The sequence below is a fragment of the Lynx canadensis genome, chromosome E3, assembly GCF_007474595.2.
Source record: "Lynx canadensis isolate LIC74 chromosome E3, mLynCan4.pri.v2, whole genome shotgun sequence".
In the NCBI taxonomy this organism is placed as follows: Eukaryota; Metazoa; Chordata; class Mammalia; order Carnivora; family Felidae; genus Lynx; species Lynx canadensis.
In genome coordinates, this window is record NC_044318.1 from 25,337,708 (window position 1) to 25,409,796 (window position 72,089).

General features: G+C 39.9%; 2 protein-coding genes across 5 annotated transcripts; both read left to right on the forward strand.

The window, feature by feature from the left end:
- Positions 1-2,901: 2,901 nt before the first annotated feature.
- On the forward strand, positions 2,902-49,658 carry LOC115504097 (CGRP receptor component). 4 transcript variants are annotated; one of them, XM_030300786.1, is made up of 7 exons: positions 2,929-3,027; positions 11,084-11,120; positions 15,511-15,609; positions 20,761-20,855; positions 42,110-42,167; positions 44,091-44,152; positions 47,428-47,526. In XM_030300786.1, the coding sequence occupies exons 1-7, from the start codon at positions 3,020-3,022 to the stop codon at positions 47,438-47,440; spliced, it is 372 nt and encodes a 123-aa protein (XP_030156646.1). In that variant the 5' UTR covers positions 2,929-3,019; the 3' UTR covers positions 47,441-47,526. The 4 variants fall into 4 exon arrangements, with proteins under 4 accessions (XP_030156645.1, XP_030156646.1, XP_030156647.1 ...); XM_030300785.2 differs by lacking the exon at positions 44,091-44,152 and having other exon boundaries at positions 2,902-3,027; positions 47,424-49,658; XM_030300787.1 differs by lacking the exons at positions 15,511-15,609; positions 44,091-44,152 and having other exon boundaries at positions 2,930-3,027; positions 47,424-49,078.
- Positions 49,364-50,054, forward strand: LOC115504098 (prefoldin subunit 1-like). Its single transcript, XM_032591579.1, has one exon. It carries the CDS (start codon positions 49,379-49,381, stop codon positions 49,691-49,693), a length of 315 nt encoding a protein of 104 aa, XP_032447470.1. The 5' UTR covers positions 49,364-49,378; the 3' UTR covers positions 49,694-50,054.
- Positions 50,055-72,089: the final 22,035 nt, after the last annotated feature.

Consider the following 72,089-nt stretch of genomic DNA (forward strand, 5'->3'; position numbering starts at 1 on the left):
AGACACAGAATCTGAAGCAAGCTCCAGGCTCTGAGCTGTCAGCACAGAGCCCAATGCGGGGCTTGACCTCACGGACTGTGAGATCATGACCTGAACTGAAGTCGGATGCTTAACCAACTGAGCCACCCAGGTGCCCTAAAATAATATTTTTTATAATTTGAAAATAACATGTGCATTGAAAAACATTTTTGAAGTTCTGAGTGTGTAAAGTTAAATGCTAAAAATTCCTCTTATTTCTCTTCCAAACTAACCCCCACAGGCAAATACCAGTAAAACAATTTTTTGACAGCTTCATTGAATACAAAATTCAGATACCATACAATTTGCTTATTTAAAATTGTATATGCAGTGTTTTTTGATATATTCACAGGGATGGACAACCATAACAACATAGTTTTGGGAAATTTTTATTTCCCCCAGAAGAAATTCAGTGTCCATGTGCTTGCTTTGGTAGCACATATACTAAAATTGGAAAGTTCAGTGTCCATTAGCTGTCACTCCCCATCCCTAAGCAACCACTAATCTACTCCCTGTCTGTATAGATTTGCCATCCTGGACATTTCATATAAATGGAATCATATAGAATGTGGTCTTTTGTGTCTGGCTTCTTCACTTGGCATGTTTTTGAGGGCCATCCATGTTGTAGCAGGTATCAGTACTCAATTCCTTTTTTGCCATAACACATTCTATTAACCAATCATCAGTCACTATTAACAATTTAATACACCTCCTACAGTTGTTCAGATGGCCTGAATTTGAATCCCTAGTGGACAAGTTCCTAGATGACTGATCTTGGGTAAATCATAATGTCTTCAAGCCTGCCTCAGTTTCCTCAATATTAAAATTTGAATAACAAAAGAATTACCCCAGAGTGTCATAGTTGTATTGTCACAGTAATTAATATTTGCTGAGCACTTACTATGTGTCAGGTACTTTATAAAGATTACCAAACAGACCTATGATTTACATAAGAGGGAACTGGGGTTAGGAGAGGTTAAGTAATCTCCCAAGGTCCAACAGCCTCTAAGAAAGTGATGGAGGCAAACAGAATCACAGGCCATCTGACTGCAAAGCTTGCACCATCAACTGTTAATGTAATGGAATAACAAAGTGCTTAGTAAGTGCCTTGCAAAGAGAATGAATTTAGCAAATGATAACTGATACAACTATAAAAAAGCAGAAAAAATTAGCAATTGACATCTCATTAAAAATTTTTTTTAATGTTTGAGAGACAGAGAATGAACAGGGGATGGGCAGAGAGAGAGGGAGACACAGAATCTGAAACAGACTCCAGGCTCTGAGCTGTCAGCACAGCTGATGCAGGGCTGGAACTCACAAACAGCAAGATCATGACCTGTGCCAAAGTCAGACACTTAACCGACTGAGAGCCACCCAGGCGCCCCATACATATCTTTTTTTTTTTATGCTTATTTATTTTTGAGACAGAGAGAGAGAAAGCAGGGGAGGAGCAGAGAGAGAATCCCAAGCAGGCTCTGCACTGTTAGCACAGAGCTGAATGCTGAACGTGGGGCTTGATCCCACAGACCATGTGATCACGACCTGAGCTGAAATCAAGAGTTGGACACTTAACTGACAGCCACCCAGCCACCCTGCAATTGACATATCATTTAAAGACACTTGCTATTGTTAATATTTTGGCTATTTCCTTCCAGTCTTTAAGAACTATTTCAGACATATCCAAAGTTTAGAAGATAATGAACCTTCCATGTCTGTTTTTTTGAAGACATAAAATATAGTACATTAGGTGGCTCTACCTCACGTGCCCTTAGGTATTTTTTCCCTGTGCATTTTTCTTTAGATTATTAGAGTAACACCACATCATTTTCTATCTTTTAATTAAAAACCCTATCTTAAGCATTTCCTCTAGCGTAACAAATATGCTACATGATTTCTCATGGTCGTATATATAATACTGGGTGGCTGAAACATGATTTATCAATTCCTCATTGATGGATACTCAGGCTATCTCCCTGAAAAAAATATCACTACAAAACCACCTTTCTTCAAGCATCTGATAATTCCCTTTATTTATTTTTTTTAATTTTTTTTTCAACATTTATTTATTTTTGGGACAGAGAGAGACAGAGCATGAACGGGGGAGGGGCAGAGAGAGAGGGAGACACAGAATCGGAAACAGGCTCCAGGCTCTGAGCCATCAGCCCAGAGCCTGACACGGGGCTCGAACTCCCGGACCGCGAGATCGTGACCTGGCTGAAGTCGGACGCTTAACCGACTGCGCCAACCAGGCGCCCCCTGATAATTCCCTTTAGATAAATTCCTAGAAAGGCTGGAAGGTCAGAGTCTTACCCTTACAGCTTTTAAAAAAATGTTTATTTTTTTATTTTTGAGAGAGTGCGAGTGAGCGCTAGTAGGGGAGGGGCAGAGGGAGAGGGGGTCAGAGGATCCAAGCAGGCTCTGCGCTGGCAGCAGAGAGCCTAAAGAGGGCTCGAACTCAGGAACTGTGAGACCATCACCAGAGCCAAAATCCACGCTTAGGGACTGAGCCACCCAGGCACCCTTACAGTTGTGTGTGTGTGTGTGTGTGTGTGTGTGTGCGCGCGCGCGCCAAATAGCTCTCAAGAAGAGTGATAACGAGAAGGGAGGCTGAGGGTTTTTCACTTTTTAAGACGTTTTATTCAATTACAACATACATAAAAGTGGACAACTCACTGAATTTTCAGAAACAGAACACACGGCGCCACACCCAACATCAGGATCATGAAACAGAACATTTCCAGCAGCACAAAGCCGCCTTGCGCTTCCACCAGGCGTCCCTCAACAGTTTCAAGCCCCGCAACGTGAAGTGCACAGAAGTCTGGCTGCATTGAGGTCTCCGGCCCGGTCCGCCAGGTTCCCGGCATGCAGCGCGGCGATCCCGACGTGCCCCGCGGCGCGCGGAGCCGGCTACCCGGTGCGCTGTGAGGAGGGCGGAAGCGGTGGCCGCGTAGCGTGAGGCTGCGTGTGTGCTGGCGGGCGGAGGCGACAGCTCGGGGTCGACATGGAAGTGTAAGTCATCCAGGGCGCGTTCCCGGGCTAGCGCAAGTGTCCACAGCTGGGGACGGCTGGGTCGAGGGGAGCCGAGGGCGCGGGCTTGGAGCGCCCCTTGTACGAGCGTGGGAGGGGGGCGTGGTTGGGGAAGGCTTGGGGCGGGAGGCGGGGAGGAAAGGGACCCTCGCTCTGCTTCTCGGAACCTTCGACCCTACTCCCACCCTGTGCTTGGGACGCGGGGCCCAGCGTGGCTTGGCCTGACGGTCTATCAGTGTGCCTGCTTCCTCCATCGTTCATATCCTAGCGTGACCTGGTTCCCAGTGGGGAGCTCAGCCCGGTGTTCCGGCGGGGACTTAGACGGTGTAAAGCCCTGAGTCCGCCCTGGGGGTACCTGCAGGAGAGATGGAGAAGTGCTGGATTAGAGTTTGGGGCTTACCTTGGGGAGCCCTAACTGGGAAGAAGGCCTCTCCGAGTTTGCCCAGCAGTTCGCCTTTGCAAGCGAAGGGGCGGGTTTTCTGGGAAGAAGGAAGTACTGGAGCTCTAGGACTGGGACCTCAGAAACTTCTTCGTGTGTATGATGTTTGCTTGTTGTGCTGCGTGCAGATGTTTTTGCTGCTGCTCCGCCTGTGGGTTTTTCCATGGTTCACATTAACTTGTAGGCATACCCATATCGTGTTCTCTTTGGCATTGATTATTTAATACTCACATTTTCCTTTGTGTTGTTTTGCTTCATGTTTAATGGTCATGTATACTACTATTTTTCAGATTTTTAAAAAACACAATTATATATATGTAACAAATGAAAGCTTCGTGAAATACTTTTACTGTATTCAGTACACTGTTATATTGTTTCTTATTAAAAAAGAATGATGGGGCACCTGGGTGGCTCAGTCGGTTGGGTGTCTGACTTCAGCTCAGGTCATGATCTCACAGTTTGTGAGTTCGAGCCCCGCGTCGGGCTCTGTGCTGACAGCTCAGAGCCTGGAGCCTGCGTCAGATTCTGTGTCTCCCTCTCTCTCTACCCCTCCCCTGCTCATGCTCTGTCTCTCTCTCTCTCTCTCTCTCTCTCTCAAAAATACATAACAACATTTAAAAAAATTAAAAAAGAAGGCTGACCCACTAAACTGATTTTGCAGTTCATTAATGGGGCTTAATCTACATCTTGAAAAACATTCAGATATATTACTGTAGCCAAAGCTATTTCCAATTTCCCCCTCTTTACTAGAGTATTCACTGTCATTAAACAGTCCCGCTTTAATTTATCCATCTTTAAAAATTCCTTGTCCCCATATTCCTGCCCACTTATTGCTCCATTTCTGCTTCCCCTCAGAACAAAACTGCTTAGAAGTGTTTTTACACCCTCATTCTTAGAAGTGTTTTTATTCCCTCATTCTCAGTCTGTTGGGCTTTTATCCACACCAATCTATAGAAATGGTTTTGTGATGATTATCTGAGCCCTCCATCTTGTCAAATTCAAAGGTTGATTTTCTGTCCTCAATCTTCTTGATCTCTTAGCAGCAGTTGATACAGAAACTGTCAATTGTACTTGAAAAAACAAAACAAAACGAAAAACTCTAGAAACTTGGGCCTTGCAACATGCTGTCTGCATTTTCTGCTACATCAAGGACTGCTTCTCAGTCTCCTTTCCTGGTTTATCCTTCCTCCCTTGCTTGGCTTAAATGTTGCGGTATCTTACGGCTCAGTCCCAGGACCTCTTTCTCTTCACACCCTCCCCTTGGTCATTTTACCCATTTATATGCTGATGACTCCCAAAAGTGTATTTCTAACCCTTTCTCTCATCATCCATCCAATTGCTTAGTCCAGAAATCAAGCCCTCCTTCCTCACCCCTAAATCTAGTCCATCAGTGAGACCTGTCATCTCCACCTTCAGTATATTTTGTATACAGTTACTTTTCACCATCTCCATAGCTAAATGTAGTCTGTCATCTCTGGTCTAGATTAGTAGCCTTTGGCTTCCACTCTTGTCCCCCCCTCTTCTGTTTTCCAGTCAGCAGACAGAGTAATCTTAAAATATTAATTGGATCAACACATCCCCTATTAAAACTGTTCACTTTCTGTTGTACTAAGAGGAAATCCACATTCCTTACTAGGACCTATATGACCCTGTATAACCTCACCTATTCACCAACCCTCTCTTGTGCTACTGTCCCCACCCCTAAACACACACTTTCCACTGGCAGGTAGTTTCTGTAATCTTCCAAGCCCTTTACTACCTCAGGACCTTTGCTTTACTGTTCCCTCTGCCTGGTATACTTTTCTGTTTGTCCTGCTCCCTCTTTATCTTTTTGATAGTTCAAGTTGAATGTTGCTTTTCCTCTTTAGCCAATCTAAAATAGGTCCTTTTGTCTCTTACAAGCACCATAGTTTACTTTTCTTTTGAATAATTACAAGTGGTAACAATAGATGAATGTTTACCTGTTTAGTGCCTTGTCTCCCTCCTGAGAACGGTCCATGAAGGTAGGGACGCATGCATTAGGCATTCAGCAGATAGTTGTTGAATTAAATAATATAACAGTACTTCATTAATTTGATAATTTAATTAATTCATATAATTGAGTTAGCTAGTTTCCTAATTGCTGAGCATTTTCTGATTTTCCTAAGTGAAATGGTTTGAATCAAGAGTTTTTTCTCCTAAAGCAACCTATCCATTTCTCCCAAGAACTCATTGACTTATTAACACTAGTCAAAAATTTTGCAGTGAGCGATTTATGGGAAAGTGAGGTTTCCAGAGAGTGGAAGGACCCCTGAAATGGAAAGGTCTGGAGGCCTAACTTTAGTTCCTGCCTGGCCACCAATATGAGGTATGATCTCTGGCAGGTGTGGTCCTTAGCATCTTTAGCAGGAGCCTGAGTCTCTACGAGGACAAACATTGTACCTCTCTCAGGCATTCCTAGGACCTGGAGGGAGGAGGCATGAAAGGAAAACTTCTCTGAGTTTTTACTACTTTTTTTCCATCAGTTGCTGAGTAAATACTTACTGAGTGAATAATACATGTAGACATACACTATAAGTTTTTTTTTTTTTTTTAAACGTTTATTTATTTTTGAGACAGAGAGAGACAGAGCATGAACAGGGGAGGGTCAGAGAGAGAGGGAGACACAGATCTGAAACAGGCTCCAGGCTCTGAGCTGTCAGCCCAGAGCCCGACGCGGGGCTCGAACTCACAGACCGTGAGCTCATGACCTGAGCCGAAGTCGGACGCTCAACCGACTGAGCCACCCAGGTGCCCCTATAAGTTTTTTTTTAAGGTGATGAATAGTTATGCTTTATTTGATTGAGTGCTAGAATTTAAAAAATAAAAACTTGTTCACCCTCATTTGGATACATTTTCCTCGGGTAAAAGGTTACAAAATATTCATAGGAAAATTAACTATTGGTATATATAAGGTATTTGCTATTTGGGTAACTTTGTCTAATGCCTTGGGATTGTTTATATACCTGGAAAGCTTTGTGTTCACTCTTTTATTCTTGAATTTAATATACATAGGGAAAATGGACTATCTTCTCTATAATCCTTTTGAGATCATGTCAGAATTCCTTCATTTTACAGCTGGAAATACTGAGATTTAGAGAAGTTAGCTGAACAGGTCCTGTAACAGGACTGGAAAGAGGATATTTTTTTGCTAGCTCCCAAGAGAATGCTACAGATTAAACAGTTCATTGACTTTGAAGGCTGCCCAGTTTTCTTGTACTTTAGTTTTTCAGAACGTGACTTGAATCAAAGGTTGAACATAGGAGAATTTGAGCAGTTCTGTTCATCATTGCATGCGTAAATTAACTGTGTGGCAGTTAAAAGGTGCTGTTTGTATGTGTATGTGTGTTTCTAAAGAAAGGTCTGCCAATAGATCATTTTGTTCTGTTTATTCAGAATTCGATCTTCCAAAGTAGTTGTTTGCATCCCTTAAATGACTCAGCAAGTTAAGCAAAATTACACATTACATTTCAAATAGCAAGTCAACTTCAGTCAACTAATTCATTACTTAAGGAGATTAAGTAACTCCTACATGTAAATATAGATTCAAACAATCTTTAAAATTCACTTGGAATATTTGCTTTAAACATCTGTGTAAATAAAATCAGTACTAGTTTAAGTCCTTTAGGAAGGAGAATATGAAGTTTTGTGTAGGTGGGGAGTTTCTAGAAGTCTGAATGCTTGTGAATGTATTACATAATACTGAAGTGTAAGTTACATAGAGAGCAGATAATTCCTGCTCAGTAGAAACAATGGCTTGTAAATATATAATTGACAGATTATAGTCACCCTAAAAAACATTGGAGGAAAATGCATTTTATGTCCTTAATTGTAAGTTATACTACTGTCTTTTTTAACATTATAGAATTCTTTAGTTTTACATTTCCATTTTTCTCAACTTTTTAGTTTGAAAAATTCCAAACCCATAGAACAGTTGCAAAAAGAACACCATAAATACCTTTATACCCTCTATCTAGAGTCACCGTTTGTTAACATTTTGATATATTTGCCTAATCTCTCTCTCTCTCTCTCTCTCTTTCTCTCCACACACACACACTCTTTACTGAATCATTTCAAAGTTGGAGATACCGTGTCATTTTATCCAGTCATAAAAATGTATTCTATTTAACTGCAATACCATTGTCACACCCAGGGAATTTAGCACTGATGTACCAGTATCATTAAACTACAGCCTATATTAAAATTTCTCCAGTTGTCCCAACAATGTCATTTTAGCTGGATTTTTTTTAACCACCGATTCAAGATCCTTTCAAGAATCATACATTTTTAATTTTCATACAACTTGTAGTTGTCATAGTTCTTTAATCTCCTTTAAGAAGTTTCCTAACTTGTTTTTGTGACACTGACATTGTTACAAATGACATTGATATTTGAAGAGTCTGAACCATTTGTTTTAAAGTATGTTCCTTAACTTGGATTTGTCTGGTTATATCCTCATGACTGGATTCAAATTAAAAATTCTTTGACAGGGTTGCTGTAAGGGATGTGTCTTTCTCAGTGCATCACATCATCATTGGTGCTATTAAATTAGATCATTTGATTTAGTTGATGTCTGTCCAGTCTTGCCATACCCTGGTCCCAGCAACCTGCCACTTAGTGGTGGTTATAGTAGGATAAAAGCTGTTTTTAAAAAATTTATCAATATATACATTTCATTCAGGAATTGAAATGAACATAGTCCGTTTTATAAAAGGTAGATATTATTATGCCCATTGACATTTTAATTGAATAAAGGAAAGCCCAGCACATATTGGCATTTACTCTATTAGTATTTACTGGGTAAAAAAATTATTTATCTTCCTAATATAAGAATAAATTAGTAAGTCACCTTCTGCCAACCAGAATCTCTAAGATGTGGTACTTGTTTAAACATCCATTGTTCTCCTGGCCCCCAAACAAAGGTTCATTAAAACACATGTACAAGAGAGTGTCTCTCCTTTGTATATTGGTTTTAGTAAAGACAAATGATGTTCTTTGGCTTCTTGCGTTAACAATATCGGCTCAGGCAGTGGGGCAATAACTTGGAATAGCCAAGGACAAATTTCCCAAGGCATGGGATATTCTCCATGACAGAGGAGAGGCCATGATTTGGAAGTGAAGTTGTAACAGTGACACGTGACCCCTTAGCCTTGAGGAAAAATAACATTTGTATTATTTTCCAGTCTGTTCCAGCAAGGGATCTCTTAGTTACAGTGTATTTTAGGGCAAACAGGGAGTTTTAACTCAATTTCAAGCAAAGATAGGAAAAAGCCTAGTGGGCTGACTTCTTGATTGAGTAGGCAAAGATGACATGTGGTTTCACTTGTCATTATCAGTTTTTTTTTTTAACGTTTATTTATTTTTGACACAGAGAGAGACAGAGCATGAACGGGGGAGGGTCAGAGAGAGGGAGACACAGAATCTGAAACAGGCTTCAGGCTCTGAGCTGTCAGCACAGAGCCCGACGCGGGGCTCGAACTCACGGACCGCGAGATCATGACCCGAGCCGAAGTCGGCCGCTTAACCGACTGAGCCACCCAGGTGCCCCTGTCATTTTCAGTTTTAAGTAAAGCATATCATATACACTGATTCTGCATATCCTTCCTATGTTAGATTACTTTTCAGTATGATATTCTTTGTGACCTGAGTGCAATTGTGGTTATTTGGGCAAAGCAACACTTTTTGTGAAATCTCAGCTATTTGTTGAATGACCAGTAGCATTTGGTAAGGTTCACATGTTGACTTGATTAGAGCTGACGTCACTGTGCTGCTGACCAAAGTCTCAGGTCAGACCCTTATGGTAGCCACCTGCTCGTTTTCCGTTATTGATTGACTAGGGAAATCACCCACCTCTTTGGCCCACGTTTTTGAAATTTTATGTGAGCATTTTCATTACACAGCTCTGCTCCTGGTTTAATAACAAACTGTAGTCTTTATTTTACATTATGTCAAGTCCAGACATCCTCCTGAATTTTTAGGATTCTGCATTACCGATTTCTATTTGTCCAGTCTCATTTTTCTTTTTTTTCTTTTAATTTTTTTTTAATGTTTTTTTATTTTTGAGACAGAGAGAGACAGAGCATGAACGGGGGAGGGTCAGAGAGAGGGAGACACAGAATCTGAAACAGGCTCCAGGCTCTGAGCTGTCAGCACAGAGCCCGACGCGGGGCTTGAACTCACAGATCGCGAGATCATGACCTGAGCCGAAGTCGGCCGCTTAACTGACTGAGCCACCCAGGAGCCCCTCAATTTCATCATTTATAAAGAAGGAGTCCTAATAATTCCTACATCACAGGGTTTTTAATGAGAATTCAGTGAAGTAGTATCTTTAAAAACTAATAACCTTCCACTAAGGAGGATCTTAATACCAGGAATGAGGCTACACTTCAAAAATTTGTTGTCTCATTTCATCCTCCTAATAGCTCTGTGAGGTAGGAAGAAGTTATGGTTGTAACACAGGCAGTGGTAATAGATGGCATTTTGAGTACTTACTGTGTTCTAGTACTTTACATATTTCAGTTTAATCCTGTAAATAATCTCATGTGGTTAGTACTATAATTGTCATTTTATGGGTGAGGAAATTTAAGCACAAAGAGGTTAAGTAATTTGCCTAAATTCACAGAGCTCTAATGTTCGGTGGAGCTGGGTTTAGAATCCAGGCTGTCCTTCTAGGTACTAGTTTAGCCCCATTTTTTATTTTAAATGGGGAAGCTTAGGAGTGTTAATAAACTCCCTAAAACTCCCATACCTTATAAGTGTCAAAGCTAGAATGTGAACCCAGATTTTTCAGGTTTCATAACTGTGTTCTTAATTATCACACTATACTGCCTCTGGACTGTTAAAAACAGTAAATACTTCTGATGTGGTATTGTAGAATGGCTTGATTTTAATTGAATACAAGTCACATTGCTGTGCTCACTCGTACATGAAAGATGACATTTTGCCTTGATCACAGGGGTACCACGCTTTTGACCACTACTTGACACATGAACTCTACTTGTTGAATTGATACAGAAGATGAACACCTTTGTGGATATCTAGCAGGATTCCTGACATTGTTGGGATTCCCAGCAGCGATGTTAGTGTTAATGATTCCATTTCTGGGGATTCAGCAGGAGGACTTGCCTGCCCAAGATGTTGATAACTGGTGGGAGTTAGATGGTACTGGGGAAAGGCTGTGGGATGAGACAGCACTGTTTCTCCAGTTAATTCTAGCACCCTCACTGTTCATTGACACCCCTTTCCAATCCTCTGGTTTTGCCCCATGTTCTTCCCGCAATTAACTTCTCTCCCAGATGACTGACTTAACTTCTGCCTATGTAGACTAAGGGTAAGCATTGTGTTTTGGTCACCTACTTAGTAATGGATATGTGATATACTGTGGCTGTAAAGAGGGAAGTTTGCTCTGAAATTGTTCATTGCCAGCTAAACCAGTAGGACTTAGGACATTCTCAATTTTAGGTTTATAGTCCCTAAATTCCTGAAGTGGACTACTGAATCTTGACACAGGTATTTTACAGATATTTAATTTCCACAAAGGAATGTGTGCCCAGACTGACAACAATTTACTTTATTTTCCAGGAAGGATGCCAATTCTGCTCTGCTCAGTAATTATGAGGTAAATAGCTTTGAAATAAACTATTATAGTTTCCTCTTTGGTAGTTTGTCCTCTGCTTCTGAAGATTATTGAATTAGTTTTAATTAAAAATGACTGAATTCATTTGGATTTTCCACTTTAAAATAGGACAGATGGCACCATCTGGTGGACCTTGGAATTATTATAAGCTTGGTAAATTATACATAGTAATTCAGGGAAGCTGGGAAGACTTTATAGTAGGCAACCTTCCCCAAATCCCAAAGATTTTAGATTTTCATTTTATATGCCTTTATGGGATGGAAGCATCTATTCGGAACTGTTTTCTGTCTGTGAAAGTTTTCCATTGAAATACTTAATGCCTTTTCCTAATTACCACTTTTTGCCTATAAAATGCTTTTATGTTATTATTTTGATCCCCATAATAGTCTCATAAGTATTAACACCACACTGAAGATGAGTGCTTAGTTGATGCACCATTATGAATAATTTAGTAGGAACTAAAAGATTTGAAATCTGGGGACTTGAGGGTTGGGTTGCTGAAGAAAGGGAGGAAAAAAGGAAAAAAGTTGGTGAGAGGGAAGATAATAACATTATTTATTTTTGTCTACCTTCTATTTTGCCTGTGTCTTGTTTGGTACATCTGATAGGTTAACTCTGGGTGTAGAAAGAACGATTCATACATTCACGGTCAAGTTTTCATTTTCTAGAATATCAATTCATGAAAACTCTAGGAGATTGGAGTTTCCATTGTGTGATATGAAGATAGAAGATAGTGGAATTAACACAGTTGGCCATACTCCTTCCTTAAGTTGTTGCTACTAATAATAGGAAGGAGATGGTTGTGAGTCAAGCCATCGGCTTTTAGGAACTTCCTTGTCCAGTTTGGATTCTGCTGGGTATTTGGGTGTTTTATCCATTGGGGAAACATTGCATTAATTGGAGCTCATGACACTATTGCTGAAAAAATAATGACAGGTTGCATTGTATGTAGTATGCTCTATGAGCCTATACTTCCCTCAGTTCTCTGGTGTAATCTCTAAAACAGGAAAGCTATATCTCCCCCCCCCCCCCCCCATGCTCCTCAGTGCTAACACACGTTTTTCCCTTGTCGGGAGAGTTTACTTCCAACGTTCTATAGCATTATTATTATTATTTTTTTTTTTTTGGTAAAATTTGTATTTAACTCTTGCCTCATAATTTTTCTTTTTCAGGTATAAATTTAGTAGATTTTCATTTTATTGAAGCAGAATCCTGTTTTTTTTAAAAACTTAGTGCAAAAAAATTTTTTTTAGGTTTATTTATTTATTTTGAGAAAGAGGGGGAAGGGGAAGGGCAGAAGGAGAAAGAGAGAATCCCAAGCAGTCTCTGCACTGTTAGCATGGAGTCTGTTGCGGGGCTCAGTTTCACAAACCAAGATCATGACCTGAGCCAGTATCAAGAGTTGGATGCTCAACCAACTGAGCCACCCAGACGCCCCTATTTGAGGAACTTTTTGAGGAACCTCCGTACTGTTTTCTATAGTGACTGAACGAAATTACATTCCTACCAACAGTGCACACGGGTTTCCTTTTCTTCACATTCTTGCCAACACTTACTCTTTCTTGTCTCTTTGGTATTAGCCATTTTAACAGGTGTTAAGTGATAGTTCGTTTGATTTTTTTGATTTGCATTTCCCTGATGACTAGTGATTTTGCATCTTTTTTATGTGTCTGTTGGCCATCCATATATCTTCTTTTGAAAATTGTCTATTCTGGTCCCCTGCCCATTTTTTAATCAGATTGGTTTTTGGGTATAAGTTCTTTATATATTTTGGATATTAACTTTTTATCAGATAAGTGATTTGCAGATATTTTCTCATCTAGTAAGTTGTCTGTTCATTTTGCTGATGGTTTCCTTTGCTGTGTCTTTTAGTTTGATATAGTCCTACTTTTTTATTTTTGCTTTTGTTGCCTTTGCTTTTGGTGTTAAAAAAAAAATCATCACCAAGACTGATTTCAAGGAACTTAACCTCCTTTGTTTTTTGTAGGAGCTTTATGGCTTCAGGTCTTACATTCAGTTCTTCAATCCATTTTGAAGAATTGAATCCATTTGAAGAATTTTGAATCCATTTAATTTTTCTGTGTGGTTATGTGGTAGTGGTCCACTTTCATTCTCTTCCTTTTGACCAGTTTTTCCAGTACCTTTTTTTAAATTTTTTAAATATGAATGGATACCATTTAATCCTTAAGGCAATATCTTTTTTTTGAAGTTTATTTTTATTTATTTTGAGAGATAGAGAACAAGTGGGAGAGGGGCAGAGAGAGAGAGGGAGACAGAATCCCAAGCAGACTCCATGATGTCAGTGCAGAGCCCAATGTGGGGCTCGAACTCCAAGAGTCTGACTCTTAACCCACTGAACCACCCAGGCTCCCCATCCCAGCACCATTTATTGAAGAGGCTGTCTTTTCCCCATTGTATATTCTTGGCTTCTTTGTTAAAAATTAACCACAGGGATGCCTGGGTGGCTCAGTCAGTTGAGTGTCTTGCTCTTGTTTTCAGCTCAGGTCATGATCTTGTGATTGGTGAGTTCAAGCCCCTTGTCAGGCTCTGAGCTGACAATGAAGAGCCTGCTTGGAATTCTCACTCTCTCCCTCTCTCTCTGCTTCTCCCTTTTGCGCTCTCTCTGAAAATAAATAAACTTAAAAAAAATTAAGTAACCACATACGTTTGAGTTTACTTCTGGACACACTGTTCTATTCCATTGATTTATATGTCTGTTTTTATGCCAGTAACAATACTGTTTTGATTTCCGTGGCTTTGTAGTATAATTTGAAATCAGGAAGCATGATGCCTCCAGCTTAGCTCTTCTTTCTCAAGATTGCTTTGACTATTCAGGGTCTTCTGTGGTTCCATGAAAGTTTAGGATTGTTCTATTTCTGTGAAAAATGCCATTGGAATTTTGATAGAGATTGCACTGAATCTGTAGATTGCTACAGATTGCTTCTTTCTGGTAGTTCATTATTATCATGTATACATGCAATAGATTTCTGTATATTGATTTTGTATGCTGTAACTTTACTGAATTTATTTTTAGTTCAGTTTTTTGGTAGAGTCTTTAGGGTTTTCTATATATAGTATCCTGTCATCTGCAAATAGTGACAGCTTTACCACTTTCTTTCCAATTTGGCTGCCTTTTATTTATTTTCTTGCCTAATTGCTCTAGCAAGGACTTCCAATACTGTGTTGAATAAAAGGAGCAAGAGTGGGGCACCTGGGTGGCTCAGTCAGTTGAGCATCCGACTTTGGTTCAGGTCATGATCTTGCGGTTTGTGAGTTCAGGCCCCACATCAGGCTCTATGCTGACAGTTTGGAGCCTAGAGCCTGCTTTGGATTCTGTGTCTCCCTCTCCCTGCCCCTCACCCTCTTATGATCTGTCTCTCTCTCTCTCTCTCTCTCTCTCTCTCTCAAAAATAAACATTTAAAAAAATAAAAGGGGCAAGAGTGGCATCTTTGACTTCTTCCTGATCTTGTAGGAAAAGCTTTCAGCTTTTCACTGTTCAGTATGATGTTAACTTAGGGCTTGTCACATATGGCCTTTACACATTGGGTATGTTCCCTCTCTACCCACTTTTTTGAGAGTTTTTATCATAAATCGATGTTAAAATAATTTTTTTTAATGTTTCATTTTTATTTTTGAGAGTGTGAGTGGGGGAGAGGCAGAGTGAGAGGGGAATAGAGGATCCACAAGTGAGCTCTGTCCTAATAGCGGTGGGCCCAATGTGGGGCTTGAACTCAAAAACCAAAGATCATGACATGAGTTGAAGTCAGATGCTCAACCAACTGAGCAACCCAGGTGCCCTGGATGTTGAATTTTAGAAAATTCGTTGTCTACATCTATTGAGATATCATATTTTAGGAAAGTTTACTTTCAAATATTAATATATTTTTGAGATCAGAGGAAATTAGTGATATGGTGTATATTAATAAGGAAACATTTGAAATATTTCAGTAAACTAATGAATTTGGATTACTTGACTTAGATAAAAGCATTTTTAAAATGTCAGATGCTTCTCAGACTCATATTTGCTCTAATGAAGAGTTAAGGGGAGGGTTTGAAAGAAAAGACGTACTATTCTGTTTATCCTTCAGAATCATTGACCTTAAGGGGTGCCTGGGTGGCTCAGTCCGTTAAGCTTCCGACTCTTGTTGGTTTTGGCTTGGATTGTGATCTCATGTTTCGTGAGCTTGAGCCCTGAATTGGGCTCTGCTCTGACAGTGTGGAGCCTTCTTGGGATCCTCTGTATGCCCCTCCCCTGCTTGCTTGCTCCCTCTCTCTCAAAATAAATAAATAAATAAAATAAACTTAAAAAAATCATTGCTCATGAAATACATTTCTCACATTTACTCAGAAAAATCTTTTATCACTTCCCAGGTGTTCCAGTTACTGACTGATCTGAAAGAGCAACGGAAAGAAAGTGGAAAGAACAAACACAATTCTGGGCAACAGAACTTGAATACTATCACCTATGAAGTAAGCCTAGGCTTGTCGAGGGGCTACCGAAACTAGCATTGAGGGGTTGGTTTATTCCAGGGATGACTGGCCACCAAATCATGACTGACTCTTACTGATTTGAGTAGTTTTACTCTAACCCAGTTTTTATTCTGTTCATGCAAGTGGAGGAAATTTGGCCAATGGTGAGGTTAGCCAATGACAGAGTTAGAGGGAATAGTGAAAAAAAAAGACTGTCCTCAATTCTAACACCATTTGCGAGTCAGGGATCCCTAAGACCACCCTTGGGTTCAGTAATTTACTGGAAGTACTCAGAACTCACTGAAAGCTATTACATTCACAGTTATGGTTCATTACATGAAAAGGATACAGATTAAAATTGACCAAAGGAAGAAGCATATGAGGCAGATTCTAGGAGAAATGCCAACACAGAGCTTCTATCCTCCTCTTATGTGGGTGGAGTCAGAAAATGTTTGTCCTCTAATGTGGGTGGAGTCAGAAAATGTTTCTCTTGAAATCAATGTGTGATAATACATACAAAATATTGTCAACCAGGGAAGCTCAGCTAAACTTCAGCTTCCCAAATTTTTATTTGAGTTCTGTTATATAGGCATGATTGAATGATTGGTTGCCCGTTGTAGTTCATCTCAGCCTCCAGGTGCACTGATTCTGCATGACCCAAAGCCTCCACCCTAAGTCACATTGTTAAGACTATTCATTATGACATAAGACCTCCAGAGAAAGATACTCCTATTAAGTATAACATTGCCTCTCAGAAGCTGAAGGCAAAGGCCAGACCGTCTCTTTGGGCAAAGCTCAATTCTTTTCTTTTTTCTTTTCTTTTCTTTTCTTTTCTTTTCTTTTCTTTTCTTTTCTTTTCTTTTCTTTTCTTTTCTTTCTACGTTTATTTATTAATGAGAGAGAGAGAGAGCATGAGCAGGGGAGGGGCAGAGAGAGGAGGAGACACAGAATCCGAAGCAGGCTCCAGGCTCCGAGCGTCAGCCCAGAGCCTGACGTGGGGCTCAAACCCACAGACTGTGAGATCTTGACCTGAGCTGAAGTCGGATGCTCAACCAACTGAGCCACCCAGGTGCCCCAAAGCTCAATTCTTTATTGCACAAAAAGTGATGTTTTTTATTGTAAAAAACTTAGGAAGTACCAAAAAGGATAAAGAAGAAAGCTAAAGTAATTTATAATCTAACATCTAGTTGACATTTTGCTATGTTTTCTTCCAACCTTGTGCTTTATCCTTAAAAAAGAAAGTTTAAGCTATTATATTTGTTATATATGATGTTTGATTTTTTTAATAATTTTTAAAAAAGTTTACTTTTATTTATTTTGAGAGAGAGCAGGTTGGGGAGGGTCAGAGAGAGAGGGAGACAGAATCCCAAGCAGGCTCTGCCTGATAGTGGTCTCGAACTCATGAACAGTGAGATCATGACCTGAGCCAAAATCAAGAGTCAACGCTTAACCGGCCAAGCCACCCAGGTGCCCCTGTGATGTTTGATTTTTATATCTGTCATTTTAATTTATGTTTTGGCTATTTCCTTTCAAATCTGATTTTGTCTTTATAAAGGGTTTAGTTTTTATTTTTTTTTAACTTTTATTTTTTTAACATTTTATTATTCTTTTTAAAGTTTATTTATTTATTTTGAGAGAGAGAGCAGGGGAGGGGGCAGAGAGAGAATTCCTAGCAGGCTCCACACTATCAGCACGGAGCCTGATATGGGACTTGAACTCATGAACCGTGAGATCATGACCTGAGCTGAAATTGAGAGTTAAGGATGCTTAACCACTCACACCAGTCAGAGTGGCCAAAATGAACAAATCAGGAGACTATAGATGCTGGCGAGGATGTGGAGATACGGGAACCCTCTTGCACTGTTGGTGGGAATGCAGATTGGTGCAGCCATTCTGGAAAACAGTGTGAGGTTCCTCAAAAAATTAAAAATAGACCTACCCTATGACCCAGCAATAGCACTGCTAGGAATTTACCCAAGGGATACAGGAGTGCTGATGCATAGGGGCACTTGTACCCCAATGTTTATAGCAGCACTCTCAACAATAACCAAATTATGGAAAGAGCCTAAATGTCCATCAGCTGATGAATGGATAAAGAAATTGTGGTTTATATACACAATGGAGTACTACGTGGCAATGAGAAAGATTGAAATATGGCCCTTTATAGCAACATGGATGGAACTGGAGAGTGTTATGCTAACTGAAATAAGCCATACAGAGAAAGACAGATGCCATATGGTTTCACTCTTATGTGGATCCTGAGAAACTTAACAGAAACCCATGGGGGAGGGGAAGGGAAAAAAAAAAAAAAAAAGAGGTTAGAGTGGGAGAGAGCCAAAGGATAAGAGACTCTTAAAAACTGAGAATAAACTGAGGGTTGATGGGGGGTGGGAGGGAGGGGAGGGTGGGTGATAGGTATTGAGGAGGGCACCTTTTGGGATGAGCACTGGGTGTTGTACGGAAACCAATTTGACAATAAACTTCATATATTGAAAAAAAAAGGATGCTTAACCAAGTGAGCTGCCTAAGCACCTCTAGTTTTTATTTTTATTTACTTTGTTATTTTAGGGGGAGAGGGGCAGAGAGAGAGAGAGAGAGAGAGAGAAAGAAAGAAAGAAAGAAAGAAAGAAAGAAAGAAAGAAAGAAAAAGAAAGAAAGAAAGAAAGAAAGAAAGAAAGAAAGAAAGAAAGAAAGAAAGAAAGAAAGAAGAAAAAGAAAGAAAGAATCCCAAGCAGGCTCCATGCTAAGGGGCTTGATCTCATGATCCTGGGATCATGACCTGAGCTAAGATCGAGTCGGACACTTAACCAACTGAGCCAACCAGGCACCCCAGGATTTAGTTTTAATTATCTTTATCTTTTCAAAGACAAAATTAAACCTGGGTTAAGTTACCATAATCCCTTTTAAGGAATTTAAGGGGGGGTTTAGTACGTTTGTCCCCATTCCTCCCTGTCTGGTTTTGTTCATCTAATCATGTGTTTGAAATCCCATCATTCATTTATTCACTCATGTTCTTTTACATTGTATCGTTCATCCATCTCTTTAAAAAAAAAAAATGAAATGTTTGTAATTAGTTTTACAGCCAAATTTCAAGCTGTCAGGTGCTCTTCTGCATGCTTAAATCAGTCTAAGCTCACTGCCACTCTATTACATACTCATTAAGCTCTTGCTTTTAATATGTGGTACCTTAAGGAACGTTATTGTGATGTTAAGGGTTTTGAGACTGTTTATACTTGAGAATGTATTTCTCGTGTTTTTAATGTGAATGACCCCTCATCTGACTATGGAGTTATTGGCAAGGCTCTGTAGGTATTACCTGGTCTCTTATTGTTTGTCGTTGTGGAGGAGTCTGAGACCAACCAGATTTTTGAACTTGAGAGAAACTCTTAACTTATGAGGTTACTGTTTACTTTTCAGGCTTGAAATTCCTTTGAAGTTATGTCTAGGTGGGATTCTCTCTTTTAAAAAAAGTAAGAGCCTTTTATTTTGAGATAATTTTACAGAAAAGTTATAAAGATGGTGCTGAGAGTTCCCATATGTCCTTCCCCCAGGTTTCCTTGATGTTAACATTTTATTTAACCATGGTACAATGATCAAAACTAAGAAAATTACACAAACATTTTATTCAGATTTTCTCAGTTTTTCCATTAATGCCCTTTTTCTGTTCAAGGATCTGATTCAGGATGCCATTTTGTATTTAACATGTTAAATGTTAGCATGTCTCCTTATATCCTCCCGTCTGTAACGGATCCTTAGTCTTTCCTCAGTCTTTCCTCATCTTCCATGCATGATCTTGACACTTTGAAGAGTACCAATGCAAGTCTTTTATAGAATGTCCTTCAGCTTTGGTTTGTTTGATGTTTTCTCATGATCAAACTGAAGTTACAGCTTTTGGGGAAGAATGCCACAGAAGTGATGTGCCCTGCTCAGTGCGTGATACAGGGTACATGATATCAGTGTCTTGTCACTGGTACTGTTAACTGAGATCACTTGATTACAGTGGTATCTGCCTGGTTTCCCCACTGTAAAGTTACTGTTTTTCTGTTTATACTTCGTATTCATTAGAAAGGAGTCACCAAGTCCAGTCCATTGAAAGGTACCTCTTGAAGGGAAGGGTATCAAAGAGTTTGAGGACATATATATTAAAACTATCACAGTATTAATAAATATTTGGGGAAGATGCTGTGAGGCTATGCAAATATCATATTTCTCCTTAAGCTTTTGCCCATTGATTTTACTATTCATTGGTAGGTCTTTCCTGCAGTAATTATTACTGTGGTTCAATTGCCTAATGGTGATTATTTCCCTCATTCCTTCCATATTTAACACATAGAAATCTTCTGTAACAAACAATTGTTCCTTCTCATCCATTTATTTATTTACTTATATCTGTATGGATTTGTGACTATTCTTTGGGTTTCATGTCTTTAAAAAAATTGTCTGAAGGGGCTCCTGGGTGGCTCAGTCGGTTGAGTGGCAACTTCTGCTCAGGTCATGATCTCACGTTTCATGAGTTCGAGCCCCACATTGGGCTTGCTGCTTTCAGTGTGAAGCCTGCTTTGGACCCTCTGTCTTCCTCTCTCTCTCTGCTCCTGTCCCACTTGCACTCTCCCTTAAAAATAAACATTAAAAAGAAAAAAATTGAAATATAACACAATTGTCAGATTGAGGTTTTTCTTCTTTTTTTTTTAAGATCAGGAAAGCTTTCTTCCTGAATGTCATTCATTATTCCTGTTCTAGCTACTGATTTTCTTTTTGAGGAATTCCCATTATATGAAGATTAACTCTCCTGAAGGCATTTTTTTATAGAAGATTGTCTTTTATTTTTATTTAATATTTTTTTATTTTTGAGAGAGAGTGAGAGACAGAGTGAGCAGGGGAGGGACAGAGAGAGAGGGTGACACAGAACCTGAAGCAGGCTCCAGACTTTGAGTTGTCAACACAGAGACTGACGTGGGTCTTGAACTCACAAACTATGAGATCGTGACCTGAGCTGAAGTTGGACACTTAACCGACTGAGCCACCCAAGGCACCCCTATAGAAGATTTTGTAAACAAAATTTTACAATACTAAATTATAACCATTGTCTTCCCTTTTTCTCATTCAGATTTTTTTGTCTTATGCATTTTCTTTTTAAAATTTTTTTCGTAGACATTAAAATATATATCAAAAACACCATGCAGGCACCAGAGTCCTGAGATTGTCAGAGAGTTTCTCACAGCAATGAAAAGCCACAAGTTGACCAAGTAAGTAAAAATTATTTTAACTAGGAAAAGTGTGACACATAATGAAAATGATAGCTTACAAAAACCATCCTTAGCATTGGTGTATTTCTATTTAGTTGGGTTTTGAATCATAATTAACACACAGTGCTCTTTTACAGTAGGATCATGGTATCATAGACCAGACAGCTAAGACTTAGACACAAGTGTCTTTCTAGAGCCAGAAACAGAATGTAATGTAAAAAATCTTTCTTTGTTTTTTGTTTTTTGAATCCCAGTTCTATGAGCTGCCCCATAACCCCTTTCTAGCACTCAGGCCAAATTGGTTAGAAATGAAGTTCACAAATTACAGTGCTCTTTATAAAGTTGATCAGTTAAGTCATTTGTCATTTGTGTTTACTTGGGGCAAAAATGGGTTGATAATATTGTCTTCCAGGGGCTTGATTACTTTTCCTGGTTACTTTCTTTCTTTCTTTTTTTAAATAGGAATTATAAACATCATTAAAAATTGGATTAAGATTAGTTTATATGAGAAGAATACTAGCCCTAGTCTTTTAGAATTAATACCAGAGCTGATAAATCCCAAAAGCCGTTGTCATTCATTCAGGATAATTAATAATTTTCTTTTGAGGGAAACATTGGTGTTATTTCAGACACACGGGGGCTACACTGTCAATAAACTAAGTGACTTCTCTTGCCTCTCCAGGTGAACTCTGAAGGCAGTCATCTTTCAAATGTGTGTTTGTGTGTATATACTTTGTTTTTTCACTTGTGGTAAAATTTATCATCCTAACCACTTTTAAGTGTGTAGTTCATTAGTGTTAAATATATTCACATGTTGTGCAACCAGTATCCAGGAGTTTTTAATCTTACAAAACTGGAACTCTGTACCAATTAAATAACTCCCATTTCTTCCTCACCCCAGCCCCTGACAATCACTGTTCCATTTTCTGTTTGTATTCTTTTTCAAGATTATTTGGATTGTTTAGGGTCCCTTGGGATTTCCATATGGCTTTTTCTATTTCTGCAAAAAATGTTATTGGGATTTTGATAGGGCTTATGTTGAATCTGTAGGTTGTTTTTGGATAGTATTGACATCTTAACAGTGTAAAGTTTTGCAGTCCACAAACATGGGATTTCTTTCGTTTATGTCTTCTTTAAATCTTTCAGCAATATTTTATAGTCTTCAGTATACAAATCTTTTACCTCCTTGGTTAAGTTTATCCCTAATTATTTAATTTTTTTCAGTGCTGTTGTAAATGGAATTGTTTCTTAATTTCTTTTTCAGATTGTTCATTATCAGTATATAGAAACACAACTGGTTTTCATGTGTTGATTTTTGTATCCTGTAACTTTGCTGAAATTGTTTATCAGTTCTAACAGTTTTTTGTTGCATCTTTAGGCTTTTCCACCTATATCATAGTGTTGTTGTCTGTGAACAGAGATAATTTTACTTCTTTTTCAGTTGCATGCTTTTGTGTCTTTTTCTTGTTTAATTCCTCTGGCTAGGACTTCCAGTACTATGTTGAATAGGAGTGGTGAAATCAGGGACGCCTGGGTGGCTCAGTTGGTTAAGCGTCTGACTCTCTTTCGGTTCAAGTCGTGATTTCATGGTTCGTGAGATTAAGCCCTATGTCAGGCTCTGCACTGATTGCCTGAAGCCTGCTTGGGATATTCTCCCTCTCCCTCTCCCTCCCTCCCACCCTCTGTCTTTCTCTCTCTCTCTCTTTCAAAATAAATAAACTTCAAAAAAAAAGTGTGAAAGCAGTCATCCTTGTCATCTTCCTAATCTTAAGAGAAAAAGCTTTCAAACCCTTGCACCATTGAATAGATGTTACCTGTGGGTTTTTTGTATGTGGTCTTTGTTATGTTGACGTAGTTTCCTTCTATTCCAAGTTTGCTGAATATTTTTATAATGCAAGGGTATTGAATTGTGCCACATGCTTTTTCTGCAACAACTCAGCTGATTAGGTGGTTTTTTTTCCTTCAGTTTTTAGTGTGATACATTACACTGATGGATTTTCACGTGTTGAGCAGTTCTTGCATTCCATGAATTAATTCCACTTGGTCATTGTGTGTAATTCCTTAATATGCTGGTTGGGTTAATATACTGTTGAGGATTTTGCGCTAACTTAAGAGATACTGGTCTATAGTTTTCTTGTGGTGTCTTTATCTGGCTTTAGTATCAGGGCAGTCTTGGCCTTATAAAATAGAAAGTGTTCTGTCTGCTTTAATATTTTAGAGGAGTTAGAAGATTTGGTGGGGTTTTTTTTTTTGTTGTTTATTTTTTTAATATTTGACACACTGTATTCTTTATTTATTTTAAGTAGGTTCCACGCCCAATGAGGGGCTTGAACTCACGACCCTGAGATCAAGGGTTGCATGCTGTACCAACTGAGGCAGCCAGGTGCCCCTGAGAAGATTTGGTGGTAATTCTTGGTTAAATGTTTGCTAGAATTCACCTGTGAAACCATCTTGTCCTGGACCTTTATTTGAGGTTTTAGATTATTCATTAAATCTCCCTACTACTTATAGGTCTGTTGAGATTTTTTTATTTCTTCATCGAGTCTTGGTAAGTTGTGTCTAGGACCATATGTATGTATTTTTGAGGGAAGATTATTTACTTGTTACCCAAAGTCATTCTTGTTCTTTGATGTATTATAAGCTTTAAGCTTAGAAACTTGTAATGTTTGTGGGCGGGGGGGGGGGGGGGGGGGGAGGATCAGAGAAGATCTTCCTTATTAAAAGCCAGTATGAATTATATCGGATGAACCAGGGAAGTTTCACGTCTCTACCTTACATTCCATTTATTGAGTCCATTTAATGTTCGTGCATTTAACACTCTCATTTAATTGTAATTTTCAAAGCAGCCCAATGGACTGCTGTTACTGTATAGACTCTACTGCAGATGGGGATATTTGAGTTCGTTATTTCAGCTTTCTAGTTTAACTTTGTCCTTTTTGGCTGTCTTTGCTTTTGGTTCCTGAATGATAAAGTGCTGTTGTTATTCTACCTGTTACGACGAAATCACTTCATTCCGACTGATCTAAGTAAATCAGTCTGTCACCTCTTTGAGTTCTCATTTTTTTCTCCAAACTCTTTTAGTGGGGAGGCCAAAATGCAAGAAAGTAGACTTTGTGAGAGCACCTAACGATGTAGTCAGTTGAAATTATTCCTTTAGTCTAAATGCTTTTTGGCCATTACAACCTTTAATATTGATAAAACAGATTTGAAGCAGGTTGTGTTTACAATGAAAAGAGCAGAAGCTGAATCCTCACTGGTGTTGTGGCTTTATTGCCTGCCGTTGGTACACAAATATTATGGTTAATATTTGTGGTGTTTGAAGTAGTCAGGGGTGCCTGGCCTTTTTTGGTAGCTGAAAATTATTTTAAGAAATACACAAAATCAGGGGGCCTGGGTAGCTAAGTCAGTTGAGCGGCCAACTCTTGGTTTCGGCTTGGGTCATGATCTCATGGTTTGTGAGTTCAAGCCCCACCTTGGGCTTTGTGCTGATAGTGCGGAGCCTTGCTTGGGATTCTCTCCCCTTCTCTCTGCCCCTTCCCTGCTCCTTATGCTCTCTCTGTGTCTCTCTCAAAATAAACTTAAAAAAAAAAAAAAAGTATTCATAACCAGATGGTTCAGAAATTGGAGTTTAGCTCTGAGAATAGACTAACTTCCAATGGAAATGTTTCTATAGAATATGAGGGAAAGGGAAGGTGAGAAGACAAAGTCTAAGTGTAGGAAAAGTAAGGCTTTGGCTATTTTATATAAACTGCCTCACTTAATCCTGACAGCCAACTCAGTGTTTTACAGATTAGTGGGCTGAGGTTGAGATAAATTACATATGTGCCCTAGATCAGTCACAGAGTGAGTGGTACAGCTTACCCAAAGTTTCATGTTGTTTTTCTGAGAAAGCTAGTTAAGTGTGTGTATAAAGATAGTAGACCCAGTGAGCTCTATGGTTGTCCTTGTTTGGGTGTTGAGAAGGAACTTTTTCTTCTGGGGAAAAATAACATAGCTACTCTTCCAACAGCCGGTCAAGAAAATTTTTCACTCCCAGAAATTTTAGAGTAACACTGGATTCCTATAAATATTTATTTTCAAATGATTTATCTTGTCATTAATATATAAGCAATTCATGTGTATGGCAGATCGGTTTCATCACCCCCAGAAATTATCTCATTATGTCTTTTGTAATTAATGCCTTTCCCTGTGCCCAGTGCTTGGCAGCTGATCTGTTTTTTTTCCTATGAGTTTGCCCTTTCCAGAAATCATGTAAATGAAATAATACAGTATATAGCCTTTTGAGTGTGTCTTCCTACATTTGCATACTGCATTTGTGCTTTATCCACATTGTTGTGCATTTATTCCGTTTTATTGCTAAGTAGTATTCCAGTGTATGGATGTACCGCAGTTTGTTTATTCACTAATCAATTGAAAGACATTTGAGATGTTTCCAGTTTTTGGCAATTATGCAGCTACTGTAAACACACCATCTGTGTTTTTGTGTGAGAATAAGTTTAACTCTAAGAAACTGCCAAACTCTTTTCTAAAGTGACTGCACTATTCTGCATGCTCTCTAGCCAATGTAAGAGAGTTCCACGAGTACTTGGTATTTTTAGTAATTTTTAGTTTAGCTGTTTATATTGGTTTGAAGGGGTATCTCATTGTGGTTTAATTACATTTTCTTGGTAATGAATGAGTGTTTTCTTTTATTTCACATATCTTGGATGAAATGTCTATTTAAATATTTTGCCCATTATTTTGTTTTTATTACATAATTTTGACAGTTCTTTGTATATTCTGGATATAAGTCTTTTGTTCAGTATGTAATTTGCAGATACTCTGTCCAATTTGTGGTTTGTCTTTTCATTCTCGTAACACTATCTCAGAACACAAGGTTTTGATGGAGTCAAATTTATCTATTCTTTCTTCTCTTATGCATCCTGCCTTTAATGTTTTGTGTAAAAACTGCCATATCCAGGGTTACAAAGATTTTTCTCTTGTGTTTTCTTCTAGAAATGATCCATTTGAGTTGATTTTGAGGGTATGTTGTGAGATAAGGGTTGAGATTCAGTGTGTGTGTGTGTGCGCGTGCGCCTGCAAATTTCAGTGTTTCAATAACATTTGTTGAAAAGACCACCCTTTCTTTGTTGAATTGCCTTTGCAGTTTTGTAAGTCATCTGTTGATTCTGTCACTTCATTCTGTAATTGTTCCATTGATCTATGTGTCTATTCTTTTGCCAGTGTCACACTGTCTTAATCACTGAAGCTTTGTAGTAAGTGTTGAATTCAAATAGTATAAGTTCTTCAACTTTGTTCTTTTCAAAATTGTTTTGGCTTTTCTGGTTCCTTTGCCTTTTTATATAAATTTTCAAATCATCTTATTGATACCCAGAACAGATCCTGCTGAGATTCTGATTGGGATTGTATTACATGTATATATCAGTTTTGAGGGAGAATTGATATGAATATTGAGTCTTCCAATCCATGAAAACAGTGTATCTCTCCGTTTATTTAGGAGTTTAATTTCTTTCATCGCTGTTTTTGTGGTTCAGCATACAGGTTCTGCACAGTTTATTAGATTATACCTATGTATTTAATAATTTTTGGTGCTATTTTAAATAACACTGATTTCTAGATGTTCATTGCTAATGTAGAGAAATACACCTGATTTGTCTGTATTGATCTTATGCCGTACAACCTTGCTAAATCCATTTACTAATACCAGGGGCTTTTTTATTTTTTAGCACGTTCCTTGTGATTGTTCTTTGTAGACAATCATGGTATTTGTGGATACAGACTTTTATTTTTTTCAAATCTTTTTGCCTTTATTTCTTTTTCCTGTCTCATGCTCTGGCTAGGACCATGATGTTGATGTATGATGTTGGACAGGAGTGATAAGAGCAGACATCCCTACCTTGTTCCTGATGTTATGGGAAGGCTTTCAGTTATTTACCAGTAAGTATGTTAGCTTAGGTTTTTCATGGATGCTCTTTACCAGGTGTAGGAAGTTCAGTTTGGTGAGATTTTTATCATGACTGGATATTGAATTTTTGTCAGTTGCTTTTTCTGTGTCTGTTGAGGTGTTCATATGGTTCTTGTTCCTTAGTCTTTAAAAATGTGTCTTTTTGCTTTTTGGCTATATCTTTTCATATATTTTGCTGTAGGGATAGCAATCTATATACCTATTCGTTTACAGTCAGGATAAAGTTAGTATTTTATCACTGTCAGTAAACTATATGTAAGACTCTTAACTTCTCCCTTTTATGTTGTATTTATTATATCTACATCATTGAAATTAGTACTTAGCTGTGTTTCAACATTTGCTTTATATACTTTTACATATTTTAAAGAATTTAGGAGGATAAAATAGTCTTTTATGTTTACCCAGAATTTTACCATTTATTTTGCTCTTTATTCATTTCTTCTTTTTTTTTTTTTTTTAATGTCTGTTTTTGAGAGAGAGAGAGCACATGACAGGGGAGGAGCAGAGAGAGAAGGGGACAGAGAATCTGAAAGCGAGCTCTGTGCTGAGCTGTCAACACAGAGCCTGACACAGGCTTGAACTCACAAACTGTGAGATCATGACCTGAGCCCAAGTCGGACACCTAACCTACTGAGCCACCCAGGCACCCCATTCTTCATTCGTTTCTGAAGTTCCATGTTTATTTCTCATCATTTACTTCAGCTTGAAGAACTTCCATTAACATTTCTTTTAGAACAAATCTGCTGCTACGAATTTTCTTAGTTTTCTTTCAGTTGAGAATGTTATTTTCTTTCATTCCTGAAGGATAATGTCATAGGTTAATTGGTCTTTTAGCACTTTAAAGATGTTATTTCAGTCTAACTATCACGATTTCTGATGAGTAATCTGTGGTCACGCAATGTGTAATGTGTTACTTTCCTCTAGCTGCTTTTAGTATTTTTTCTTTTCTCTGGTCTTCAAAAATCTGATTTTGATTTTTTTTTTAAGTTTATCTTTGCTGAGCTTCTTGATTACATAAATTTTTGTTTCTCACCAAATTTGTAAGGCTTTGAACCATTATTTTGAAATATTTTTTTCTACCCCAGTCTCTTTCTCTTTTCTTTCTGGAACTCCAAAGACAACTGTTAGAACTTTAATAATGGTTCTATGGGTTCCCAAGGCTCTGTTCTTTTTTTTTTTTTTTTTATGTTTATTTATTTTTGAGAGAGACAGAGTGTGAGTGGGGGAGGAGCAGAGAGAAAGGGAGACCCAGAATCCGAAGCAGGCTCCAGGCTCTCCACTGTCAGCACAGAGCCCAACGCAGGGCTTGAACTCACGAATGGTGAGATCATGACCTGAGCTGAATTTGGATGTTCAATCGACTGAGCCACCCAGGTGCCCCACAAACTTTTTATTATTTTCCAAATAATTTATATGCTTGTCACTCTTAGCTCCTTAAGTGGAGTATGTCCAACCCTGTTGACACAAAAAGCTCTGGACAACAAAATGCAAATAGGGGATCAGGACTGGGGAGAAAGAAAATGATGTATTGCTTTTCCTCTAGATCTACTTTGATTGTCACTTGCAGTTTCAGCTCCACTGCACCTTGTCACATGACTGTATTTTCTTCTAATCCATGACTGTTGATCAGTAAAGACCACAGAGCAGCCCCATTCAGGGGAACCTTCTGCAGTGATAGAAATATACCTCTGGTCTGTCCTATACAGTAGCTTTTAGCCACTTGTAGCTGTTGCTCATTGGAAATGTGGCTTGTGCAAAGGAGGAACTGCATTTGTAGAGTCATTTAATTTTAATTAAATGTAGGTATGAGTAGCCGTGTGTAGGCGGTGGCTGACATTATAGCAGGATTCTCTCGCAGAGAGTCGTGACACCAAGGCTTTTCTTTCCAGGAAGCAACTTTATTCCTGCCAGCACTGCTCAGTTGGGTTCGTACCCGAAGAACTGAGCCCCATGTGGCGTAGTTTTTTTTATATATTTTTTACTTCTTTGTCTCCCATATATGGTAACACACAAACATGCAGTCTGATTAAGTGGTCTGATGTTACAAGGTCGTAGGGGATGGTGTCACGTACACGTATAGCCAGGTTGCCTTGAGGTTTTTTTCCTTTCCTTAGGGAGGGACCCTACCACATTCCCCCTTTTGATGCTGTTTTGGGTCAAAGAGCATTATCTTGGTTTAGAGGCTTATATTTTTATAACATCATTACATGAGTGGCTATCTTTTTTTTTTAATCATGGCCTTAGTGAGGCTGGAGAAAGAACGTGCTACCAGGGGAGCTAATAAGCAAGGTAGGATTAAGCAACCTCCCAGAATTAGGAGGATAATTTTTATGAGAGTTTTGAATCCCCCAAAAGTTGAAAACCATTTTCCAAATAACTCCCTGGGGTTTTAACCATTTCAGGTCTGGATGGGGACATGAACAATTCTTTTTATTTGATTTGTGATCTCTTTTATGACTTTCGTTTTCCTTATTTCTCTGTAGGCAGCAGTTGCGTAGGTTAAACTTTTTACAAACTTTTCCGTCAGAAGCAAGCAGGTAATCTAAGGCCAAGAGATTATGATAGATAGGGCATTGTGTATTTTGGCTTGCTACTTGTCTCGTAAGTTAAGAGCTCTGGCAGTTTTATTGGTTATAATTTTTATAACTGCTTGTAGTCTAATTATGCAGTTTAGCATGTAAATGGGAGTGTGGTAGCCCAAGGACCCATCCTCTGCCCGGGTGGCAGGACCACAATACTGGATTATACGCTCAGGAGGCCATTTATTGTCTTTTTAATTGCCAATTTGTAAGGCATGCTGCTTTTTTTGGAGTCTCGCTGTCCCCATACACTTGGACTTCCAAATGTTTTTCTCTGGCAAGTGGGAGCAGGAAGAAAGATGGATGAATAGTTTCCAGCACACATGACCATGACCAGCCTGAGGGAAGTACTATATAGGCTGTCCTTTCACATATCTAGTATAGTCCACCTGGAGTCTGCCATTTGATGGCTGCGTTGACACTGTCCCAGGTCTCTCAGAGATGAGAGAAGTTAGACAAGGGGTGGGGATCTGTCTTAAGGTGATCTGGAGTCCCCCACCATGGGGTTTTCTGGCCAGTTGAGTTATAAAATCTTTGGCATAGGCATGTTAAGTTTTTAACAGAGATGACGATGAACTTTTTCCCCACCAGGCAAGACAGTTTTTCCCAATAATTGAGCTTTTGAGGAGCCAAACCCTGGTAGTAGGACTGGGGTATTTTGTTTTACTATAAGATTGGTGGGGATCTAAATTTTCTAGTCTCTTATGGCCATTGTTTCCCCATGTTGGTACCAACGAAGTATCCTATCCACAAAAGGAAGGTGAGTGCTAACAGAAAACTCTCACCACATTTTTAGCTGGCTGGAGCAGCCTTGGCCAATCCTATGGCAAAGAGTAGAGCAAGGTGCCAGGGAAGGCTGCCTCGCCCATGCTCTGATGTTCGTATCTCCAATGGCAAAGGAGGTGGAAACACGTGTCTCCGAATCCCGGGCGTGAGCCCCCAAGTAATGGAGAAGGATTCTTGCACAGAGAGTTGTGACACCGAGGCTTTTCTTTCCAGGAACCAACTTTATTCCTGTCGGCACCACCCAGTTGGGTTCATACCCGAATAACTGAGCCCTAAACGCCATGTGGTGTGGTTGTTTTAATATATTTTTTACTTCTTTGTCTCCCATATATGGTAACAGACAAACATGCAGTCTGATTAAGTGGTCTGATGGTACAAGGTCATGAGGGATGTTGTCACATACGCATATAGCCAGGTTGCCTTGAGGTTTTTTTTTCTTTCCTTAGGGAGGGGACCCTACCACAGCATGTTGGGCAGTGCCATTTTATAATACCTCCTTTTAATTGACTTCATCTCACAGCCATAGACAAAATTCAGTGTCCTTTACAAGTCCTTTGCTGAATGATTCTGAAGCTTGATACATTGAACTTTTCCTGGGGGAAAAGTGGAAAGGCCATCCTCCGATTCGGATCTCCTCTTATGCCACCTATATTCTCTCCAACCATCCTTTAGTGGCTGAGGGTGCTTCTGGCAGCATTTCAACTCTTGTGTCATCAGGCCTTGTCTTTGAAACCTCAGAACTGAGAATCTGGTTAGCTGGATTCCCAGAAATTTCTTTCCCATCAGAGCAGCCATTTTAACCGAAATGAGTCCATTGACTGGATTCTTATTGAGAGGTGAGAGAGTCTGAGAATTTGGGGCGAAACACCTTTAGAAATTATGAAACCAGTGTCTTCCAAGTGTGATACAGGTAATGCCATGGTGAGTGAGATGATTTTAGGTGGTACAATAATATAGTTTGATGTACTATTTTAATTTCATTAGTTAAACTTAGTTTAATGTGTACTTTTAAATTAATATTTGCATGGTATATCATTCTCTATTTCCTTCATATTTTATGATGGTACTTATACTCACTCAATGATACAGTCTGGGAAATGGCATGGGGAAAATAGATCACTTCCCCCCTCCACCTCCCCGCCTCCCGCCCAATTTTTTGTTGTGGTAAAATACACATAACATAAAATTTACCATTTCAACCATTTTTAGATGTGCAGTTTGGTGTATTAAATACATTCATAATATTGTGTAGCCATCACCACCATCAATCTTCATAACTCTTTTCATCTTGCAAAACTGAAATGCTATACCCATTAGACAGTAACTCCTGATTCCCCCAACCTCCTGCCTCAGCCACTGGTTTAACATCCTAAAATTATAACACTTTAATTTGAGTTTATACTAGTTTAACTTCAATAACATACAAAAATTCTGCTCCTTCCCCATCCTTTTCAGTTGCTGATATAACAGAATCACATCTTTGTACATTATATGCCCCAAACATAAACTCATAAGTATTTTAAATCATCTTGAATTTTGTAGAAAGCAAAAAGTGGAGTTACAAACTGCTGTTACCATAATACTGGCTTTTATAATTGTCCATGTGTTTACCTTTATGAGGTTCTTTCATTGTTAATGCAGCTTTGATTTACTGTGTAGCCTTTCACTTCATACTGCACAACATTGTTGAGTGATTCTTCCAGGGTAAGTCTGGTTTACTTAGCATTTGTTTCACAGGAAATGTCTTAATTGTTTCTTCAGTTTTGAAGGATAGTTTCTCTGGATATAGGATTCTTACTCGAGAGTTCTTTTTGTTTTAGCACTTGGAATATTTTGGCCCACTGCCTCCTGGCCTTCAAAGTTTCTGATGAGAAATCAGCCCTCTCTGGCTTCAGGAAGCTGTATGCAAGCTGCTGCAGGAACGCAGATGCAGCCATTCCAGTAGAATTGGAGGATGGGTAGCTGGCACTGTGCCAAGGTCTGAAATCGACCAAAATTAAGTTTACTTTCCAAGCCTTAGCCTGGAAGTTGTAAGCTTTAACGGGCTCCAGAATTCCAAAATAGTTACATCAGACAGATCCTACCAGTACAGGTGTTGTCTAGATGGGGAGACAGGTTCCTGGTACCTTCTTAGAATCATCTCTGTTCTTTTTCTTTTTTTCTTTTTCTTTTTTTTTTAATTGAGGCTTTATATTTTTACATCACTTTTAGGTTAACAGCAAAATTAAGGGGAGATACAGAGATTTCCCATATACCCCTTCCTCAGCAGGTGCATAGCCTCCCTCCCATTATCAACATCCCCCATCAGATTGGTAAATATGTTACAATCGATGAACCTCCGTTGACACATCAATATCACCTAAAGTCCATAGTTTACATTGGGGTTCACTCTAAGAGTTACACATTCTGTGTGTTTGGACAAATGTATAATGACTTGTATCCACTGTTGCAGTGTCATATAGAGTGTTTTCATTGACCTAGAAATCCCCTGTGCTCCACCTATTAATCCCTCCCTCCCCACACATAACCCCTGGTAACCACTGTTCTTTTTACTGTCTCCGTAGTTTTGCTTTCAGAATGTCATGTAGTTGGAATCATACAGTATATAGTTTTTTTCAGATTGTCTTCTTTCACTTAGTAACATGCATTTTAAACTTCCTTCATGTCTTTTTATGGTTTCAAAGCTCATTTCTCTATAGCAGTGAATAATATTCCATTGTCTGAATGTACCACAGTTTGTGTATCCATTACCCACTAAAAGACATCTTGGTTGCTTCCAAGTTTGGGCAGTTATCCAAAAATCCTGGTATAAACATTTGTGTGCAGAGTTTTTTGCCGATGCAAGTTTTCAGCTCCTTTGGGTAAATACCAAGGAGTGCAGTGGATTGATGGTAAGACTATGGCTAACCAAGACTGTCTTCCAAAATGGCTGTATCTTCATCCTCACCATCAGTGAAAGAGTTTCTCTTGGCTCCAGTCCTCACCAGCATTTGATTGTTAGTGTTATGTTAGTGTTCTGGTGATGTTAGTGTTCTGGATTTTGGCCATTCTAATTAGATGTGTAATGTCTCATTTTAACTTGCATTTCCTTAATGACATTATGTGGAGCATCTTTTTGCATGCTTCTTTGCCATCTCTGAATCTTTTTAATGAGGTATTTGTTCGGGTCTTAGCCATTTTTCAATTGGGTTTTCTTATTGTTAAGTTTTAAGAATTTGTTGTATGTTTTGGACATCAGTACTTTATCCTGTCTTTTGTAAATATTTTCTCCTGGTCTGTGGTTTGTTTTCTCATTTTTCTGATGTTGTGTTTCACAGAGCGAATGTTTTTATTTAATTTTAATGAAGTCCAGTTTATTAATTATTTCTTTCATGGATCATGCCTTTGGTGTTTTAGCTGAAAAGTCATCACCAAATTCAAGATCATCTAGGTTTTTTGCTGCGTTATCTTCTAGGACTGTTTATAGTTTTGCATTTTACATTTAGATCTAGTTGTCTATAGACTGTTTTTGTCTAGCTGGTGGAGAGGCAGATTCCTGGTTCTTCCCGCTCTGCCATTTTCCCTGAATCCTCTCTGTTCAGTTTCTTTTTTTCCTTTCCCTCCCCCTCTTTGTTGTTCAAACAAGATACTTCATACTGATCTAAGTTCACAGACTCTTGTGTCATCTCCATTTTGTTACTAAGCCCAGCCAGCAAATTTTTTATTTCATGCATTATGTTTTTTAGTTCTAAAATTTCCGTTTGTTTATTATTTATAATTTTTGTCTCCTGAGGACTTCTAATATTCCATTTATTTTAAGAATATTATTATAATAGTTACTTTAAAGTCTTTGATAATTCCAGTGTATGGGTTATTATAGGTTTGGTATCTGTTGATTATCTTTTCCCTCGAGAATGAGTTGTATTTTCTTCTCATTGAGGTAATTTTCTATTATATCCTGGACTTTTTGAATATCATATTGTTTAGACTCTGGGTCCTGTTAAAAGCCTCTGGGTAATGTTGCTTTTTTGTTGTTGTTTCTTTTAGCAGTCCATCAACCCAGTTAGGTTCACACCTCAAGTCTCTTGCCTTCATGGGTGAGGATTTCAGTGTCAGTTTAGTTTTTAAAACCTTTGATCTGCTGCTTTAGATCTTTTTTGCAAATGAGACGAGTGGTGGTTTAACTTGTCACTCCTCAGTGAAGAGCTGAGGCTGAACCTAGGGTTTGTGCTGATGAATGTTCAAACTTAGGAGAATCCCCTTCTCTAGGTCACTTCTCTGGCATTGCCACCATACTCTCTGACCTACTTGAGCCCCCTCTTTTGGTTCTCTGGCCACAGTACTGGATTTCTCTCAAAGTTTTAGCTGCCCACATACAGTTTTTACTGGTGTTACTTTTGGGGCAAAGCAGGAAGAAATAAAGAGGAAGGAGGGGGAGATATTAGTTGGCACTCTGGACCATTGGGACTCTCCTCCTGGCTACCTTCGCTGCCAGACCTCCCTGAGGAGTTGCCCTTGTGTTGTGAATTTCAGATTACTAGGTTGCAGGGGCCCCTTTTTCCAGTCTTATGGCTGGAAAGATAGAATTTCTCTTGGAGTTTCAGCTGCTTGTGGAGCTACTGCCATAGTTCTGAGGATCAAGGCTGTGAGAGAAAAGAGAAAACAAAGCGGAAGAAACTCACATCCACCCGCCACACCAGCTAGCCCTTCAAGTTTTGTTTCTCTACCTGGCCCACCTACTTCTGTATACTTTTCAGAGTTCTTAGGTTATTCCTTTTGTAGTCTGTCCTGTTTTTTTTTTTTCTTTTTCTTCTTCATTTTTTGTTATGATCAGCAGAAAGATTGGCTTTAGTGGTCTCACTCTATCTTGTCTATAACACAAGTCCTGTTTATTGATTTTTAAGATCTCTTCCTAGCTGTTTATCTAGTCTGGTGTGTTGTTTCCCCATCCCTACATCTTTTCTGCTACAAAAATGTACCTGGCTACCATTTGAGATACCCATAAATGAGGTGCCTGGCTGGCTCAGTAGAGCATGTGCCTTTTGATCTCGGGGTCATGAATGCAAGAGTTGGGCATAGAGTTTAATCTTTAAAAAAAAGAAAAGAAAGAAACGCACAAATGGGAATTGTCTTGCAAGCTGATTCATGATTGGACATAATCTATGTAAATTTAAAACAGATTGTAATATTCAGAGAAGTGTCTTTTTTCCATTTGTGATTGCCTTTCATTAAATGGTTTATTACTGGGACAGATCATGTGCCAGGGTTTTTGCATAGGTTATCAATGACTGCAAGAAGCAAAAGCTGCAGGCAGTGTTGTTCTACAAACAACCAGTAGAGGGGGCTGGCAGGCTTCTTTCTCTGTAGCTGGGGCTTGACTCCCGGAGACAGTAACCAACCATTGCAGCCCTTTGGCTTTCATTGGCCTCAGTACTTAGGACTCATAGGGTTGCTTGCCATATGCCGTGGAGACCTGGACTATCTTATGCTAGCCAGGGTGGTGTAAAACAAGAATCACATTTGTAACAGAAACTGCTTAAGTGCTTTTTAATCCTTACATCTGCATATTCTCTACTAGTAGAGTTTTTCTCTCAGGGAGAGGAGATTCAAGAGAATAGCCTTGAATTGTCAAGTTCTCATGGTCCAAAACTGAGCTTTATTAATTTAAATACCTCCACTACTAGAGTCCTTGGGGACATAGAAGGAACCATGTTTTATTTTACTTCATAGCTTTATTCAGCAAAATGATAGTAGTGAGAGTCAACTTGAAGTCACTTTAAAACCAAGTCCTATGTTATTTTCTTTTTTCTTTTTTTTTATTTTTTAGTGTTTATTTTTGAGAGAGAGAAACAGTGCGAGTGGGGAGGGCAAGAGAGACAGGGAGACACAGAATCCGAAGCAGTCTCCGGGCACTGAGCTGTCAGCACAGAGCCTGATGCAGGGCTCAAACCCATGAACTGCGAGATCATGCCTTGAGCCAAAGTTGGACGCTTAACCGACTGAACCACCGAGGTGTCCCAAGTCCTATGTTGTTTTCTATAGCATGGTTACCTCACCCAAAGCATCTGGTTCCTTAATAATTTAATTTTTGCTTGAGGCATTTAGTTCTTTTTAAAATTTTTTTTTATTAAAAAAATTTTCTTTAATGTTTATTTTTGAAAGAGAGAGAGAGTGGGGGAGGGGCAGAGAGAAGAAGACACAGAATCTGAAGCAGGCTCTAGGCTCTGAGCTGTCAGCACAGAGCCCGACGTGGGACTCGAACTCATGGACCACGAGATCATGACCTGAGCCAAAGTTGGACGCTTAACTGACCGAGGCTCCCCGAAGCTCCTGGCTTGCAGCCCCAGGTCTCATCCTGAGATCCTCTCCCTAAGATGTACAGCTATGTCTGCCAGGAATAGAAGAAGAACTTGCCATTGAGACTCAGCTTAGGTAGGTTTGTAAATAACTTTGAGTCCCTAAAAAGAACTCTTCTGTACACAGATTACTCTTGGTGTTTGGCAATGTATTTGGGAAATGTACTTCTGGCCAGCAAAGCTCAGAGTAGATGGATGGGTTGTCAGGTTTCCCTAGTTTCTGGAGTTAGCTTGTCTGCTTTCAAAGCATGAAATCCTGCCCCAGGTCTTCCCAGTGATCAACAGTTTCACTTCTTCTGAAAGTCAGACCTGCCTTAGCTCTTTCTTTAATTATCCTCTACATACATCGATCTCATGGCAGCTTTGTCTCTGTTTTGGGGGATACAAAGATGAATGCAATATAAGGCATAGTAGGGATGACCCTCAGGTTTCTGGACTGGGTGTTTGGTTCTTTACCGAAGTGAAAAGTACAGAGAATGGAGCTGGTTTGTTGGGAAGGACAGACCACTTTGGGATGTGCGGAGCTTGAAATGTGTCTGAGGTATTTTAGGTGGAGACGTCTGGGTGGCATTTGGTTACAGAGATCTGGAGCTCAGATCACATAATGTGAGAACACGGACTTACTGGCTAAAGTCTATAGTAGGGGACCGATTATGAGGTTTGGATGAAGAACTCAGTAAGCGGTCAGGTGAAAAATGGCACCATGGAAATGTTACAGAAGAAAAAACCTAGAAAGAGATGAAGAAGGAATAGTCAGACATGAGAATCAGAAAAGAATGGTGTCATGGAAGCTGCAGGGGTAGATAATTTTAAGGAGGGAGTGATCAACCATGTTAGATATGGCAGAGACAAGGTCGGAGAAGCATCCCCTAGAGTTGTCAATATGGAGGTCATCAGGCCCTTTAGCAGGAACAGTTTTGGTGATCAGTTGGGACAGGAGCTAAAGTGCCATGAGTTGAAAAGTGAAGGGGAGAAAGTAGAGACAATAAAAACGGGCTTGGTGATGATGTGAGGGGGATGTTTGTAACCCCCGTCCCTTCACACTGGAACCTGTAGTGAGTGTGGTTCTGTGGTTTTGCTCCTGCAGTGTTCAGCTCTTTGGATGTAGGAGCAGAGAACTCGCTTGGTTGGTTTAACCCCACTTCTGCTTCACTGAGAAAATTATCCAAAATGAACTCCTTTCCCTTCAGATCCCCTCAAGTTTGCTTTTTCTTTTCCACATTGCTGCGGTGTCAGTGGAACGTGAGCCCCTTTGCTGAGACTTTCAACTTTGTTTTTCCCTTTCACTCCTATGATTTTGGTCTCTCCTTATGCTTATCTCCTTAGCTGGCAAACATGTTCTGGGGCCCCCCAGAACCTACCCTTCTCAGGCTGTAACTGCTTTTTTACTTCCACCTGTCAAGAGGTTATTTTGGTCTGTGATGTGGAGCAGAACCAGACCCGTGGCTGTTGTGAACAGCAGAGGTCAGTCTCTAACAGCCAGCTAATCTGTGCAGCCTCGTGGGAATCGAGCGTGGCCTCAGACCTTGCGTTCTCCTCAGGCTACACCTGTAGTGATGCTTCATCTGACTACTCGGAGCTGTGTTGTTTGAGCTTTGTGCATCCAGGAGCTGCTGCAGTCCCCACTACATCAGCTGCTTTTCCTGACCACTCTGTGGCTTTTGGCCCTTTAGGTTCCACAGCCCCTGTGGCTTATTATCCGCTTGCTCCCATCTGTCTGCCTGATTCAACAGTGCCGGTGGAAGGAGCATATTTTGCAGGTACCAGATTCAGAGCTGGGGCTGCTGCTGGCAACATTCCTCCTCCACCCCCAGGATGCCTTCCCAGTGCTGCTCAGACTTCTTCATGGTGGCATAAATGGTGGCTCCAGCATCTGGTGAGGAACCAGTCCACTGCTATGCCAGGAAAGACAGCACAGATCATATGAACCTCATGTTTCACTTGAGACACATGTTGGGTGTCTTTCTGGTGCTCAAACTTTTGGGCACTTTTCAGATTCAATCAGAGAGCACTTAATGGTAGCGGTACCTCCGTGAAGCATTTTGATGTAGAGGAGGTAGCCATTCATAAAAAAACATGGGTAGAGCAGCCCTAAGGATCTTCCTTACATTCCTCTGGAGTTATACGGTATCATGCTGGTCTTTGCTTTTAGTAATGATATACCAAATTAGGTTTGCAGGGAACTTTCATCTTCCTGAGAATTAAAGTTGCCAAATTACTCTGATTGGTCTTTCGTCTCCTTTAAGTCTTTGATTTATACTACATGTTATAAACGAAACGTGTTAGTTGTCTGACTTTGCCTTTCCATCCTTTGCTCCACATCCCACCCTCAAACCTAGTCTTCCATTCCCTCCTGCCCATCTCCATTGAATCAGTGTTGTAGAACAGAAAGCCAGTCGGGCTAACTTCCTTCTCTCTCGCACATGTCACTTGCCATCTTTTAACTGGTCTTTCACAAGGATCCTCTGAAAAACCCTCTGTGCCCCAAGCACAGACTCCATTGCTTTTACTTTTGCATCTGCCTCTTGGACCCTCCTCATATGTTGTTTCATCAGACACAGACCAAATCTAAATTTGCTTTGGTGCCAGAAGAGCTGAGGTTCGTTTGAACAAAGAATATCAATACGAACTGTACTGAAAACAACAGTTCATTTAAAATCTGAGGGGCAGTGGAGAGGATGCCTTTCAAAAGCCTAATAGCTTTCAAGTCAAATATAGGGGAGTTTTCAGATCAAAATTTCGTTCCCATTTGTTGTTAGATTGCCTGATGCTGCCACTTAGGGCTCCCAAAAATTTCTAAGCTGCATTAACGGGGTCATTATCGTAAATGCCTCACTTCCAAGTGACTTGATTCTGGTGAAATCTCATTAGGATTAAGAATGTTTGAATTGTGGGGCGCCTGGGTGGCTCAGTCAGTAGAGCATCCGACTTCGGCTCAGGTCATGATCTTGTGGTCTGTGAGTTAGAGCCCCGTGTCGGGCTCTGTGCTGACAGCTCAGAGCCTGGAGCCTGCTTCATGTTCTATGTCCCCCCTCCCTCTCTGCCCCTCCCCCACTCATGCTGTCTCTGTCTCTCAAAAATAAACATTAAAAAAAAAGAATGAATTGTTAATATTTTGTATTTTGTTTTCTGAGATTGGGTTTTATTTTAGCTTACAATTTCAGTTCATCTAAATTTTGTGTTCTGTACATGTGATGTTTGACTGTATCCATTATTATTATGGAAATTCTCAGTGTGGTGTGCTTTCCTTGTGGATTTTTTTATATTAAAAACGTAAGATAAAGACCGTTTTTGAAGATTTTAATAAAGTGATGACACCACATTAAACAAAAGTTTATCTTCTCCACAGTTACTCCTCAGCCCCCATAATCCAGTTGTCATCACGATCATCATTCCACCAAACTCCTTGCACGGGCCACCAGTGCCCTCTTTTTTTGGCAAATCCAGTGGCTTGTATATAGTCAACCTACTTTCCCGTCTTCAGCATGTAACATTGTTGCTAATACCCTCTTCCTGGAACTTTTCCCTAACACCACTCTCCTAGGTTTTCTTTGTCTGTGCTCCTCCCTCCCCTCGTCCCCCTCCTCCACCTCCTTCCCCACCTTCTTGCCCTGACCGTTGAACAGAGATGCTTTATGGTGCTCTGTCCTGGGTCTTCACTTACTCTGTAGTTAGTTGATCTCTGCCTGTGATACCCACTCCCATGGTTTTGCCTAACTCCTTGCTAATATGTCCAGCTCTGGTCTTTTTCTTTAGTTCTAGATCACACTAAGAACTAAAACTAGACAAACAGCTGGACCGAGACCTCTTTGTTCTTCCAAAACCACACAAACTCAATTCAGATCTCAAGTAATATATTTTTGCCAAACAGGCTAAGAACATGACAATGAACCCTGACTCTTCTCTTTCCTTCACCCTGCTCTCACCCAGCTAAGGCAGTTGTCAGATCCTGTTGACTATACCTCGGGGTTACCAGAGCATCTCACAAGCCCAGCCTCTCATTGCCAGCCTTGCTGCCGCTACCCAAGTTTATGGCCTCTTATTCTCACCTGAGAGCGTATCACTTCTTTCCTTGGTTCTTCCCAGTGTCCAGAGAGTCATATGCAGCCTGTTGGTAGTTGAATCCCCATGTCGTCTTGTCCTGGATGACTCAGCCTCGTGTCCCACAGCCTCTCAAACCACCATTTCCTAAAACTCCATAATTTTTGTTCTTCTGGCCATTTACTTATGCTGTTCCTGCCCTGCCTGGCCATTTCTTCTCATCATTTGCCTAGAAAACCTTTCAGGGCCCAGGATAAGGGTTTTCTCCCATGTGAAGTCATCTTCGAGTCTAGAATAAATGTTGAGGGATTATGAGGAGTAGAACTTAACTACAAGTGCCTTAATGATGACTGCCATTTGTGGGGAAATTGCTGTGTGACAGTCATCATTTTGAATACTGAATACTAGAAGCAGATGGTTAAGAACACGAGCTTTGATGGCAGAGTCCCAGCTCTGCCATTCACTAGCTGTGTAACCTTGGGCAAGTTATTTACCATCTCAGCCTCTATTAAGTCTGAGGGTTCAATGTGCTTGCCATATGGGAAGTAAGCAGTAAATGGTAGCTGCTGGCACTATAAACGGAAAGATGTTCATCCCTCCTAACCCCCTGGCGAGATATTAAGTTCTATTGTCATTCCTGTTTTACAGATGGTGAGACCGAGGCTTAGGGAGGTTGGGTAATGTGCTGCTTCCCCAAATGTGGCTGTGGGCATGTGGCTTATTCATCTGTTTATTTCACAATGTCTTTAAGCTCAATAAATATTTACGGAGTTGAATTGAAAGATGAATCTGGAGCTCCTGGGTCAGATTGAGAGGGAAATTTAGAAATTGTCACCACAGAGGGGTAGTAATTGAAGCTGTTCTTTTTTCTTTTAAGTCCTATCACCTTTGAGAGTCCACACATTTCAACCACCTGTTTACCAATGAGCCAGCTGTTGCCTTGTAATAGGAGATAATTATTACCATCAACTGTTACTTACAGTTTTTGTTAAAATTGGCTTGTATTTGTCTTCTTTCCCCAACTGAATTGTAAACTCCTTGTAGTCAGAGGACTGTACCTTATACTACTGTGCATTAAACCCTGTTCCCTCCTAGCCATTTTTTGTTTCTAAGGTAACAAGTCAAATCTGACATTTAATATTAATCTCAAAAAGGAATTCTCGGGCATTTCTAAGTGATACCGACCAACCAAGGTTATTTTATTAATCTTTCTTTACTTTCTGTTATCTGGATTAAGAAAACATTATTTTCTTCACATTTTCCAGATAAAATTTATTAAAACTGCACCTCTGCTATTTGTTACATTTCTTTCAGTCCACACCTCTGTGATCTTTAGGATTCTAATACACATTTGTATCCTCCCAAAAGTCTCCAACATAGGCTCTCCTATTCCCATTCTCTCATTTTACAGTTGAAGAAACGGAGGGCCAAGTTCCAGGTGGTTCTCCCATTTGTTATCTGACACAGTGTTCTCTAAACAGCTTGGTCAAGACTCAAGATTTTGAGGGGAATAAGAGTTTTAAATGCTTTGTACTTTTCTTTTGACAGAGCTGAAAAGCTTCAGCTGCTGAACCACAGGCCTATGACTGCTGTTGAGATCCAGCTGGTGAGTGAAGGAGGCTTGAACGTGAGAGGATTGGTTTCTGGGTCTGAGAGGGAGGAAGGGTGATAAAGGCTGAGAACGGACAAGACTGGAACTGCCATTTCTTGAAAAGACTGCCCAAATACCCTATTTTATAAGTGAAAGGAGACCTCACCAGTTGGATCCTACTTAGTATGGACTTAGTGAAAGTAGAAGACTGGACGAAATTTAATTCTTTCCTTCGGGTTTGGGCCTGTGACTTGGCAGCTCTTTGTCTCCCTTGATGTCCTACCCCATTCTGACCACTGCTTTCCTGTAGGAGTTATTGCCAACCAGATGTTGCATAAAAACAATAGACTCACCATGACTCTGGCAGAATTTCTCTTCCCCGACTCCCACCCTTCGATCCCACTCTTCCTGTTTCTGTTCTTGGTTCACGGAGCACATGTGTACCTTCCCCACATGCTCTCTTTCTCTCTCAGCCTCCTGGCCCGGTCTCCCAAGCCAGAAGCCTAGAAGACATTCTCTCCCTTTGATTCCATATGCACTTTGTGCCCAGGTTCCATTGCTCCTGTCTTGTTCTCTCTTCTCTCCCTCCGGCACTGTGTTAATTTCTGTCATTTCTCAGTGCGGCTCTTGGAGTTGTTCTCTCATCTTCCCTGCCTCAGCCTGCCCCCTCCAACCCACCTTCTACATCACTGTTGTTTTTTTTTTTTTAACGTTTTTTTAATTTTATTTTATTTTTTGAGACAGGGAGAGACAGAGCATGAACAGGGGAGGGTCAGAGAGAGGGAGACACAGAATCTGAAACAGGCTCCAGGCTCTGAGCTGTCAGCACAGAGCCCGACGCAGGGCTCGAACTCACGGACCGCGAGATCATGACCTGAGCTGAAGTCGGCTGCTTAACCGACTGAGCCACCCAGGGGCCCCTCTGCATCACTGTTAAAACCACACACTTGATCATCTTGTTTCCCTGCATAAGATCATTCATTGGAGCCTCATCACTTGAACTGTTTGCACAGCAGTCACAGTATCAAGCTCTAGAATTATGCAAGGCAGCAAGAGTAGAAGCCACACGTGGTATAAGGAGAATGTGAAAATGAGGCCCAGTGAGACAAACCGCGTGGTTGCTGTATTAATTGGTGTGCGGGGGCAGTTTCCCTCTCCTGTAGAGGGCAGAGAGGATCGGTAAGCTACAACTATTAGGCCATTTAACTGCCAGTAAAAAAAACAAAAAAAACTGATTGGAGAATTAACAAATAGGAACAAAGGAGTTTGCAGAGTCAGTTTTAGAAGTACTTAACTTTGTCAAATTTGCTTCAGAAAAGTGTGGAAGAAAGTAGCCAGAAATACCTATGATGTTTAGATTGCTTTAAAAGAACCTTATTTTTAAAGGGTCATGGGTTATTTAATTTTGGACTAAAACTTTTATTGACTTCCCAGTGTTGTTTCTGTCCTTGAAAATGCACCCAAAATTGAATTAGAAAAATTCCTTCCATAAAGGGTGACTTTCTGGGGAAACTGGCCTTTAGGCTAAAAAGAGATCTTTTCTTTTTTTTTTTTGTACCCTTATTCTGGTGCTTTTGACTATGTTGGAGATTCAGCTTAGAAAAGAACAAACAAATCAGCAAGAAACTAATCCGTGTCCCTCTGGGTTAAAGATCACATGTCGTGTCTCCTCCAACTTTAATCAGCAACATATGTTATTCATGGCTTAATGACAGATGGAGAGAGAAGATGAGGAGGGTTAGCGTGACCTCATCTCAGAGCCAGTAGAAAGCTCTATCATTACTTGGGACGATTAGCTGTTATTGAGAGTGCCTGCTATATGCCGGGGCTTTGTGTAGGTCACCTTTAACACCCTCACCATAGTCTTGGCTAACGAGTGGCTAATTGGGTCTGATTCAGAAGGCTTACTTTTTCCTCCAAGCCATATGCTTTTTACAGGGTGAGAAGAAAGATGTGTGTGGCGTCCACTCAAATGTTTATTCTCTTCTTTTCACAGATAGGTAGTAGGTCTTGATAAAAACTATGTATATTTCCCAGCGGTTGGACCATTTTGTAACCAGATTTTCCCCAGCCTGGAATTTGGCCACAAAGGGTACAAAAACATTTACCACGGCTTGTAGCAGTATCTCTTCTCACAAAAGGAGGATAAGAAATGAGGTCTTCACACCGAGTGGAAAGTGCAAAGGACTTGAGAATTTCTCTGCATTAACTTTACAGCCATTTATTCTCCCTGGATCCAGAAGTAATGTCAGCATCCACCATTTGTTAGTATTCAGTTTTGGAGGCTGAGGCTTCTTTTAGTTACACCTCAGCCATGGTTTGTTGTGATCCTCAGATCCACAGACCTGCTGTCTGGGAGGAAATGAGGAAGCCACCAGCTTCTGTGATTTCTGCCATGCCCTGGTGTGTACATTTATTCAGGGCAGTTTGTGAGCTCTCTAGACTGAAGACAGGACAGCGAACCCCGTGACCTCATAGGCCACTATCCTGAACAACACTATCATATAAGTCTGTTACAAGGTAGGGATTATAAAATGTTTTGGAATATATAAAATTTTATGGCTTATGAAACACTGAAATATATATTCTCTTTTAGTCCTTACTGTTGGTGTTACTTTCATTTCACATTAGAGAATAATTGAAATGTACAGAGGTTAAGTGAACTTTTCTGGGTCAAAGAGCTAGAAGTATCTGTAGTTACTAGATTTTAGTTGTTTTGGGGAAAGTAGGAAGTTAGACTTGGCAGCTTAGAATGAGAAACAACCATTTTTGGAGTATAGCAGCCCAGTTTGACAGCCCCTAGGGAATTGATATGGTCTTTGTCTGTGATAAAAATTTATTGCTGACCCATCTGCAAATACTTTGGTTTTTGACATTTCTTTTGCCTTTATATTCCGAACGATTTGAAACCTTGAGTGTTTGAGAATATTGAGATCGTGCTTTGTATTTCTTTATTTGGGCTCAGTTTCTTCTGTGTTGGGAAGAAAAGGTGAGGAGTAATACAGTTAATAGCATTTTACCTTAGTGATCCAAGAAGGCTTAGTAAATTTTTGGTGTCTGCAAGTTTCTTTTTTGTGTATATGTATTTCATTTTGCTTAATGAAGTTTAGGTTTTCTTCCTGTGACTAGGAATCTTGGTTTGAAAAGGAAAGTTCCTGACCCTGAGGGTTTGTGTGCTGATGAAAGCTTCTCCTCTTGGCAAGCTTGGCAAAATTTGAAAGCTCATTAGCCCTGTTGTCATGAACACGCCTAGTAGACACCCGATCATTGTTGTATCTGCCAAATCCAGAGACAGGGACGTAAGAAGGTGCCTTGTTCAAGTCTTCTCTCTTTGGTTTTCTAAAGATGAAGGCCTCTCAGAGGTCATATAACTAAAACTAAACTCAAACCAGTGTATTCTAGTTTGCATCTCTGAGAGAGGAAATGATAGAAACCTCCTACTGGAGGGCATGGTGTTCCAGAAAGAGGTGGAATTCAAAGTCAAAAGACCTTGCGCTATTTACTGTGAGACCCAGATCAGGTTTTGTTTATAATGCTAAGCCTCTACTTACTCATCTGTAAATTGTCCTGACTTTATGGACCACATGTTTGAGAAGCTCTGGTGGCAGTGATTCTGGGAAAGGCCCTGTACAAATACTGGTGGGAGGCTGTCCCTGTTCTGAGACTAGTCTAAATCCTCTTTCCCATTCCCCTGAGGCAGGAAGCAGTTCATAATTAACCACCTACACTAATTTATAAATTTGGAGACATTCTTCTCTCAGCTGGAGATCATCTTTTCTTAGAATTGAATAATCAAATTCGATATATCCCATTTCTTCCTCCTTCATATTTTGGAGACAGTCTATGTTAGATTATTTCCTTTCATATCCTAATTTTGCATGTCTGGTTTAAAAAATGGGATTCTGGGGATTGTTTCTTGTTCAGTAGAGGTTACATTTTACAGAGCCTTTTAATCTTTAGGAAATGGTCATTTTATTTCACAGCATGATGGGAAGTAGCCCCATTGGTTCACTCAGATCTTCTCCACCCTAGAACACCCAGGACTATTCTCTAGTTATAGAAGCATTATAGAAACAACGATGTTTTTCCAGGAGTTTGTAGTATGATCTTGGACACATCACCTGGGTTTATTAGCTTCTGTACTGTTGTCAATAAAGTCCGGCAGTCAGACCGAAATCCTTTTCAGGATTGTAAGCCCTGCCGGTCATCTTGCTTTACTTAAATCTGCTAGGATTTCTTTCTTGAATTCCTCTTGGTCTTAGTTGCCAAATTTCAGAGATTGCTGTGGTGAAATGCCACAGAACAGAACCCTGGACACCTTTAGCTGTTTGTGATTGACAGCTAGTGCCACTATGTGAACATGGTTAAGACTGCCTATGTATTGCTGTTAAAAACACTGTTGACTATGTTTGTATTCATTAATATCATTCATTAATATATTGAGAACTAGAGGGGAGGCTAATAAAACTGGCTCAGAATTGTGGACCATCTGTGTGTAGATTTCCGGGACACGTCAAACTGGGCTTTAAGTGGACCTTTAGTGGAGCAGCGGGGGATTGTTTCCCAGCCGTCACTCATCAGACTGTTGTTCCACATTCCAGGAGATGACCAGGACCACGTGGTGTGTGCTTGATTGATTGTAGGTGTTCGTGTTGGGGAGGCCCGGCGTGGGGCTCTCATTCTGCCCTTTGCCATATTGTTGTGAAGGCTGAAAGAAATAACAGATCTGAAGTGCTATGTGCAGCACCAGGCACATGAGCTCCCTAAAGAGCTGTTAGTGGTGGTGGGAGTGGGGATGAGAAAAAATAGATAAACCATTTGGCACACAGTGGGCAATCATCAAATGAGTTGTTGATACAATTCATAAGTCACAGCTGTGCTTATTGTGAAATACAAAAGTATATAAAGTGCCATTTCACTCCCCAGGGGTGTGTTTTCTTTGCACATACAACATATTCATGTGTGCATGTAGATGGGTAGAGAACTGTTAGGGTTTTCTGTTTCTTTGAAGAAAAATGCTAACCTGCAACTTACTTTTTACATTGACCCATTTTGAGCCATCAAATGGGAATTGGATCTGGCTTCTCCCCTCTGTTGGAGCCAGGGTGGAGAGGACCTGGAGACCTGAGGGGGGCTCAGGAGCCAGGCCTAGAGCTGTGTGTGCCAGAGGCCAGCAGACTGGGAACAGCATGGGTGGAGGAGGGCAGGAGTGGACCCCGCCTGTGCAGCTCCTCCATAAATAACCCCTGGAGGTTTTCTTTTCTTCTGCAGATAGTAGAAGAGAGTGAAGAACGGCTCACGGAGGAGCAGATCGAAGCTCTCCTCCACACTGTCACAAGCATTCTGCCTGCAGGGCCAGAGGCTGAACAGAAGAAAAATACGGATGACGTGACAATGGATGAAGAGGACCCAGCATAGAGGAGCACAGCTGGCCCAACCACCTCATGAAGCTGAAAGGCCCAGCAGCCATTTCCCAGACATTCAGAGGATTGTTCATTTGGTTGTACCCTCTATCCCAGCAGGCCTGATTTCATGGTTAGTTGGATAAATCACAAAAATAAGCTAAAAAGAAGTACTTGTGCCTCTGGGAGATGAAACATGATGAAGACAGGCTGAGGTTGTCAGGGCAGAGAGCTAAAGAGAGGAGGACAGAGCCAAAGAGGACAATGACTGTGGAACCCTCTGTGGTCAAAATATTTCTTCTGTGGCCTTTGCCACAGTTGTGGGAAGGCCCCCATACACAGCTGGTAAAGTACTTGTGTTGCCTTTGATGGGCTGTGTCCTAATTAGTTTCATCTGCTTCCCTAGGAGCTTCCCAAGCAGGGGCTCTGAGCACTGTTGGGATGAGAGCAGAGTTAAGAGAATCCCGTTAGATGACTAGAAACTCCCAGAGCAGCAGATAGTTGCTTTAGGTTAAAATGAGCCACTGAATTTGGCTTACCTCAGAGGAATCTTTTCCTCGAGAACATTGGAGATAAGAGAACAGCCTGGCCAACCCTTGATCGGGTCTGAAGGCTTGTTTCCTTTGCTGGCAGGGGGTGTTTACCAGCTCACACTATTCAGTCTTAAATGTTAGGGTACCGACCGGCCCATTCCAGTTGAAAAGCGGCACTCCAGACTGAATGACAGCTCAGCAGAAGAACAACATTGGCCGCCTTTCTAATGACCTTCGGTTTCCTGCCCTGAGACAGGAGCCCTGAGTAGACACCTTTGTGTCAAGTCTGGGTGAACTTCATTTGCATGATGGGCAAATTGTCTGCATCTTTTGAAAGGGGTCAGTTATATAGCTCTTCATGGATAAAATATGGAGAAACCGGAGGTTGGTTCCTAAGAATTTGAATTTGTTAGCTGTTGCAAGGGTGTATCAGTTTTTTAATTTAAAATATTAGGATAATTACCATGTGAAGAACTTATTGATACTGAGGCTTTGGAGAGTTCAGTAGCTCCAGATGTGTGGTTGCCCTAATCCTAGGAATGTTGCTGAAAATTAATTTTCCACATTCGCTCTGCTCCTGACTTGGGGAAGAAAATGCCCACAGACACTAATTTTCCAAATTGGTACTTATTTTGTTGTGAGATTACATATTTTCAGTGCTGCTGTTAACTGGATGATTTCCCACCCCCTTGCAATTTCCAGGTTGTTTCAACCTCCCTACCACCCCTGCCAGTTGCACTCATGTCTTTCTTAACCTTATCATCTGAGGATCACCTGAGATGTGTTTACAGGCAAAACTGGAATTCACAGGGCATTTATATTGAAGTCTCTTGTCTGTATTGGGAATTTCACCAGGAATTGTTGATTTTTCTTGTCAAGGCATCACATGGGTACCTATGCCACTGTTTCATTTTAACTGTGAGTGTGTTTGATGTATTTTTTTTAATGGATTAACCTAATTAATAATAAATTGTTTCCAAGTGACCACCAATTTTTGGTATTTTTATAAATCTCTTAAGAGTTTGTTTTGCCATGGATAGAAAGTGAAATCTGACTTGAAAGCTAAAATGTGTGATTTTTTTGTTAAAAAAAATCTATTTAGGTCTAAATTCTATTTTAGATTGCAGGAAAATTTTACATTGCTGTATTTGGGGCCTGAATTTAACCTCAGTTTTTGATAAAGCCAGGCAGGCTCTGGAAGGCTTAACCTTTATAGGAAACGTATTCTGTATAATATTCCTGTCACATTAACAACATTTAAGAATTAAGATAATTTACGGAGTGGACCAAGATGGTGGCTCCTGTGGATCTGGAATTGAAGAAGGCCTTCACAGAGCTTCAAGCCAAAGTTATTGACACTCGGCAGGTGAGGCTTGCAGACATACAGATTGAACAGCTAGACAGAACGAAAAAGCATGCACGTCTTACAGGTACAGAGATTATGACTTTGATAGAGGAGACTAACATGTATGAAGGTGTAGGAAGAATGTTTATTCTTCAGTCCAGGGAGGTAATTCACAATCAACTGCTAGAGAAACAGAAAATAGCAGAAGAAAAAATTAAAGAATTGGGACAGAAAAAATCCTACCTGGAGCGGAGTGTGTAGGAAGCTGAGGACAACATCCGGGAGATGCTGATGGCACGAAGGGCACAGTAGGAAACCCCTAGTGGAAGCTTCCTGCCCCCTTCCATTCCTCGCCAGGGCAGAGGGGCCCGTGTGGGGAAACATCCTCTCTTCTGCCCTGATGGACTTCTTATTTGAATGATCTGGTGGCCCTATGCTTTCTACTTCACCCTGATCCCCTTTCCGATCCTGGCTTTGCCTGCCACCCTTGCTCAGGATACTCTTCTCCCCTGTGGGTGAGTCACGAACTCCCAGGAGAGGCAAGATGGGAGCCAGGACAGATAGGGGAGCTCTGCCCAAACCCAAAGCTCTGCCCCCCACCCCCACAAAAAAAAAAAAAAAAGATAATTTACGTACAAAACTTAACCAGGATCACATCTAGGAAGGAGAGCTGGGGAGTCTGGGAATTTTACTTTCCATTTTACATCTTTCTGTGTGGTTTTAGTTTTTGACCATGTGACAGTTTTATTCTTAAAAAAAAAAAGTATGTCCATTTGTTTATTTTTTATTGGCCTCTGAAAATTTCTGAATATGTACTTGACAGTTGAATTATGTCCCAAACAGAGGCTGACACCCAGTCCAGTCACCCAAGGAGAGGCAGCTCTGAGGGCAACTGGAACAGGCACATGATTTTTAGTTCAATCTGTCTTCCTTTGTTATTCCAGACTTTCCTAGGCTCTTAGTTTTGTTTTGTTTGTTTTTGAGGGGAAAACCCTAGGTTTTGACCCAGGAAGATGTTTTAGTTATCTGTCAAGATACTTCTGAGCTTTTGAAAAATCGACTCCCAGTTTCAGGTTTACCCAAATACTTCTCTTGCCCCCTTTTGCTTAAATGTTGCAGTATGATGCACTGTCCCCTGTGAGGACTTCCCATTTATTCCTAAAGTGATGGGTACCATTTCCCTAAGTAATCATTGTGTGACTATACCATTTCTCAAGAGGTTATAGCCTAGTGAGAGGTGAGTAAATTAATGCTCCAGATATTCCTTGCTAAATTATTTTCTCCCCTGAAACTAAATTTAACACCCATTTGTGTAAATGGATCATTTCCACAAATGGATCATTTGTGTAAATGGATCAGTAAATTGTAAAGCACATCACATACTCTGAAAAAAATTATCAACCTTATTTAATTATACAATGAATAAAGGGGATAAAAGGAAGTAAAACTGCCTAGATATCCTTTTGTATTTTTTTTTTAATTTTTTTTTTTAACATTTATTTATTTTTGGGATAGAGAGACACAGAGCATGAACGGGGGAGGGGCAGAGAGAGGGAGACACAGAATCGGAAGCAGGCTCCAAGCTCCGAGCCATCAGCCCAGAGCCTGACGCGGGGCTCGAACTCATGAACCGCGAGATCGTGACCTGAGCTGAAGTCGGATGCTTAACCGACTGAGCCACCCAGGCGCCCCTTTTTGTATATTTTTTTAAACTCAGGGGTTTTGAGTATATCACAAGGTTGTACAACTATCACTCCTGCCTAATTCCAGAATCTTTTCCAAAAGAAGCCCCATACCCACTAGCAGTCACTTTTCATTCACATTTCCCCGTAGCCCCCTGACAACCACTAATCTTTCTACTATATATTTGCCTATTCTGGTCATTCCATATAAATTAAATCTGACTTCTTTCATTTAGCATATTTTCAAGGTTCAGCTATGTTGTGCCATTCCTTTTTATGGTGGAATAATGGTTTGTTGAATGGATTCACCATTTTTTATCCATTCATCAGTTGGTGGATATTTGGGTTGTTTCTACTCTGGCTGTTATGAATATGCTGTTGTGAACAAATTTTTGTTGACCTACATTGCCCTCTCTCTTGCATATACCTAAAAGTGGAATTGTTAGGTCATATGATAACTCCGTTTAACTGTTTGATGAATTGCCACACTGTTTTCCATAGCACCTGCACCATACCATGTTTCTACTAGTGGTGCATGATGGAATCCAATCTCTCTTGTTTTTGTCCCTCGTATTGATTATAACCATCCTAGTGGTTGTGAAGTGCTGTCTCAGTGTGGTTTCGATCTGTAATTCCCTAATGGCTATTAAAGTTGAGTATCTATCTTTTCATGTCCTTACTTGTGGATATTTATATATTCTTTGAAGAAATGCCTATTGAAAGCCTTTGCACTTAAGAAAAAACATTATTTTTTCAAGGAGTTTTAGATTCACAGTGAAATTGAGCAGAAAGTATAAAGAATTCCCATATGGCCCCTTGCCCTCCTTGCCCCCCCACCAACAGCTTCCCCTATTATTAACATCTGCATTAGTATGGTATGTTCATTAAATTGATGAGCCAATGTTGATCTACTTTTACTACATAAAGTCCCTAGTTTACATTAGGGTTCATTCTTTGTGTTGTACAGTAGAGAGTGCAGGAGTGCACACATAGACTGGGTTTTGACAAGTACAAAAATCTATTATGCTATTATCAGAATATTTTCTGAAAACACCTTGTACTCCACTGTTCATTTCCTCCCTTTCCCCAAATCCCTTACAATCACTGGTATTTTTACCGTCCCCATAGTTTTGCCTTTTTCAGAATGTCATATAGTTGGAACCATAGAGGATGTGGCCTTTACAGATTGGATTTTTCACTTAGCAGTAGGTGTTTAGGGTTACTCCATGTCATTTCATAGCATGATAGCTCATTTCTTTTTATTATTGAATAATATTCCATTGTCTAGATGTACCAGTTTGTTTACTGTTTCACCTACTGAAGGTCAACCTGGGGTGCCTGGGTGCCTCAGGCGGTGTCTGTTGATTTCGGCATAGGTTGTGGCCTCGCGGTTCATGGGATGGAGCCCTGTGTTGGGCTCTGTGCTGACAGCTCAGAGCCTGCTTGGGATTCTGTCTGTCTCCCTCTACCCCTCCCCCACCCACACTTGCTTTCTCTCAATAAATAAACTTAAAAGTCATCTTAATTTCTTCTGGGTTTTGGTAATTATCTGAAAAAGCTGCTACAAACGTTTGTGTCCACATTTGTGTGGCAGAAGTTTTCAGCTCATTTTCGTAAATACCAAGGAACATAATAGCTGGATCATAGGGTAAGAGTATGTTTAGTTTTGTGAGAAACTGCCTTACTGTCTTACAAAGTGACTGTACCATTTTGCAGCAGTGAATGAGAGTTCTTTTTGTTCATGTCCTCACCAGAATTTGGTGGTATCTGTGTTTTAAATTTTGGCCATTCTAATCTGTAGTGGTATCACATTGTTTTAAATTGCAGTTCCCGAAAGGCATATAACATTCATATTTTTGTAAGTTTATTTGTCGTCTGTATATCTTTTTTGAGGAGATGTCCAGATCTCTTGCCCACTTTTTTTTTTTCAATGTTTATTTATTTTTGAGAGAGGGCACAAGTAGGGTAGAGGCAGAAAGAGAGAGGGAGACAATCTGAAGCAGGCTTCAGGCTCTGAGCTGTCAGCACAGAGCCTGATGTGGAGCTCGAACCCATGAGCTGTGAGATGATGATGTGAGTCAAAGTCAGAAGCTTAACCGACTGAGCCAACCCAGATGATCTCTTGCCCATTTTTAAATTAGGTTGTTCTCTTTTTGTTGAACTTTAAGTGATTTTTAAAATATATTTTTTAGGGGTGCCTAGGTGGCTCAGTTGGTTGAGCATCCGACTTCAGCTCAGGTCATGATCTCGCGGTTTGTGAGTTCGAGCCCCATGTTGGGCTCTGTGCTGACAGCTTGGAGCCCGGGGCCTGCTTCAGATTCTGTGTCTCTCTCTCTGCCCCTCCCTCACTCACACTCTGTCTCTCTCTCCTTCAAAATAAATAAACATTGAAAAAAAATTTAAAAAAATAAATAAATAAAATGTATTTTGTATACTAGACCTTTATCAGATAAATATTTTGCAAATATTTTCTCCCAGTCCATGACTTGTCTTTTTATTCTCTTAACAGCCTTTTACAGAACAAAAGTTTTTAATTTTAATGAAGTCCAGCCTGTCCTTTTCTTTCATGGATCATGGTTTTGATGTTGTAACTAAAAAGTTATGAAGCCTAGGTTGTCATCATGAAGTCACCTAGATTTTCTCCTATGTTATGTTTTGGAGGTTTATAGCTTTGTATTTCACATTTAGGTCTGATTCATTTTGAGTGAATGTTTGCAAAAGATGTGAGGTCTGTGTCAACTTTAATTTTTTTGGCATGCGAATATCCAGTTGCTCCAACACCATTTGTTGAAAAGACTGTCCTTTTCTCCATCCAATTGCTTTCGATCCTTTGTCAAAGATCAGTTGACTCTCTTGGTATGGTTATTTCTGGCCTCTATTCTGTTCTGTTCCATTGATTTATTTGTGTACTCTTTCACCAATATCACTCTGTCCTGACTATTGATTGTTGCTTTGTATTAAGTCCTGAAGTCATGTAGTGTCAGTCCTTCGGAGAACTTAACCCTTTTTTAATTGAGTTGTCTTTATTGTTGAGTTGCAAAATTTCTTTATATATTTTGGATACTAAACCCTTTCAGATATATAACATATAATTATTTTCTGTCATTTTTTTGGTGTTATTTTCACTTTCTTGATGGTGTCCTTTGAAGCACATTAGGTTTTAATTTTGATGAAGCCCGATGTATCTTTTTTCTTTGGTTCCCTCTGACATGGGTATATCGTATCTAAGAATCCATTGCCTAAATCAAGATCGTATTTACTCTGTAACTTCTAAAAATTTTATACATTTAGGTTTTCATCCATTTTGAGTTAATTTTTATATATGGTGTGAAGAAGGGGTCCAACTTCACCTTTTTGCATGTGAATACCCATTTGTCCTAGTACCATTTGTTGAAACCTATTTCCTTCCAAGTATTCTGTCCCTGAAAAGAAAGTGATTACTAAGTTTCATCAGTCAGGTCCTATGGACTACTTAGTTATTTGTCATCTTGGGCCCTTATTAAATATGATAATTTACAGCAGCCTCTAGCCCCTTTAGACTTCACTGTATTGTTTAGAAGAGGGGTCTGCAAACTGTTTTGTAAAGGAGCAGATAATATTTTAGGCTTTGTAGGTCATAGGATTACTGTCACAGCTATTTAATTCTGATATTACAACATGAAAGCAGCTATGGATAATTTATAAATAGAGGACTGTGACTGTGTTCCAGTAAAACTGCAAAACCAGGCAACAGGCTGTTATTTGCTGATCCCTTGTTTAGATGGTTCTGGAGTCATGAGGTCTTCAGTGTGGCTTATTTTTCTGCAAGACATCTGGGATTTTTCTATAAATGCTACAAGGGCTGCCATGCCCAATCCTGGTTGAGATTCTACCTACTAGCATGATACAGAAATTTCATGGAGTGTGTTTACTTTTGACTGCCTTATCTACTGCATGCAAGGAGGTTGCCTTAAGGATTCTGTGCTTCGTCACAACTACTATAATTTTGGGTATCTAGTTCAACAAAGTTTTGTTGAGCACACAGTATGTATGTGCCAGGATCAGTGCTGTATATTTGGCCACATAGTCAAGCCTCAAGCTGCATATTGCCTACAAGATACTAACCTGTCTGTTTCCTCTCTGATCTATTGTGTACCCTGCCTGTGCTTAATATCCTAAAGTACTTTTTCTTTACATCATATCATCAGCTCAAAAATTGGAAGTCTTTCTATAGCACTGAGAATAAAAATTCTGTAGTGACATCAACAAAATGGAGGGCTAGGAACCTCTCGTTCTCCCACAGAGACCATGAAAACAACCAAAAGCCAGCTAAGATGAGCTTATGGGAGCTCAGGAAAACAGTCACATACATCTACAGTAACCAAGTGAATGTCAGGTCAAGAAAAAGCTACATTCAAAATGGTAAGAAAATTCATGAAAGTTTTGCTTACCCTTGTCCCTCCACCTCTGGGCAATCTCAGTCTGGCGGTGGCAGCAGCCCATTTTCCAACACCACCCCCCCCACCTTAAACTGAAGGGAACAGAACAAATCTTACTTGCAATGTTCTAACTTGTCTGGGGGCTGCCTAAAGGACTAGTTTCTTTTCCCCATAATTGGAGTTCTGCAAAGGAAACATGGCAGAAAGTGGCAGGAACTGCTCATAACATCTATAGAAAGACTATGATTCACAGACATCTGGGGCAAGACATTGAGGGTGGAGACACACGATAGATAATCTGAGGCCCCAAGGAGAAATTGGAGTGAAACTGGGAAATGAAGACATAAAAGCAGCATGTATAGGGAGGAACTGTAAACAGGTACACAAACCCAGGTGAGATGCAGGCTAAAACACCTGAAGACTTAGTTTTCTCCTTTGATCCCGAAGCTCAGAACATATCCTACTAATTAGTAAAAGAATACACTGACACAGACCCAGTCTGCAGAGACTGGGAGAAGTGGCTGTTTTTCACCTGCCCAATTTTCTACCAAAGAAAGTAAACACAAGCAGGATAACCTGCGCCTATTCAGAAGAAGAAAATGAAGTGGCAGGAATCTTCCCTGAAGAAATGCAGGCATCAGAATTATTAGATAAAGGCTTTAAAATAACTGAAATATGCTCAAGCGGTTAAAATGAACAAAAAAACTAAAGGAAGTTAGGAAAACAGTAAATCAATAAAATGAGAACAGTAACAAAGAGAAATTATAAAAAGATTCCAAACAAATTTTGGAGCTGAAAAACAATAATAGGAAATTTCATTGTAAGGGTCAACAACAGATTTGAGCAGACAGAAGAATCAGCAAACTTGAAAGTAGCACAGTTGAAATTACCTTGTCTGAGGAGCAAAAAGAAAAAGAATGAAGAAACAAACACCTTGAGGGACTTAGGGAATGTCTTCAAAAGGACAAATATCAACATATAAGAGCACAAGAAGAGACAAAGAGAAAGAGATTATATGAAGAAATAACAGCCAAAAATTACCCAAATTTGAAGAAAGGCAATCTAAAGAGCAAAAATTTAAATTCCCAAGTAGGAGAAACCTCAAAAGACCCACAGCAAGACACATTAAAATCAAACCATAGGAAGACAGAAAACGGAATGGAAACCAGCAAGAGAAAGGTGGCTTGTCACCTACAGAGACCCTCAACAATATTATCAGCCACTTTCTTAGCAGAAACCTTCGAGGCCAGAAGGGAATGGGACAATGTCTTTAAAGTTTTGAGAGAAAAAAACCCCAATGTGAATTCTATACCTGGCAAAATTGTCCATCAAAACAAGAGAGACCCACCTCACACCCATTAGGATGGCTTCTATCAAACCAAACAGAAAATAACAAGTGTGGAGAAATTGGAACCCTCGTGCACTGTTGATGGGAATGTAAAATGGCTTAGCAGTCCAAAAACAGCAAGACACATCCTCAGAAAATTAAACAGTATTACCATATGATCCAGCAATTTTCCACCTCTGGGTATATACTCAAAGAATGGAAAGCAAGCTCTCAAAGACATATTTGTACACCCATGTTCATAGCAGCATTATTCACAATTCCCTAATCAAGGAAGCAAACCAAGTGTCCATTGGCAGATTAATGGGTAAACAAAATGTGGTATACACACTCAATGAAATACTAGTCAGCTTTAAAAAGGAAGAAAAATCTAACACAGGGTACAACATGGATGAATCTTGAGGCTATTATGCTAAGTGAAATAAACCAGTCACAAAAAAAATACTGCATGGTTCTACTTATATGAGATACCTAGAATAGAGCCAAACTCATAAACACAAAAGTAGAGCGGTAGTTGTCACGGACTGAGGGGAGGAAATGATGGGTTACTGTTGTATAATGAGCTTACAGTTTCAGTTTTGCAAGATGAAAAGAGTTCTGGAAATAGGTTGCACAATAATGTGAATATATTAACACTAATGAGCTGTATGTACACTTAAAGTGGTGAAGATAGCAAATTTTATATTTTTATCACAATTTTAAAATATTTTGGGAGGTGCCTGGGTGGCTCAGTCAGTTGAGTGACCAACTCTTGGTTTCAACAAAGGTCATGAGTTCATGTTTCAGGGGTTCAAGCCCCGCATCATGCTCTGTACTGATGGTGCAGAGCCTGCTGGGGATTCTCTCCCCCTCTCTCTGCTCCTCCCCCTCTCATGTTCTCTCAAAATAAATAAACATTAAAAAAATACTTTTAATGAGGGAGAAATTAAGACTTTCCTAGATAGACAAAAGCTGAAGGAGTTTATTACCACTAGATCTGACCTACAAGAAATTCTCAGGAAAGAACTTTAGGTTGAAATGAGAGGACTCTGGGTAGTAATTCAACATCATATGAAGATATAAAGCTCTCCAGCAAAGGTAAATACAAGGGCAAATATAAAAACCAGTATTGTAATTTTGGTTTGTAATTTTGTTTTTTATTCTTTTATAGGATTTAAAAGAGAAAAGCATAAAAAATCATAAGCCTATGTTAAAAGGTGCCCATTATACAAAGATATAATTTGTGACATCAGTAACAATGTGGAGAGGGGTAGAGGTAGAGCGGTAAAAGTGTTTTTGTTTGTGATTAAAAAAAATGCTTTAAATGTTTGTTCATTTTTGAGAGAGAGAGAGAGAGAGAGAGAGAGAGACAGAGCATGAATGGGGAAGGAGCACAGGAAGAAAGGGAGACACAGGATCCAAAGCAGGTACCAGGCTCTAAGCTGTCAGCCCGACTCGGGGCTTGAACTCACAAACTGAGCTGAGCTGAAGTCTGATGCTTAACCAACTGAGCCATCCAGGTGCCCCCCCCCCCCCCACCCACCTTTTTCTTTTAAAATTTTAACATTTATTTATTTTTGAGAGACAGAGACAGAGCAAGAGCAGGGGAGGGGCACAGAGAGAAAGGGAGACACAGGATCCAAAGCAGTGGTTTGTGATTTAAATTTGTATCAATGAAAATAGATTCTTATAACATTAGGATGTTATGTATAATCCCCACGATAACCACAAGTAAAATATTTCAAAACTACACAAAAGGAAATGAGAAAGGAATTAAAATATGTCACAAAAACAATAAAAATTGGGGCGCCTGGGTGGCTCAGGCGGTTGAGCGTCCGACTTCAGCCCAGGTCATGATCCCAGGCTTCGCGGGTTTGAGCCCCATGTCGGGCTCTGTGCTGACCGGCTCTGTGCTGACCGGCTCTGTGGTTCAGATTCTGTGTCTGTCTCTCTCTCTGCCTCTCCCCTACTCTGTCTCTTGATCTCCCAAAAATAAACATTAAAAAAAATTTTTTTTAAAACAGTAAAAGTCAACTAAACAAAAAGGAAGGTGGCAATTAAAGAAATCAGGGACAAAAAAAGCTATTAGACATACAGAAACAAACAACAAAAGGGCAAAAGTAAGTTCTTCCCTATCAGCAATTACTTTATTTTTTAATTAATTAATTTATTTACTGTTTAATTTACATCCAAGTTAGCATATAGTGCAACAATGATTTCAGGAGTATATTCCTTAATGCCTCTTCCCCATGTAGCCCCCCCACCACAACCCCTCCAGCAACCTCTGTTCTCTATATTTAAGAGTCTCTCATATTTTGTTCCCCTCCCTGTTTTTATATTATTTTTGCTCCCCGTCCCTTATGTTCATTTGTTTAGTATCTTAGATTCCTCATATGAGTGACATATGATATTTTTCTTTCTCTGACCAATTTCGCTTAGCATGATACCCTCTGGTTCTATCCATGTAGTTGCAAATGGCAAGATGTCATTCTTTTTCACCACCGAGTAATACTGCATTATATATCTATACCACATCTTCTTTATCCATTCATCCGTCGATGGACATTTAGGCTCTTTCCATACTTCGGCTATTGTCGATAGTGCTGCTATAAACATAGGGGTGAATGTACCCCTTCTAAACAGCACACCCGTATCCCTTGGATAAATACCTAGTAGTGCAATGGCTGGGTCGTGGGATGGTTCTATTTTTAATTTTTTGAGGAACCTCCATACTGTTTTCCAGAGTGGCTGCACCAGTTTGCATTCCCACCAGCAGTTATCAGCAATTACTTTAAATGTAAACAGATTAAACTCCTTGACTTAAAGGCACAATTTGACAGAATAGATTTTTAAAGCATGATTCAATTGTTCAGCGCTGTTTCCAAGTGACTCCCTTTAGATCTGAGGACACAAATAGAGTAAAAATGAAAGGATAGGAAAAGATATTTCATGCAAATAGTAACCAAACAAGAGCAGTAGTGAACATACTGATATAAGACAAAATAACTTTAAATTTTTAAAAGATTATAAGAGACAAAGATATATTAATAAAAGATTCAATACAGCAAGAAGATATGACAATTAAAAACATGTATGGGGGCGCCTGGGTGGCGCAGTCGGTTAAGCTTCCGACTTCAGCCAGGTCACGATCTCGCGGTCCGTGAGTTCGAGCCCCGCGTCGGGCTCTGGGCTGATGGCTCAGAGCCTGGAGCCTGTTTCCGATTCTGTGTCTCCCTCTCTCTCTGCCCCTCCCCCGTTCATGCTCTGTCTCTCTCTGTCCCCCCAAAAAATAAATAAACGTTGAAAAAAAAAATTTAAAAACATGTATGTACTTAATAACAAAACATCAAAATATTTGAAGCAAAACTGACAGAATTGAAGAGAGAAATAGATAGCTCTAGAGTAATAGTCGGTGATTTCAGTGCCACTTTCTTTTTCTTTTATTTTTTATTTTTTAAAATTTACATCTAAATTAGCATATAGTGCAACAATGATTTCAGGAGTAGATTCCTTAGTGCCCCTTCCCCATTTAGCCCATCCCCCCTCCCACAACCCCTCCAGTAACCCTGTTTGTTCTCCATATTTATGAGTCTCTTCTGTTCTGTCCCCCTCCCTGTTTTTATATTATTTTTATTTCCCTTCCCTTATGCTCATCTGTTTTGTCTCTTTAAAAAAAATTTTTTTTATATGTATTCATTTTTGAGAGAGAGAGACAGGGTGTGAGTGGGGAGGGGGCAGAGAGAGAGGGAGACACAGAATCTGAAGCAGGCTCCAGGCTCTGAGCTGTCAGCACAGAGCCCGACATGGGGCTGGAACCCATGGAATGCAAGATCATGACCTGAGCTGAAGTCGGATGCTTAACCGACTGAGCCACCCAGGCGTCCCCATCTGTTTTGTCTCTTAAAGTCCTCATGTGAGTGAAGTCATATGATTTTTGTCTTCCTCTGACTGACTAATTTCACTTAGCGTAACACCCTCCAGTTCCATCCATGTAGTTGCAAATGGCAAGATTTCATTCTTTTTGATTTCCGAGTAATACTCCATTGTGTGTATATATATATATATACACCACATCTTCTTTATCCATTCATCCATCGATGGACATTTGGGCTCTTTCCATACTTTGGCTATTGTCGATAGTGCTGCTATAAACATGGGGGTGCATGTGTCCCTTTGAGACAGCACACCTGTATCCTGTGGATAAATGCCTAGTAGTGCCATTGCTGGGTTGTAGGGTAGTTCTATTTTTAGTTTTTTGAGGAACCTCCATACTGTTTTCCAGAGTGGCTGCACCAGCTTTCATTCCCATCAGTACCACTTTCAATAATGATAGAACCCCAGACAGAATCAATAAGGAAATAAAGGACCTGAACAATACTATAAGCCAGTTGAACATAGCAGACATGTAGACACTACCCAACAGGAGCAGAATACATAATTTTTTCAAGTACACATGGATCATTCTCTAGTAAACACCATAGGCTAGATAGGCCACAAGTCTTAATACATTTTTAAAACTACTGAAATTATATAAAGTATGTTGTCCTATTACAATGGAATGAAATTAGAAATCAACAGAAGGAGAACTGAAAAATTCTCAATTATGTAGAAATTAAATAACACAGTCTTTAAAAACCAATTGGTCGGGGCGCCTGGGTGGCTCAGTCGGTTAAGCATCTGACTTCAGCTCAGGTCATGATCTCGCGGTTGGTGGTGTTGAGCCGCATCAGGCTCTGTGCTGACAGCTCAGAGCCTGCTTGGGTTTTCCTCCCCCTCTCTCTGCCCCTCTGCCAGTCATTCTCTATCTCTCTCTCAAACTAAATAAAAATAAACTTAAAAAAATAAAATCCTTAGAAAAGACGTTATACTAAGTGAAATAAGCCAGACACAAAAGGACAACTGTTACATCATTCCACTTATACGAGATACCTGAACAGCCAAATTTGTAGAGGTAAAAAGTAGAATGGTAGGGGCCAGGGGCTGGGCAGAGAGGGAAATGGGGAGTTAACTATTTCATGGGTACGGAATTTATTTTGGGAAGATGAAAAAGTTCTGGAGATGATGGTGGTGAATGTACTTAATGCCACTGACCTGTACGCTTAAAAATAGTGAAAATGGTAAATTTATGTTATGTGTATTTTACTCCACTAAAAACATTTTTTTAGAAAACCAGGGTATGGAAGACAGAAGAAACAGATATGTTAACAAGAAATATTGGTATAGTTAAAACTGAGCACCACTTTGGCTCTGAGCCCCCTGGAACCAAGAGAAAAGATGTATTCCTCTCACGGTGCCAAGAATGTGTTGAATGGTTCAGTAGTTTAATGGAAACTATTACACTGGTTCAAGTTATAGCAGCTAAAATTCTGAACTATATACACGCATAAGTAGATCATGATAGTAGAAAGTTAAACATTGAATACAAAAATACATAGACCAAAAGTCAGAGATTATGATTCTTTGGTTAATAGAGGAAACAAGGATTTTTAGAAAGCAATATGTATTCAGAGTCTTCATTTTCTGTCCTATAGATTAGTGATTTTTACACTGTATTCTATTCAACCCTTAAATTACTAAGAACTTTAGAAGCCAATTCCTGGATCTCAAGATCAGACAAAAGAGTAGGATTGTAATAGGCACCCTTTCCAATACAATCAGACCAATCATGCTTCAGATTTCCTCCAGAATAGGGTCATATTACTGTGGTTATATGTTGAAAACCACTTAAGAGAATATATCCTTGAATTAAGATTGAAATCTTATTACTTAGGAGTATAAAGCTCAATATTTTGTTTGTTTTTAGAATATCAGGTGTACTGTTTGCCTAAATAATATTAAAAAGTAAAACTGTATATTAATATGCAATGCATGCATGTCTTTGAAAAACATTAAAGGTATTTTATTTTGCTACTGTGACCAAGGGAAATTAAGATTTAGAAAAATATAGATTGTAGTATCGTTCATTCCAAAAATGGTTCTAGGCATATGAAATACAAAAATAATTTAGAGTATCTCTGTTTTTAAAGGCACTCATAGTCCACTGAGAGATAATATGCTGGCTCTTCTAATACTGCTTAATAAATACCAAGAGAAAGGAAAACATACTATGGAAACACATTGGGAGTGGCATGTAACATGGAGATTGCTCCAGGAAAGAGGGAGTATCACAGAAATTTATGTAGAATAAATAAAACCTTTGAACTATCTCAAATGTTGAGTGGAAGTTAGCCATGTATTATGGGTTGAATTGTGTTCCCTACAAAAACATATTTTGGCATTCTAACGTAGTACCTCAGAATGTGACCTTATTTTGGACATAGGGTTCTTTACATAGGTAATCAAGTTAAAATGGAGTCATTAGGGTGGGTGCTAATCCAATACGCTGAAAGCTTTATAAGAGGGAAATTTGAATGCAGAGATACAAGTACAGAAAAGATCATGTGAAGAGACACATGTGGAAGATAGCCATGGACTGCCAAGCAGAGAGCTCTTAGAAGAAACCAACCCCCTTGACATCTGTAAATTGGTGAATGTAATTGATTTGGGACTTCTAGCCTCCAGAACTGTGAGACAATAAATTTGGTGCTAATTCTTTTTTAACAAAAAGGATAAAAATCTAAGCATTTAACCCTAGCATTCTAGGTCACTCCACAATCTGTCTCTTGATAAACTTTCCAACTTTATTAGTCCCCTGCACAACTCTTCATTCCAGCTGAATGGCTTCACTCATTTATTTACTCAACAAGCTTTTGAGTGTCTACCATGCAAGGCTTAGAGCTGAGTAGTGAAGTATAACATGACTCTGACATCCAGAGTCTGTCTAAAGGAAGTTTTATATTCTAGGGGGAGAGATGCTAAATGACCAATTTCACAACTCACCATTTAATTATAGCTATGGTAAAAATTGGAAAAACAAAAAAAGGAAATAGAGGACCTGACCCAGTCTGGGAGAATCAGGAAGGTTCTTGGAGAAAGTAATGTTTGGACTTGAAGGATGAGATAACTTGGGCAGTAAAGGAAAGAACATTCCTTGAAGAGATGTTTGTGTTTCCCCGTCTCTATGGTTTGTGTACATGGTGCCATCTGCTTGTACTACATGCTTTCTTCAAGAATCCAAATTCTAACTCAAAATTTGGCTCATATCCTCCCTTCTCCAGAAAGCCCTTCCTGATCATCTTATGCTGAAGTATTCTCTCCTCGCTATAAACTGGACATGTTTGTTGGTTATTAGTTATAAGCCATGCATGGCTTTGTGATGGTTTCACAATTCTTGCCTTGCCCTGTTATATAAATTGAGAAGTCATCCTTGATTCCCGCCTCCATCCAGTTCACTAGCAAGTCACTTCTGTTTTAATTCCATGCAGAATTTTCTGAGAAGACAATGATTAGAGGAGTTGGTTTAAATAATCATAACTTCTTTCTATTGTAAAATAAAACACAGTTACAGCTACTAAAAAAAACCCCATATAAGTCATGTGAATTATAAGGGGATACATTATAAAGAGAACTTATAATTATGATTAATAGCTTAATGAATTCTAACAAGAACACCCTTATAACTAACACTCAGGTCAAGAAATAAAACTCTGCCAGTCACTCAGAAACCCTCCTTTCACCCTGTCCCAAATACAATTGCCCTTCCTCCTGCATAAAGTGTCCACAATCCTCAACTTTACGGCAGCCACTTCACTGGCTTTCTTTACAGTTTTGTTACCCAAGTGTGCATCCCCCACCACAATAGTTTTCTCTTGCACTTTTGTTGTTTTTTTTAAACCTACCTTTTACGCCTCTTCATCTTCAGGATCTCTCACCATGCCTTTCTTTTTCTTACAATCTCATGGCCAACATCCCAGTTTGTTTGACCTACAGAGTCCTGGATTTTGCTGGTGGCATACTCATGGTGCAGTTGAACTTGTGCCTCTGTCTTATGTTTTTCCAACCATTTAGCAACTGGGTCCAGAGACTTGGTCAGATTCAGGGTTGATCCCTTTGGCAAGACTCGAAGTGGTATCGTGTTCTTTCAGCAAGGGGCGTTATAGTCTCTGCATTGTCTGTCTGTGATATTAGGAGCTGTTGATGCTCAGTGCCTGGATCGATTAATTTGCTGGGGGTTGCACGATGGTGGTATTCTAATTCTATCACTTTTTCTTTCTTTATGAAATGGAATATTTTTATAACGAGATATTTTTCCTCATCTTCTATTGGTTACCCATTTGGGGGAAATATAATTACAAATCAGATCTCCTGCCAACACAGAAATTTCCTTCTACAAAATATAGGCAAGAGAGGAAATGGTTTCATTATTGAATAAGCATTTAACCAGACTGCAGTGCGCATAATAGCAATCCATCAAGGAGACTGCAAAGAAAAATAAATCTGCTTGTATACAGCCAGGCAAATAAAATCCATTACATACATGTTAATTGTCTTCATCAACAGGAAAAATAAAACTTGTCTCTTTATGACAAGCAGGATGTTACATTATGGAGCCGAGCACCTAGGCTTAAAATTCCAAAGAGACAAGTTCACATTTCAAGGAGATGGCCTCCAAGAAAGGCATTCCTGGTATGAGGTCTATTTAACTTTTTTAAAGAGTTACATATATCTCAGAGAGACAGAGAAAGCATTTATAATTTCAGGTTTTCTAAAAGAAAACGAAAAGCTGAAAAGAAGGAAGAAGGGAAGAAGGAAGGGGAACATTCTCTTCCTTAAGCACCAGCGGTTTAAAAAAACATTTTTTTTTTTTTTTTAGATTTTTGTTTACCCTACACTAGGGTAGGGAAAGCAAGATACATGTTTGAATCTTTCCTTTTATTTACCTATTTTCAAAATAATGACTTGGCTCCTAAATATCCTCCAAAGGTGACCAGTTAGTTTTGTTTGTTTTAAGCACCATTACTAACCCAGGGGCTTAACCCATTATTGATGGGTTTCAATCTACACAATCATTATCCTTAGTGCGGCTCAAATAGTCCTCTGGTCCACGGGGGCCTCTTCAAAGTTGGCTCCTGAGTTTCTCTGAGAGCTGCCTTGTGATCTGCTATGCGAAGAGTTCCAGGCTCTTCTTGTACCTTTCCTACCCTTGAATCCTTTGTTTCTTCAAAAAGCCCTGGTTTCTTCTAGGGCAAAATGGTATTTCAAGATCATCTATGCAGTGCCACTGGATGGTCATTGTGTCTACCTCGCTTCTAGGCCTTTTAGGTCAACAAAGCTAGGAATTTAGATACAAGTTGTGTTGTAAAAGGGAGGTAAAATACACAAAATATGTACATACACGAATATATTTATGCGAGGATGATACGTATATATGTACATCTTAAAAGATAACTTCTGAGTTCGTCCTGATGCTACTTCCACTTGAGATTCAGGGTTTTTACTTAAACTCTTCTATAGGATAGAATTAGAATTATTTATTTACTTTATGCACCTTAAATATATAACAATCTCAGAATAACAAAAGTAATACTACCACTACCGATGTGATGACTGAAAATACTTAAATATATTTTTTGTATATGCTTTCCCTTTTACCCTGCATTATAATCATTCTATACACACATGACCGGAAGTATAACCATTACTTCTTTTAACCTTTATTTAGTCTTAGTTCCACAGCTGACTATACATATCTATAATGCTCCTCACCATACCTTATGTTGACATCGCTCTAGTTTTGGTTATGCTATGTTCATACCTCTCATTTTGGTTATCTGAGACTGTTCTTTAGCAGATTCTTCAGTAAGAGTTCATGGAAACAATATCTCGAATGTTGATAATAGTACATGCTCTTTACATTTAAAAGTGAGTTTTTCTGGGGTGTCTGGGTGGCTCAGCCGGTTAAGCTTCCGACTTTGGCTCAGGTCATGATCTCACAGCTCTTGAGTTCGAGCCCCGAGTTGGGCTCTGTGCTGCCAGCTCTGAGCCTGGAACCTGCTCCAGATTCTGTGTCTCCCTCTCTCTCTGCCCCTCCCCTACTCACACTCTGACTCTCTCTCTCTCTCTCTCTCCCTCAAAAAGAAATAAACATTAAAAAAATTTATAAAAGTCAGTTTTGCTAGATATAAAGTCCTTGGGTCACATTATCTTTTCCTTGAATATCTTAATCATTTTATTTTCTCCTATTCTTATCAAGTATTGCTCTTAAAAAGTCTAGCAATGTCCACATTTTGTTTCTCATATAAGCCACTTTTTTTTTTTTTGCCCAGATGCCAAAGGATGTTTTTCTCCTGAAAGTCTAGTGAATTTATCTTTTTAGTTAATTTATTTGGAGAGAGAGAGAACAAGTAGGGGAGGGGCAGAGAGCAAGGGAGAGAGAGAGAATTCCAAGCAGGCTCCACACTGAGCCACCCAGGTACCCTGAAAGCCTGGTGAATTTGTTAGTATGTCTCGACACTGGGTTTGGGTCAAGAATTCTTAGGTACATGGTGTGTGTGTGTGTGTGTAGTTTCAAATATCAATTCAGGAACATTTTCTTAAATTTTGTATTTTGCATAATGTCTTGATTTATGCATATTTTATATCAAGATACATACAGGGGCACCTGGGTGGCTCAGTTGATTAAGCATCCAACTCTTGATGTTGGCTCAGGTCATGATCTCATGGTTTGTGAGATCGAGTCCTGCACTGAGCTCTGCACTGAGTGCAGAGCCTGCTTAGGATTCTCTCTCTCCCTCTCTCTCTACCCCTCCCCCCCCTCTCTAAAAATAAATGAATAGACATTTTTAAGAAATTATAGGGATGCCTGGGTGGCTCAGTCGGTTAAGCGTCCCACTTTGGCTCAGGTCATGAACTCATGGTTTGTGGATTGGAGCCCCACGTGGGGCTCTGCTAACAGCTCGGAATGTGGAGCCTGCTTTGGACTCTGTCTCTCTCTCTCTCTCTCTCTCTCTCTCTGTCCCTCTCCTGCTCATACTCTGTCTGTCTGCCTCTCTCTCTCCCAAAAACAAACATTAAAAAAATTTAATTATAGATCCATATCTTGATTTTTTATATTTTTCTTGATTTTTATATTTATCTTATTTACTTGGTTCATTTCTCTACTTCGGAGACTTCTATGTTCTTTTTTTTTTTTTAATTTTTTTAAACCTTTATTTATTATTGAGAGACAGAGAGACACAGAGCATGAGCAGGAGAGGGGCCAAGAGATGGAGAGACAGAATCTGAAGCAGCCTCCCGGCTCTGAGCTGTCAGCACAGAGCTGGATGCGGGGCTCAAACTCACAAACCACGCACAAACCGCGAGGTCATGACCTGAGCCAAAGTTGGACGCTTAACCGACTGAGCCACCCAGGCGCCAGGAGACTTCTATGTTCTGTATTGGCTCTTCTTTGCCTGTCCTACATGTTTGTCATTTTCACTCAAAACCATTTTGTTCTTTTCTATCAGACTTCTTTACAATTAAAAATGATTTTCCTCCCAGGGCATCTGGCTGGCTCTGACAGTGGAGCACACAACTCTTGATCTCGGGATTGTGAGTTTGAGCCCCATGTTGGGTATAGAGATTACTTAAAAATAAAATCTTAGAAAAAAAATTGGCGAGGTGGGGGGGCACCTGGGTGGCTCAGTTGGTTGAGCATCTGACTCTCGACTTCGGCTCAGGTCATGATCCCAGCGTCATGGGATTGAGACCTGCACTGGGATCTGTGTTGAGTGTGGACCCTACTTAAAATTGTCTTTCTCTCACTCCAATCCTTCCCTGCTCATGCACGCTCTATCTCTCTCTAAAATAAAAAAAGAAAGAAAGAAGAAAAAAAATTTTTAACATAAAAAAATTAAGAAAATGTTTTTCTCCCTTCTATTTCTCTTAAGACATTTTTTATTGTGTTTATTTGCTCTTGTGTTTCTTCTAATTTACTTTTCATTTCCCCCTTTTGTTTCTAATTCTTTACTGATTTCTAGGATTTTCTAATTTTTTTTTACTGTAGTTCTTTCTTGTGTTGTATCATTTTCTTAATAATTTTAGATAGCAGGTACCTGGGTGTCTCAGTTAAACATCCGACTTTTGATCTCAGCTCAGATCTTCTTCTCAGGGTCGTGAGTTCATGCCCCACGTTGGGCTCCATGCTGGGCATGGGGCCTACTTTAAAAATTTTTTTTTTGTTTTGTTTTAAGCTGGTTTTAAAATAGCAGGTTACAGGGGCACCTGGCTGGCTCAGTTGGTAGAGCATGGAACTTTGATCTCAAGGTCATGAGTTTGAGCCTCACATTGGGCATAGAGTTTACTTAAAAAATAAAATAGTAGGTTACAATTGGAGCTGTTTTGTGGGCAAAATGTTATTCTGCTCTTTTTCTTTTTTTAGTAATGACTTTGTATGAGATTTTATCTTTACCTTTTCTGCTGTTTATTTTATGTGAGATTAGTTTTCTGGAGGTTTTAGAAGGAGTTGTGTGGTTCAGTATGGTTTTTCTAACTTCACAGAGCTCCCTCTTTTGTTTTTATATAATATTAAAAAATATGACGGCTCGCCAACTCTGTTTCCCTCCCAGATCAAGGACTGGCAAAGGCCACCTGCTTTTATAAAGTTTTACTGAAACCCAGTCCTGCCCAATTTTTTTACATATTGTTTATAGCTGCTCTCAGGCCAAATCAGCAAAGCTGAGGAGTTGCAACATGATGAGCCCTCAAGCCAATAAACCAAAAATACCTATTACCTAGCCCCTGATTTAGACCTTTTCTTTCTTTGCCTCTGTTGCCTCTGTTCTGCTCAATTTTTTTTTTAATTTTTTTTTAACGTTTTATTTTATTTTTGAGACAGAGCACAGCATGAACGGGGGAGGGGCAGAGAGAGAGGGAGACACAGAATCGGAAGCAGGCTCCAGGCTCTGAGCCATCAGCCCAGAGCCTGACGTGGGGCTCGAACTCGCGGACCGCGAGATCGTGACCTGAGCTGAAGTCGGACGCCTAACCGACTGAGCCACCCAGGCGCCCCTGTTCTGCTCAATTTTGATTGGACTCCCAGCAGTGTCTTCTCAAAGTCAGGCCCTGTCCTAGAAGCAAAACCCTACCAGTCAGTTTTGAGAGTTCACCAGGAAGTGGTCTCAGACCTTAGCACCCCTTGCTCACATTTTTTAAACTGTGGTAAAATATATATAACATAAAATCTATCATTTTAAACATTTTTTAAGGTTAACAATTCAGTGACATTAAGGATATTCACAATATCATGCAGCCATCACCACTGTGTATTTCCAGAACTTTTTTATTATCTCAAACTGAGATAATCCCCCTTCCCCTAGTTCCTGGTAAACTTTATTCTACTTTCTGTCCCTATGAATTTGTCTATTTTAGGACTTCAGGTAAGTGGACTCATACACCATTTGTCCTTCAGTGTCTGTCTTATTCCACCAAACATAATGTTTCAAAATCATCCATTTTGTACCATTATCTGAATTTCATTCCTTTTTGTAGCTAAACAATATTCCATTGTATGTATATACCACCTTTTCTTTATCCATTCATCTGTTGATGGGCACTTGGATTGTTTTCATCTTTTGGCTATTGTGAACAACGCTGGTATGAATATTGGTGTACAAGTATCTATTTGAGTCCCTACTTTCAATTCTTTTGATATACATCTACGAGTGGAATTGTTAGATGATATGGTAATTGTATTTTCAACTTTATGAAGAACTGTCACGGTGGCTTTTCCATTTTTCCATAGCAGCTGCACCATTTTATATCCTCACCAGCAATGTACATTGGTTCCAGTTTTTCCACACCCCTGCCAACATTTCTTTTTTTCCATTTTGTTTTTGGTTTAATCATAGCCATCCTAATGGGGTTGAGGTAGTATCTCGTTGTGGTTTTGATTTGTATTTCCCTAATGATTGATGGTGAATATCTTTTCATGTGCTTATGGAGCATTTGTAAATCTTCTCTGGAGAAACGTCTACGCAAGTCCTTTGAATTGTGTTTATTGTTGAAGGAGTTCTTCATAGACTCTGGATATTGACCTCTTATCCGATATAAGATATATTACTCCCATCTGTGGGTTGTCTTTTCACGCTTTGGATAGCGTGCTTTGATTATTTTCCCTTTTTAAATTAATTAGTAAATTATGCAGAGCTACTTTAAGATTATATGAAGATCCTCTTCCTCATCAAACTTTCCATCATCATCTATTGATTCTTTCTTGAATCAATGGCTGCTATTTTTGAGCCACCAACCATGCCCCAGATACTGCACTGGCTGCTTCATGTACATTATCCTTATGTGGCAGATGTCATTGAAGCTGAAGAAGTGAAACAGTGGCCAAGGACACACAGCTAGTAAGCAGCGGAAATGGGAGGAGACTCCAGGAGCTAGAGTTCATGTGCTGGAGCTGGGGAAGCAAGTGTTAGCTGAAAATAGTAGGGAACTCCAAGCATCAGGTCTGTTGAGCAAGCCTGTTTCTGATGCTTCTTTCTTGCGTTTCCCAAACACTGCCTAACCTAGAGAGAGTGTAGGGCAGGCATGCTTCAGGGCCAAGGACTGTGACATGCTGGGTGTGTTCAGCAGTCAGGTGCCAATTCCATCCACTGGGTCACTACATATCTTCAGGGTCCTGTGGTGTGGCGGGCTCAGTAGCTGGGTTGAGAGAACCAGAAGCCCCAAGTTGTCCTTTGACATGATGGGGCGGCGGGGGTGGGGGGGCAGTCTTAGTAACCTGGCAGGTTCTGGGTTAAACATCCCCATTCTTTGGGCTCTTGTGGGACCTTAGCTGGGAGAACCAGAACATAGGCAGGGTGGGGTCCTGGGGTAGGGAGCCAGAGCCCTGAGTCATAGGGTGATCGAGGAGTCAGGGCCAAGGCAAGACATGCTGAGCCAGAAAATCTGGAGGAAAGCCATGGTCTGAATGCTGGGGAGAGGGAGAACTCACCAGATATAGCCGAGGTCACAGGAGAGGAGGCAATCAGGGTTGGAGCCTAAAACAGTTCTAGAAGGTAAGGATCACATGAGGCTGGTATGGGAGATCTTGAACCTATGTCTGGAAATCTCCAGTGATTCTCAGGGCTGACAGTGGCCTAAGCCTAGTAGATTGGCCTAGTTTGGGGATGCATAAGCTCAGGAGCATACATTAGTCATGGGTAGCCTGTTGGATCAGACTTTGTGGTGAACATTCACCTCTCCTACAGGCCTCTCAGGCCCATACCCGCCTCAGTTTTCGGGGCTCAGCCTCTGTGTCCTATTAGCTGCAGTCACCTAGCCGAGCTACTCATCTGCTATGATCACTCAGGCCCCAACCCTCTTTTTGG

Bases quoted from the DNA above. Each gene is read 5' to 3' on its own strand.
- LOC115504097 (XM_030300785.2), top strand. The intron at 11,121-15,510 runs GTAAATAGCTTT...ATCACTTCCCAG, and splicing joins CTCTGCTCAGTAATTATGAG to GTGTTCCAGTTACTGACTGA. The intron at 20,856-42,109 runs GTAAGTAAAAAT...TTCTTTTGACAG, and splicing joins AAAAGCCACAAGTTGACCAA to AGCTGAAAAGCTTCAGCTGC.
- LOC115504098 (XM_032591579.1), top strand. From the start codon at position 49,379: ATGGTGGCTCCTGTGGATCTGGAATTGAAGAAGGCCTTCACAGAGCTT.